The following is a 72,089-nucleotide window of genomic DNA, read 5'->3' on the forward strand; positions in this document are numbered from 1 at the left end:
ACTTCAAAAAACAAACAAATAAATATCCAGGCAGACGCTGATTTCCCTGTGGAAATTTTACAGGGGCGTTAAGTTATGGAGTGTACACAGACTTGAAATTGTCATGCAAACTGGGTTGGCAGGGATTTCAGTGTCTATGCGTGGGTTGAGTAAACCAGTTCAAAAAAGGAGACCCTGGGACTTTGGCTAGATGTTGGAATGAAAGCAGCGGAAAGTGAGAGAGCTGAGATTTCTCCCCTCACTCTACCACATGTATGCACCCACCATTTTCCCTTGTTTTTTGCTTTGAACAAGAGAAGTTTATAAGCCACTATGAAAATGATGGTTAAACGCATCTGAACCTGACTGAGGCGAGAAGCAAGTCTTTCATCTGGAAGGTGGCTCCAGGAAGCGCTGGGGGCTGAGTAGGGAAGGGAAGGCGGCCAGTGCAGAGAGTGCTAGCCGCAAACCACCACCTTGGGCCCCTGGAGCCCCGCTGCCCTGGGGCCCTCTGGGGACAGCACGGAACACGTGCCTCTGAGGAGCGAGGGGGTAGGGGTGTTCATCCACCAGCTCCTCTGTGTCCTCGGCTGAGGGCTGCTCCACGTGGGCGTCAAATCCTGGAAATTCCGGTGTGCTGTGCCGCGCTGGCAGAGCGGGCTCCTGGACCAGGGAAGACCTGCAGAGCGACGGGGGAGGCGGGGTTCTCCCTGCAGTCCGGCCAGTGTGGGAAGTCAGGATTATGGGAATGGCAGTAACCCTGTGGAGCTTTTTCCCACTGGGACTGATTTTTATCATTTGGAGAACGCTAGGAAAAAATAACCCCCGAATAATCCACCATTTGCGGATTTGTCATCCTGAAAGTTTTAAGTCCAGCGTGTGAGAAACAGAATCACCTGTTTCCGCTTTTCAACTTAAATCATCCAGCCATTGACCCATAGGACTGTTTAGACAATTCTCTTTTAAAAATAAACTGCTTCAGACAGAGAGAAAGATGAGAACGTCTGGTCCATGGAGACGTGCGAGACGCTGGGCGCGGTCCGGGGGCGCCCCTCCGGCCGGTGCCCCGCGCCAGCCCGCGCTCCGACGCCGCCGCCCGGGGCTGCTCCAGCGCGGCCTCCCGGAGCCTCCACGCGGCCCGAGACGGGGAAGCGGCTGCTCCGTCGGCCTGAGGCTGGTGGAGATCGGCGTGCAGGCCTGGCTCTGAGCAGCCCTCCTCCTTTTCGAAGCTGTCCTGAGCTGTGCGTGGGGTGCTTATGGTCGTCCTTCCGCATTAAGGCCCCTCCCTCTCCGCCTGTCCCCCTCGCTGGCCGAATGGGGGCTGCGTCCTCGGGGTCTAGCACACAGCGGGCGCTCGGCAAATGCTTGTGTTTTTTAACTTTTGGAAACATGGAAGTGTTTTTCTTATCTTTAATCGCTGCTTCCAACTGTACTCTGTCTGATTACGTTTCCTGTTTTCTTAATAAGATCTTGGGCAGATTCCATAAATTTCTGTTCACTTTTTAAAACTTTTTAATTGTGATAAAATACACAACATAAAATTTACCATCTCAGTCATTTTTCAATGATTGTGCAACCAATCTCCAGAACGTTTGCATCTTGCAAAACTGAAACTCTGTACCCATTAAGTAACAACTCTCTTCCCCCGTCCCCCAGGCCTTGGCTACCACCATCTACGTTTTGTCTCTGAGTTTGACTCCTCTAGGGACCTCATGTAAGTGGAATAATACAGGATTTGTCCTTTTGTGTCTGTCTTCTTTCACTCAGCATGATGTCCTCATGGTTCATCCATGTTGTAGCATGTGTCAGAATTTCCCTCTTTTTCCAGGCTGCATAACATTCCCTTGTATGTATTCACATTTTGTTTATCCGTTCATCCATTGATGAACAGACGCTTGGGTTGCAAATGCTTGTATTTTTAAATGAATGAAAATCAAACCCTGCCCCTGACTGGCTGGCTTTCAACTCACATATTAGGATCTGTGAAACAAATATTGTTCTATATGCAAAACCCTTTTTTTAAAACTTGTGCAATTTTTCAAATTTAGAAGGGGGTTCTCTCCTCTCAAATGAAAAGGCAAAAAAGAAACTCACCTTAACTGAGTGTTCACTCCGTGTCACACAGTCTTGCAAACCGCACATTTGACACATGAGAAGAGAACACTGTCATAACTTGATCAGTGATGCTACTGGTCCTGTCGAGGGGCTGCCACGCACCAGGCATCACGTGACGCTGCGACCCAACAGAACCCGCCATGCGTGGGACACCACTGCACATCACTGATGTCTTTTCATTTTGATTTTTTCCTTATATTTGTCCTAACATTGTTGACTTCCAGGACAGGCCAGCGATGTGTTTGTTATGAGAGTTTTCCAGCAGATGGCAATAAGATGTCATGGTCTAATGAAGTTAGAATATCATAGCAATTCTGACAATGGAAGTAAAGTAATGCTACTTTTTAACTTAAGGAATTAGTACAATAATCAAATGGTTGTGTTAATCTAACATCTAAAATAACCTGTGCTTCTAAATAAGGATTCTGTGAATAATGAACTCGTGGATGAGGACCTTTAAATGTAACGTAAAAATTTTAAAAACCTTATCGTTAATGGCGTAGTGCCAATATTTAATATTATTATTGCTGTTCATACCTATATTGACATTCTGCTGTTTTCTAAGGTACGAAGATGACATTGCTGAGTCTCCAGCTGACATTTACCTTCATTACAACATGAATCACAATGTAATAATTAATATGGGGTTTATCATTAATAATCCATAAAGTAAGTATCACATAAATGTAAGGTAAAAATTTTATATGCTGTTATGGAAAATCCAGGCAGTAGAAAAATAATTGATATGGAAACTTAGTGAAATATAAATTTAGAAATTCTTTCAAAATTTTAAAATTCCAAGATAAAATGTTAAGCTATGATAAAATGTATCCCAAGAGATGAAAAAAATCATTTAAAGGTTATTGGCGTCAGAAAAAGAAAGTGAAAACCACTGGAGGGGAAAGATGAAAGAAGTTATTCAATTGTTGAATCAAGCTTTGAAGAGAATCCAATGTCAGAAAGGAAGGAAAAAGCCTCAGAGCTAGTGTTTGGGCCAACTCGAGCCTGGGCCCTTCACCAGCAGGGCCTTCTATTTCCATGCCAGCCAAGCTGATGGGTTTATAGAAAAAATCAGAAAAGAAACAGTCAAGGAATTCATTAAGCCAAAAGTACTTTCTGCCAAATCAGGTGGTGGCCGTGAGACCCAAGTGTCCAGCAAAGGGACGCTCCATGCTGGCTGGAAAGACCCTCCCTCAGGAGGAATCCGGGCTTTCCAAGAGGGCGTCCAGGGAGAAGCACGCTGCCAGAAACACAGTACACACGGCTCATGCCAAGAGGCAGGAAAAAGTTGCTACAACTCAGGTTCTTTATCATTCTCAAAGGGCTTAAATATTTTGCCTATTTTACAAATAATAAGAGAAGGAAAAAATAACTGATGAATATGGGCAAAGACTGACACAAGCCAGGTGCAACTCTGGAGCTGGGAGGGCCTCTCAGGGTCATCCTAAGTCACTGAGATGGTCCGGCTTGTTGCCACCCAGAAGCCTCCGTCACTGGACTGGGCAGGGATGACTGGAGGTGGGCTCTGGGCAGCTGCAGCATCTTTGTGGGGTCCTCCCAGCAGCCAGAGCGGCAAGTCCTACTTAAAAGAGGGGGAGGACAGCGCATCCCAGCATCCGCCCCAGGCAGCCACCACACCACAACTTGATCTGATGGCGCCTAAAGCGAAGCGAGAGTGGGAGCTAACAGATGAGATGTTGATGAAAAGAGGTGGGATCTTCATTAGAGGTGATAGAGACCAGAGAGAAAGGAAAAATGAAGCCAATGAGGGCAGTTGACAATCCATCAGATTTAATCCCAGTCAGAAATGGGAATTATAATTTGCATTTTCATTTTGTAACAGGTTTGTTTTTTTTCCTTTTTAGGACAATTAGTAAAGATTGAGCTATTTGATTTTAAATATATGAATGATAATAATCTTATGTAAATTTACACAAGTTGTATCTAAACTAATATATATGCTTCTGCTTTGGGAGATGAAAGCAAACTGATGTTACACTAGAGTGTGGGCAGTGGGGGAATGTGCTAAACAACCCAGCAAACTTACCCTTACCCCGTAGCAGTAATTCTCGGCTCTTCCTGGTCAAGCATATATAGCTCTTGGTACTTATTATTGTTATTATTATTATTATTTTGCTGGGAAAGAGTCACCCTGAGTTAACATCTGTTGCCAATCTTCCTCTCTTTTTTTTTTTCCTCCCCAAAGCCTCAGAATATAGTTGTATGTCGTGGTTGTAAGTCCTTCTCTAGGAGCCACTGCCACAGCGTGGCTACGGACAGATGAGTGGTGTGGTTCCTCGCCCAGGAACTGAACCCCGGCTGCTGAAGTGGAGCATGCTGAACTGTAATTGCTAGGCCATCAGGGCTGGCTCAGCTCTAGGTCCTTTTGGAGGATGGCTTTTGCCATTTTAATGTATTTCACTGACTACGAATGTGTTGCACCTGGGATGAGGAGGCAAGCTGCAAGGCCACTCTCACTACGGTTTGGCCAGAAAGATGCCGCAATTTTCCAAGTGGAGGTTGCCAAATAACTAAAACTATATTGTTCCCCTTACCTCTTATGGGCCTCCTGAAAAGCTCCATGTGTGAAGGTGAGCTGCCAAGTTATCCTGAGAAGTCTCAGAGCAAATTCTCTCATGAGGGCATGTGGTACCGTTTTTTGCCTGTGGTTGGTGAGCAGCTACAAAATATTGCCACCCCCTCCCCTGAGGGCTCCTGGTGTGGCACCTTCCTGCCTTTCCAGGTGCTTCCACCTCCATGCTGCCTGGAGAGCACAAAGGCAGACACGGCTGTTCCAGGGGGCTTCTGTTACCCTAGAGCCAGCCCAGGCACCTTGAAATCCTCCCCTCACTGCCTGGACACCAGCCTAATTCGGGTGCCACTCCTCAGAGCATGGAAATGGGCTTCCTCAGAGCTGTGGACCTGCCCATGAAGGGCAGGGGTGGGTCGGGTGGGGGCAAGAGGCCTCTCTAAATCCCTTTTACCCAATCGCAATCTACATATCTTGAGTACCACTGATGTCACCAACAGCATGCTGCAGAGCAAAGCCCAGGGTGTCCACCTAGGTGCAGACAGCAGGGGTGCTCTCAGCAACTTCCTCGGCAGGGCTGTGGCCTTGGTGGTTAGAGTCCTGGCTCATCGTCCGCACTTGTGCATTTCAGCCTTCTCCCCATGGTTCTGCAGCTCTGGAGCCCTACATGCCATTACACTGTCCAGACTAAAGTAGAGTCAATTCTCATCATTCGTGGTAGTGATGGTCTATAAAGTGGCTGCAAACACTGAATTAAATACTGAATTAAACACAGGGTTAGGTTCCTGCCTGCCCGTGGTCATAATATTTCCATCAACTGATTGATACGTAGCTTCATTTTATGAGTGTTTCCATTTAATTTAATAGAAGACACCTTATTTTGTATGTATTGCTGGCTCATTAACATTGAACTCACGGCCTACAGCACCATAGCTCGTGCCTGAATGCAGCTCAGCTAACCCACGTATTTTGTGCCCTTAGGAACACTAGGCAGCACTTCGGCACTATGTTGGTGGTCATTTAAATGGGGGAGGTCACCAACAAAAAGCAAAAAATGCCAACAACACAACACTGATGGACTCCGTAAAGGACCCTTGTCTAGAGTGTGAGAACTAAAGCAGGAAGGCAGAGCGGCCCTCCGCAGACTCAGCCCGGAACGTGCACGCGGGGCAACTTGAACGTCTGCCACGACGTGTGCCTGCAGATGGCTGCGAGGGCGCTGTGAGCATGCATTCGTGAATAATGAGGATTGGCTTTATTAAAGTAATTGCAGACATCAGAGCAGGAGAGAAGGGGGGTTAGAAATATGTGTGAGAAGAAATAGTAACAGATATAATTGCCGTATGAGTAAAAAAAAAAATTCTAATGAGGAACCAGCTTAGGTGACCTCATAGTGCAGATGTTTTAAAATGTGATTGTTAGAGATGGAGATGATCACTGAGTATTTTCTGAGAAAAACAATAACTTTTGAATGTCTTCTTTTTCTGTTGAAATATACATATCCATTAAGAAATAAAGATTTAAAGAATACAAGTCAACATATCATAGACAAAGGGTATCCTCTCTGATCTCAACCCGAGAGGTAACTGCTCCTAACAGATTGGGAAATTTGCTTTCAGAATATCTTTTACGAATATGCCTTTGTGGTTATTATTTCATAAAACAATTATTTTATAAAAAGGGAATGTTTCTCTCTATATAGTTTTTTACTCACTTAATAAAATATCTAGGATAATTTTCCATTTTAGGTCATACAGATGCATTTTATTGCTTTTAGCAGATGTCTAGTATATAAATTAGAGTTTATTTCAAGAGTCCTCGTTGGAAGGACATTTCTAGTGTTTGAAACTTTGCTATTTCAAATAAAGCTGCAATGACCATGTTTGAATGGATCTTTGCAAAATTGTGTGTTTTTCTATCGAAGAAACACACAGAAGTAGAATTGCTAAGTAAAAAGGATATGTCCATTCACATTTTAATAGTTAATGTCTCAAAAGGTTGTACCAATTTATGTCCTGATCGCCAACTGCGCTTGGGGCTGCCTGAAAAGTAGTGGCTTTAGAAACCAGAAATGTCCTTGCTTTCATGGAGTGTGGAAAGGTGACTTGTCACCCGAAGGTTTGAATCTGGTCTTCGTAGCACACTGCCTAACGCCCTGGGGGAGCAAGAGGCTTTCCTGACGAGCCCCCTGTGTCCTGTAACCCGCCATACTCAAATTCTGTTGGTCGTTAAAAGCTCTCCGTCTCAAGTGTCATCCGAGGCTGAGAGACACGTGTTCTCAGAGACTGCACGTGCCCATCCCAGCAGTCAGGATGTGGAATGTCCGCGTGGGGGCTGCAGCCAGCGGAGCCTGCAGGTCAGCCCGTGGGTGGTGAGAGGACAGGCCTGGGTCAGACTTCTGGCATTGACCTGACCTCTCTGCCCCTCGGCGACCTCAGCTGCACAGTGGGGACGATCGTATTATCTACCCCCTAGGTTAGGGGAGGGTTAAAATAAATGTGGAGTATTGGAAGTACTCAGTGCCCGGCACACAGGAAGCATAGTAGATTACGGTGTCATTACTTCTGTATAGTCTCAAGTAGCTAATGTGGTTTGAGTTTACCGTTACTGTTTCTAACTAGGTTGCAGCTGCCAGACTGGGGAGCTGTGGCAGGAGAAGGCCTGCCTTTGCCCACAGCTGTGCAGGCGTAGGAAGCCCAGGCTACCCAGAGACAATCTGCAGGCTCAAGAAGGGACCTTAGATTTCCATTCTCACCGCTCTCTCAGTTACTCTCTTCTCTCCTCTTCCGTTGAGCTCCCTCCTCTACCCTGATCATTTTCTCCTTAAACACCCCTTCCAGGGGCCGGCCCCGTGGTGCAGTGGTTAAGTCCAGCGCACTCCACTCCAGTGGCCCAGGTTTGCGGGTTCAGATCCATGGGGCAGACCTACACCACTTGTCAAGCCATACTGTGGCAGCGACACATATGCAAAGTGGAGGAAGATTGACACAGATGTTAGCTCAGAACAAATCTTCCTCATCAAAGAAAAAAAAACCCTCCCCTTAGAGCCTTATTTCAACAGGGTAGAGTGTGTAGATGACATCTAGATCCAAAGTGTGATGTTCTAACAGGGTGAGGTTGGGGTGGTGAAGGCAGTGCTCGGTGGTCCCCCCAAAGCCCCTCAGTCAGAAGGCACAACTTGCCTCCATGCATCTGAGCCAAAGGGAGGGCAGTCAGGAGGATGTGGACACAGTCTCAGGGCGCAGACGGGCTGACTTCCGCAGTCTTCCCAGAAATTAGATTGTTTTCTGCTTTCTCTCCCAGTAAATTGCTGCTCCATATGAAGGGAAGAACCTGGCTTGCGTTCGAGGGTTTGGAGTATTTATGTTCTAAATACAAACTGCAGGGGCAAATGCTGCTTCTCACCCATCCCTTCTGCTCAATGTGGCTGCAAAGCCAGCCTGTCTCCCTTTGTTTAGTATTCAAAGCACAAGGATGGTGACCGTGAATATCAGCCAAGAAAGAGCGAAGGGATTCTAGGTGGAATATCTTAACCCCAGGAGTGTGGCCTCCGGCAGGGTGGTCACACTGTTTGTTTACTGGGTTGGGCCAGGCACTGGAAACCAGGGACGAAAACAGCCTGGATCTGAGGCAGTGAAAATATTTCATGTTTGGTACAAGTATGGGAAAATTACCATTTTCCTCATATATCTTCTTGTCCATTTGGTCAAGTGGGGTTAGGAAACAGGATATGCTGGAAAGATCACTTTTCTGCATAGATTCAGAATTACCTGCAGCAGCCTGGCTGTGGGACCCAGGGTCTGCGCCAGCGCCCACCGGAGGGAAGGGCATTCCCTCAGCTCCCGCCTTGCTCTCCAGGTTTTATTTTATTCACTAAGATAGACAGATAGACAGACAAATAGATAGTTAGACAGGAAAATAGATAAGCAAAACAAACAGGCATTTTCAAAGTTTTAAAAATATCTCTTATTTATAAGAACAAAATATCCTTTATTTCTGTAAAATTCAGAATGGGCAGGAGGTGTCTTATTTGTAAATGGGAAAGCAGAGCTGGGAAACTCATGTGCAGTAAAATAATTGTTGGTTGTGATACCTATGGCTAAGCTGATGAAAAAATAATAAGAAAATGTTTGGAGGGACTCTAAAGTTTTGAGATTTTAAATACCAGACAGACCTGGGCCCTCAGGTTGCCCTCGGGGCACCTCTCAGCAAGGGAAGCTGATCAAAGCAAAGGCCCTGGGGCCAGTGTGCGCCTGAAGAAAGCACAGCTCCAGCCAGCCTCTGCCAGCAAGGATAGCCAGGGTAGCGTGCCCAGCTTTCATTCCAAGGTACCAATTTGAGGCTCGAACCAGACGGAATCTAATCGAGATGGAAACCCATGGCCCTGTAATTGGATGACTTCTGCTGTGTCCAGACCACTAGAAAGACTGGTGGGCATCGTAAGCTTCCCTGATTGCAGTCCACCCGGGGTCAGCTTCTTGCTGTGAGAACAAAGTCTGACTGAACCCGGGGTCCCAGCTGCATGGTTCTGCTGTGTAAACACAGTGCAGACAACCAGGACAGCCAAATGTTAGGGTCCCCGTGTGGTCCATTGTTAGAATGTGGACACGGCCATAGACTCCGTTTTCAACTGCCCCTAGATCTCTGCCCCTCTTTTCGCTTGCCTTCTGCCTCCCTTTCTACCTTATGTGTTAGCATCAAAACATCCTCCTACAGGACAAGTCTTTGGCTGTTTGCCTTTTTTGTTCTCCAAGCAGGGGCTCCCAATGCACCTAAAACCAACCAGATACTTTGAACGGGCATGGCCTCAGCAGGGTGGCCCCACTGTGACCTGCATGGTCACTAGACTGATGTTTTCTCATTCATCCCCATGACGAAGACTCGCTTAAAATCAGGTGAGAATAGGGAGACTGGGGGCGGCCTGGCTGCTCCTCCCTTTTAACCGCCACACCCATCTTTGACTCCTGACCTTCGCCTCCGGGAGGCCCTGGTTAATAGAAACTCAGAATGCAGGTGCATACCCCTGCTCTTAGGGGTTCAATGATGCTCATTGGGGAGCACCAGGCATCAATCACTGTCCCTGGCTACTTGAGAAGCCACCGTGATGGACTGGCCGGGCAAAGGCCCCTCCCCACCACTGCATGCTGCAATTCAATTAGTCATGGTCAGAGGGAGGCATTATTATTCATACATCGCTGATTGTTCCCAAAGTAAACAGAGCTGGGATGAGGTCTCTGATCCTCCCAGTGCCTTTAGCTGGGACACAAAAGGAAAAAAACTCTGAGACACCGGGGTGGGACACTTGCTCTGAATTCTGATCTCCTTTGCAAGCTTCCCCACCAGGGCTTGTTGAGTTCTTTCTTTCCTTCTCTCTCCTTCTTTTTTTTCCCTCCACAGCCCTTACAGATAAGTGTCCTGTGTGTGCATATGCAACCCAGCAGGGCTATTTTATCCTTTTATTGCCAACAATACCGGCAAGTCCCTGTCTACCCGGGCACTCCCCTCCCCCTTTTCAATGGAGGGTGCCTCACAGAAAGTGGGAAGTGGGTCCTGAAAAAGGCGTGAACAATCCTGTTAGAATACAACAGAGTGGTAACTTCCCAGTTAGTCATAACTAATCCCTGTAGAAATAAAGGGTGACATTTGTATTTTGTAAAGTGCTAACCAAATTAACCGTGGCCTGGCGAGCCCCCATCTGTTTATCAGTTTTGCTGGGTGCAAGTGAACCCAAGATAAATGCCAGTTTTCCTTGGATAAATTTTACAGTCCTGCTGAAACTGCCAAAGCACACAGGAGCGCTCAAAGCAGAGCTGTGTTCTCATGGACAGAAAAGTCAATTTTGCAGGAGGGACTTAGGCAAACGCCTGGAACTCCTCCTCCCGCTCCCACTCCAGTTTTGTAGGTTTATAATAGGGCTGTTTTCTCCAGCTGGGGAAGGAGCCAGCTCAGCTAGCTGGAAGTTCACTTCATCGGGCTCTCCTTGAGAGGCTGCTGTCAGGAATAACAAGGTTGGCTGGAGTGCCCCAGCTGTAAGAGGCAAGAAATTGGCCCCCCTGCCAACTCTGCTTTGTGGGAGGGGCACACCCTGGCTCGGACAACTCTCTGGTGAGCTTTGGGGAATCTGGATAGTCAGGCGCTGCTTTCACCTTTGCCCATGTGTGAGTGTCAGATGTTGACTGCATTCTAACGCTCAGGCCTGGGAACGCCATCAGACTCAGCATCCTGGTACCTCTCTCCACCTCAGGAGGGCCTCGGAGCCATTGGCCAGTGCAAGGGAAACCTGGCTGTCAAAAAAGATCACCAGGAAGCCTTTTAGAAACATGGATTCCCAGGCCCCACTGGACCTATTGAATCAGAATCTCCAGGGGCCAGGGCCTTGTCATTTGTGATTCATGACAAATCACTGTGATATGCAGACATTGTTTGCCGTGTGACCCACCCCAAACCCAGCTCACCTCTCTTTCTGGCATGGCATGCAACGACCACTGATGTATGTCTGCAAAGGCCTGGCCATCTGGGCCCCCCTCAGGACCACTGTGAAGGAGTACTCCATTTCAGGATGCCCGGTAGGAGCCCCTGTGAGTGCCTTCCACACGTCATGGTCCCAGAGCCTCTCTCTGATGCACATCCTGCACAGGGATCTCCGTCTCAGTGGGGAGGGGCGTATCCACGCTAGCCAGCTTTGGGAAATGGCAGTCTAGAGACCACTGTTCTCCACCACTCAAGCCACCCATAGGCTCTCCACTAAGTCACAAACAGGGAGCCCTCTAGCCTCAACGTGGGCCGGGCCAGGGGCAGGGAACGCAGCAACCCCTGACCCAATCCCTTGGAACAACCCTGGGAACAGCAGTTTGACTTACTTAATTCTCTCCTTTTGCGTAGAACATGGAAGAGTTCTGGGGTTCTGCTGTTGGCTCTGCTATTAAAGGTGAGTTGAAGGGTTCAGACTAACCGGCCTCTGTTTGTCCTGTGTGAAATCACAGCAGTGGTGGGAGGCATTCTGACAACTGAGTGGAAGAACAGTGATCTCCTAGCCTTTTTCTGCTTCTGCTCTCTGTGGCTTGTGGAAAGAAGAAAGGCAGGGAGGACCAGAAGGAAGAGATGTGGCAAAGACTTAGGCAAAGGCCCAATTTTGACTTATGTGGCAGTTTAAACACGTATCCCCATTTTTTGAAGTTCCTTCCATCAAAAGCTGGAGTCAAAATCCCGTCCCCTTGAATAGGACTGGCCTCGTGACTCACTTCTAATGAGCAGGATAGAGCAGAAGGCATGCTGTGGCCGTGCAGTGCCAACTGTGAAAGGTGCTACAACTTCTAGCTGGCACTCTCTCCCAGGACACACGTCTCGGGAGCCCCGAGCCCTCAGGTAAAAACTGTGAGAGGAAAGCACATAGAGACAGAGAAGGAGAGAAGCCTGAGGATCCCCCGCTGTTTGAGTCTTCCCGTGACTCCAGCCCCAGCCTCTGTCTGATTGTTGCTACACCAGAGGCCCTGAGTGAGTACTGCCCGGCCGAGCCCAGGCGACTTGCAAAATCACAGCTGTAATGACAATAAATGATGCATGTGGTTTTACACTGTGTGCGGTGGTTGTTGCATTGCTATAGCTAACTTTGGGTGAATAAAGGATCTTAAAGGAGAAACTCATTCTCATTGGTGACACTGGAACTAACCTGATAAATATAAATCATTTAGAAGAAGAAAAAACTAGTTCTAAAACCACTCAAACGGAGCCAAGCCCAGTGGTATTTACGAGATTTCCCTCACCGCCCCCAAGGATGCGCAAGCATCTACGAAGCAGGGACCTTTGTCATGCACACCCCTGGTGACCGGCCTCCTCTCCCGGAGGGTCAAGACAGCAACATACAGGAGGCTCCTTGGTAGCCAAGACGATGTCACATCCACACGCTCGGCACACACACTCAATTCCGTGGGGACACACAGGGGCACGTGCCGGATCCTGCTTTCTCTGTTCTACTCATAGATGTCCTAATTCAGCTTGCTTTTTTCGGGCCTCGTAAGAAATAGCGATTTCCAAACGTAGGCAGAAATTGCTGCACGTAGGCACTGAGAAATGTTGATTAACATCCTGTCTTGGTCCGTTCAGGCTGCTAAGAAAAAACACCACACACTGGGGGCTGAAACAGCAGACAGTCCTGGCTCAGTTCTGGACATCCAAGCTCAGGCTGCCAGCACGGGGGTTCTGAGGATAGCCGCCTCTCCCCGTGTCCTCGCATGGCAGAGAGAGGAAGCTCTGGTGTCTCTTCTTCTTATAAAGACACTATTCCCGTGATGGGCCCCACCCTCATGGCCTCATCGAAGCCCAACTACCCCCGAAAGTTGCTATGACACTGGGGATCGGAGCTTCAACATATGGATGTTAGGCAGATGCAAACATGAGGCATAACACACACCGACAGCATAATTACCAAATTTTTATGAAAATGGTCTTGAAACATTATTAAAAATTAATCTTAAAAGTTCTCATCACAAGAAAAGAAGATTTGTAGCTATGCTTGGTGGTGGACATTAACTAGACCTATTGTCTTGATCATTTTGCAATATATACAAATATCAAATCATTACGTTGTACACCTGAAACGAATGTTAGATGTCAGTTATACCTCAATAAAAAAACTAATCCAGATTTGAGATGTTTAGAATGGCAGGCTAGTGATTGACCCTTTAGAATGATTTCTACCCAAAATGGTTACAATTTTTTTTAACATGCTACACCTAGTGGGGGGCGACTCTTCAATTGGCTTGAAATGAGCTCTCCAGGCTGATCCCTCCGGAGATGCTCCTTATGGAAGCCTTACCCTAGTTCTCGCTGTCGTGTTCACTGCCACCTGACTTCGTACTCTCTTTGGTGATGCTGCTCCTAGGCTCAACATGGGAAGACACCCAAACTTCAGAATCCAAGAGACACTAGCTTTTGTTCTTTTCCAATGGTGCAACTAACGGAAGAGGTCAGGGGAACACCGTAGGGTAAGACTTTTAAAGCAGACAAGGGGCTTAGGTGTTAGTCAGTCACCTAATTCACCCATAACAGAGAGGAAAACCAAGACGTGTGGAAATTCAAGGACTAGGACCAGGTCACAGAGCTGATCCCTCCCAGGACAGAGATGGAGCCATGGACTCGTGACTCCCAGGCCAGTGCTCTTTCTATTTCATGAGACTCAGGGTAGCAGTGGTGACAGAAATGGAATGTTTTCTCTGCATACTTATGGCAGATTGGGCAAGGAACAAAAACCTGAAGTTCTGGAGAGAGAGGGAATGCGTTAATTGGCTCTTCCTTTTTGAAGAGTATGATTTGCTATCTTCCTTGTGCTATCCACCCATTTGTCACCTGAGTAGCTCACACGTCCCCACCCACTCTTTTCTCACTAGTGGCAGACATGCAGGGTGGGCTGAGGGGCTGCTCCCCGTCGTGGAGGGAGGGACTTGGAGAGAATTCACAAAGCTCGGTGAGTATCTCAGTCTCTGTCAGTGATTAACTTATGAATGCCCGTTTTAGACCAACAGTCAGCTTACATACATTGCCTGAATTCTTCAAACAGCATGATGTTCCCAAATGTCAAAGTGGACTTGGATTTACCTCCAGGGCCCTTGTTTTGGTTTTGGTTTTGGTTTGTTCAGCATTGTTTTTTCATTTGCGAAGTGGAGAAGAACACCGTAGAGGTTTTTTCCCTCCTGGCTGCAACAGGGTTGTTGTGTCCCTCATTAGATTTGTGGGCAAATTTGTAACATCAGCGCAATTTAGACTTCCTTTAGTGTCATCAGAGGGAGTTAGCAGAGCAGCCTGGTTGCTTTGTGCTTCTGGTCCGCTTCAGTTGAGAACAGCTTGTGATCTTCAGAGAAGCAAAGAGAAGAGGTGATTCTTAGGTCTGTTAAGAAACAGGCCAATTTCTTCCTGAGTAACAGAATTTGGGGATGCATGTGTGAGGATTTATAAGAGGAAATATCTGCGTGTGTGTTTATGTGTGTGTACCTATATAAACTTAGGTGTTTTTATTTTTTGAAGAAAATAAATAAAATTTATATATGTATAATATGTATGAAATGTAAAAATATACAATAAGTATACATTGATTTTTCAGCTAATTTTTCTGGAGTTTATTTGCAAGTAAATTTCAGGTCTATTAACTATTACATTCTCCATTCTGAATGCTCAAGTACCAACCTAGCATTTCATACAGTAATGAACTGATGTCAACTTATAGCCCTGATAAGGTGCGCATTTACATTCTCCCTTTAGTGTCCTTCAGTCCCTACTCCGAAGGCCAGAACTCTGTTTGACCTGGATTGTCATCATTTTCCCTAGTTACTTCTCACTCAAAAGCAAACCTGCTGTCAGAGACACAGACCCACCAAGAAGTTAGTTGGTATCAGTTACCCAGAGAGCCCGAGAGAAACATGCTGAAGGGGACAGAAGTGCAGAATCAGGAAACATGGTAGACTGGAGCAAGAATGGAGGCTATCTCATCATCTAAGAAACCCAGCGCATCCTGTATTGCCTGTTTGACTGTGGCAAGCCATTCAACCATTTTAAGCCTCACTTTACCTATAATACATATCTGCATTTTAAATAACACCTATCTCAAAGATTGTTGTAATATTTAATTTGGTAATGTATGTGAAACCGTCAGCTTAGCTCCCAGAGCACACCAAGCACTCCACAAGCGTGTATGTACGGAGACACCTCCTTAGCCTTTTCCACACACGGATATAGGCATCCATGGATGTACGCCTGGATGTAGGCATGCAAGCATGAATATGTGCACACACATGCATGCACAATTGTGAGTATATATACGGCCTGTGTGCCTATGCATGTGTATCATGTGTGTGTGTACATGCACATGCATGTATGCATGCCTAGATATATGCACAGGACCTGGCAACGCTGAATCCATCAGGGATTTCACTTTGAGGAGAGCCTCAGAGATGGAGTAGAACAGAACTTTCATCGCTTCTTAATTTGTCCCTGGCTGGCCCTGTCTTCAGGAAATTCATAACCTAATTTATAGAGATATTAAAAATGTGCAAAAGGTAATTCAATAAGATCCCTTGATCTTTTGTTTTAATGTGCATGTAAGAGTAATTAATGAGCTGGCACTCTCTTAAGAAGGAGATGTGGAAATTCATTCATTCAATCAGTAAATAGATTTGGAGTGCCTACCATTTACCAGACACCAGGAAAACACAGCTGTATGTGCCTATATGTGTGTGAGGGTGTCGACACCAGTTTGTGGCCCACTGAACCCAGTCCTCTCAAGTACTGTTGTTTACTTACGTGTCTGTAGTTCAGGTGTTCATCATTTGTGGCCCAAGGATCATGGGACACAAGCTTTTCCAAAACTCTTTGAAATTGTAGCCATATTTTGTGGCGTATTTTGTGAGTATGGGATATTCATATTGTGTCTGAGAATGTTCAAATCTTTCTTAATTTCTCAAAGGAACCATGAAAAAGAGTTTTAGAAACACTTAAATCACTTTGTTCAATTCACCCTTCAATATTTGGGAGAAATCAAAGCCCCATTTGAGGTGGAGATATTTGCTCAAGGACAGAAAACAATTATATTAACCAGAAGGATCCCATTTCTTAATTCTGAGAGATATTCGATCCAGACGAGACCATTTTTTTCATGTGACAAACTAAACTTTGATAAACTCCAATACGACTGATTATTGCTTCTAATAGGTTTTATGTTACTTATTATGGTAAATGGTGGAAATAACTCTATAATAAGGTCCAAATAGATATTATTTCAATAATTTTCTCAATACATTCACAGACTAGAATCTCTTTTTTCTTTGCAGCTGAAGTTCCCTTTACACCATATTCCATCACTGTCTCTTCCAGCTACCACGATGTCATCAGTATTCTAAAGTTGGTATGTATTATTCCTACGTGTGTGTGCGTATTAGCAAATCCTCTGATGATTTTTTTCTATTGAGTTTTTCTTTTGTCCTCATAAAATTTACATATAAATAATTTATCCTGGAATTTACCTTTTGCGGTCAGAGTTGTGTTTTCAAGATTTATCTATGTTGATACTCATGGACCTAGTCCATTCATTTTGCTGTATAGTTTTGTATCCTATAAATACACAACTATTGATTTACACATTCCACTATTGATGGTTCTTTCCAGTTTTTTATGATTGCAACAATAAAGCAGTGACTATCCTTAAGGCAACTCTTTTTGTGCATATGTATAAGTGTTTCTCCAGGTATATGTCCAGAAGTTGAATTGCTGTGCAGTAGGATATGCACGGATTCTAGTCTACGAAACGTTGGGACATTGCTTTCCATAGCAGTTGTACTAATTTACTTTCCCATCTGCAGAGGATGAGAATTTCTTATCTTCACATCCTTGCCAATATTTAGCATTATCAGATTTTTAAATTTTGCCTATATATATTTTTAAATTTTGCCCCTATGTGAAAGCAACCCAATTTCACATTTTGCCCCTTCCTCTAGAGAGGTCAAGTGTCTTTTCGTATGCTATTGATAGTTTGGGTTTCACTTCTCTCAGCTGCCTATTCACGTTTTTTGATGACTTTTTTTTGCTATTGCATTTTTGTCTTTTTATTATTGATTTATAAGAGTTCTGTCTCTATACATGCTGTGCCCTAAAGTTTTTATTATTGACATACAGTTGACATGTAGCATTGTGTTAGTCTTAGGTGTTCAGCGTGATGATTTGAAGTCTGTATACATTGCAAAATGATCACCACAAGAAGTTTAGTTAATATCCACCACCACATATAGTTACACAAAACTTTTTTTTCTTGTGATGAGAAATTTTAAGATCTACTCTCTTAGCGACTTTCGAATATGCAATACGCTATTGTTAACTATCCCAGGGCTGACTTATTTTGTAACTGTAAGCTTGTACCTTTTGACTGCCTTTACCCAGAATTTACTTTTATTTATGTTTTTTTTCATCTCAGTGTTTGAGAAATAGTAGATGTTCAAACCTAATGATTTAAAATTTGTTTGAAAAAATTAATGACCTTGTGCCAAGTGAATTTGGATAATTCAGTAAGATTGTACTTGCCCTCTTCTTTAGGCAGTCAGGGCCCCGGCAGGTACAGCGAAATATGTACCAAGCGTAGGGAGGGTGCTGGGAAGCCACAAGGCTGGTGCAGTAGCAAAGGACCAGCCTCAGTGGGGAGCTGTGCCTGATGGGCCACAGTTGCGCCTGTCCCTGGGCCCAAGAGGGCAAAGAGAGGAAGCAGTTACCAGAACCCTGAGCAGGTACTGCCCACTGATAGATGCTGAGCCTTCAGTAGAGGGACACAGCCGGCTCGTGGGGACTCTTTAGGGAGAGAGCTGGGAAGATTAATTCCCCGATCTCGCTCTCTCCCACCCTCCAATCTCCTGCTGGTGATTTTCATTGGCTGCGCCCAACCAGAAACCAGAAGGGAAAATGGCAGATGATGCAGATGCAGTCTACAAGGGCCAGGCTCCCAAGCAGAGCAGAATGGAGAAGGGTGGGTATTGAGTCTGAAGTCAAAAGGAAAAGTATCCAGCATAGCTTTCTTTTCTTAAGAGAGAGAATTCTGTGTATTTGGAGGTGAGTATAATGTGAAAATCCTGGCCTGATGGACTTTCATCTGCTCTTTAAAGTTGTGTTCACCCTCAGCCATTCACCATCACGGCCCTGCTCACTGGGGACTGAGCCTTTGGGTCCTCCAGGAAGCAGATGCCAAGAAGCTTAAAAAGCAAGAGATTTATTGTGGTTAATACCTATGAATAGCAAAGATGTGAAGAAGCAGGCAGTGACAGTGAGAGCCTTCAGACCGTGATGTGGGTCTGACATCTGTAAAATGAGACGAGAGGGAATGGGGACGACGGGGAAGGAAGAACCTCAGCCTGCAGTAGACCCTGAGAAGCTCTCCCTCAGACCAACAAGGAGCTTTGGCACAAAGAATGCCCATAGAATGGTTCCCTGGTGGGAGGAAATGGCCAAGCCCTGGCACCACCATGCAGTCATTGCTCATGGGCCACCCCCAAAAGAGCGTCATGGCTGGAAAGCAATGGCAGACCTAAGGGAGTAGACAGCTGGAGCCTGTCAGCTAACCACATTCCTTGAGGCTGGGTAACCAGTCCTTTCCTGAAGGGGGATCAGAGTAGCACATATCCATGTCTGCCACAGATACCTTGAATGTCACCTCAGGAGGAGGAGGCCACAATATAGGGGAAGTCCTAGACAGACAGGAAGGGGAAACAGTTTTCCATCTCAGGGGAAAGGTCAGTGTGGAAAGAAGAGACAAAGCAGGAAGAAGTGAGGAGTCAATGACCTGTGACATCTGGACTGAAATATTGGGTGGGGCAAAGGGTTAAGTGGAGAAAACCCAAAACTGGAAACCCTGGCTGGAGAGTGTTCAAAGGGTGGCCCTGAGTTCACAAAGGGTGGCCACAGTTGAGCGACAATGGCACAATGGCCTGATTAAGTAGAAAAAAGGCCTTAATTAGCCTCCAGAGCCTACCTGAGTTCTTCTGTAGCACGAAAAGGAGGCAGAAGTCCTCACCTGCTTCACGGCGAATGCGGAGGGCAGCTGTCGTGCCCAGGGCAGAACCACCGTGATGGGGACAAAACACCCACTAGCCGAGGTTGATATCTACACCGCAGACCAAATTGGCGGTTAAAACCAGAATTCAGGGAAACCTGTGGGGCTGGACAGGAAGAACCAACCGCTCAGCCTGCTTAACAAGAGAGGCGACACCTGTCAGTGAGCTGCAGACTCGGTCAGCGACACAAGCCTGGGGCCCCGAAACATCTGGAGGACCAAGGGCCCTCCTTCCTCTGCCAATCACCCAGAGCCCAAAGAAGCCACAGGTGCCATCTTGGGCAGGAGAAGCAGGAGGATTAGAAACTGCCCTGATAGGAGTTGAACTTGGATTCAACTGGATATTTACCTGAAATGCGATTGTGTTAAAGCGGAAGACACTAAGGCACTCTTAAGGATCTTAAGTCCTCTTGCCCTCACCTTACTACTGTTGACTGTCAACTTCCCAGAAGACCCCAGGAAAACCTGCTGAAGAAACAAAACTAAGTTTAGCAGATCTACTGCAGTATGATCTTGGGAGCGTCTCCGAATGTGGAAGTCAGGGTCTGCACAGGGTGATTTGAACGAACGTTTTGCGAGGTGAGGAGCCATTTGGCACTGGGCAGAGTTTGTGACCGAACGGCTTGGGGTGGTGAGCCCCGCGAGACTAGGGACTTGAAGCAAATCTTGAGGAAGCTGCTGGTTTGGAAAGTAAGCTATTTTAGTTGATGCACAGTCTTATTTCTGAGGATCAAGTGTTCCTGGAGCAAGCAGGTAAGTTATTTTCACTTGGTCCGAACACGCTTGATACAGTGTCAGGAATGAAAACGGGTGGTGTTTTAGGACACCAGCAGAGAACTCTGCTGGCTTCAGTTTTCACTACTCAAAGGGGTGGAGCATTGTGAGAACAATCACATGAACTGAAAAAGTAAAGATGCCCTACTTTTGTTTTTGTCTTTCTAATAATCGATACATTACTATTAACTAAAGTCCGTTCTTTATTTGGGTTTCCTTAGTTTGTACCTAATGTCCTTTTCCTTCCAGGCTCCCATCCAGGATGCCACCACATTACATTCACTCATCCTGTCTCCTTAGGGCCCTCTTGGCTGTGACTGTTGCTGGGACTTTCCTTGTTTTTGATGACCTTGACAGTTTAGCAGAGTGCTTGTGAGCACATTTTGTCAAATGTCCCTCACTTGGGATTTGTCTAATGTTTTACTTACAGTTAAACTGGGGTTTTGAGTTTGGGGGGCAGACCACAGAGGTAAAGTGCCATTTTCATCACATCCTATCAAGGGAACATACTATCAAAATGACACCACTGTAAATGTCACCTCGATGAGGTGGCGTCTGCAGCTTCCTCCGCTGTGAAGTTATTCCTTTTTCCTCTTTCTGAGCTGTGTCCTTTGGAAGGCAGTCCCTGTGTAGAACTCACACATGAGGAGTGAGGCTTATGCTCCCCCTTCTTGAGGGCAGAGGATCTACATAAACCATTTGTGATTTTTCTGCACGGGAGATTCATCAATTCTACTTCATTTATTGATTTATTTGATTATTTTTATATCAGTACAGACTCATGGGTATTTATTTTGTACTTTGGGTTATAATATAATAGTATTTTAGTTATTTTCTTGTGCAAATAGTTCATCCTTTGCCACTGGCAGCTCTGTCAGCAGGCTCCTGAGTCCCTTTCTGTTCCTCCATCATTGGGTGCTTCTTTGTTCTAAGCCTTCCTTACCTCCAGGCACTACAAGTGGCACCAGGCTCATCTTGTATATTCTCCGCCCCAGTCTGAGAATCAGCCGTTTCTTCCAGGAGCACTGGTTCCTCTTACTGGAGAATGGCATTAGAAACCAAGATCTGGATGCCAGATGTGTTCATGCTACTGGGTGTCATAGCTTCTAGCGGCATTTCTTCCTTACATCTGAGTACTACATCTGTGACCCTTGTACCTGTGACTCTGCTTCTGCCCTTCCCATAACAGTGTCACTTGGGAAGTCCTAGAAGTCAGCCATGGAGAGAGGACCCAAACCTGGTCTCTCATTGTGAAGACATTCTACAGGACAGGAACGGTTTAATCAGAAGCAATACTCTGTGAACTGCAGCTCCAAAAAGTTAAAAATGGCCTCCATGTGTCCCATACCGAAAGCAAGAGGAGTGTTCACTTTTCCAGTGCTAATTCTGAGATTTAAACAAGGTAAATTAGAAGTCTGGGAGACGAAGGCCCCATCTTGATGTGACAGCTGACTGCTCACAGCACTGTGATGAATGAGTCTGTAAACCAAACACATCAATACCTGATGGGCGTGAGAAGGACAAGGCTTGTTACCTTCACCGAGGTTAAACACTTTCTCTCAGGCGTCCTGTGAAACCAGGCTCCATAGTTACAGTTTGATCCCAAGACAAAGACATAAAGGTCAATGTTTGAAGGCAATTCTTTACCATCAAATTAAGATGTGACAAATTTGTCTATTCTTTGCTGACAATATTTTGCTTCTTCTGCAAAACCAAGATTAAAGTGAAAGAAAAAAAAAGAAGAAAGACTAAGCTTTTAAAAATTTCTTAATTCAATTCTCTGGTTGTTTCTACTCATTCATGGAGATATTCTCCATAGTTGTTTTGAATCTAATAACTGTGCCATAAAAAATTTTTAAAAAACCAAAGCAACAAAATAACGTTAGCAAAGAGAGCTAAGTATGACCCTAGTGAAGACTTAAGTTTCAACTAAAGGAATTGGGGCTTGATGAGACATTAGCTATGAGGAAAAAGAATGTATGCACTTGAAATCCCTTCTGGTAGTAAGTTCTGATATTTTGTGATTCTACCAACTAGCATATATTCATCCTGGGCCTTTGAGGGCCTACCATTCCAGGGGCTTTGAGAGCAGAGAGGCCTCAGGTAGTTTCTTGTGCACATTGTCATGTAACCTGTTTTATGAAGCATGGTTGATTGGGGCAGGACTCAGCCATGATCCAATGGCACCCAACCAGATCCTGGCACTGATCTAGGGACACCGTTGTCTGTGAGCTGGGTGATGAGTTGGCCTGGTATAAAAATCTGGTAAAATAGTGATACTCCATCCTGGACTGTGACTGATCAGTTAATCAATCCTCTCCTCCAGGAGAGAAGACGGGGCCGCCAGAGTGACTGTAGGATCACCAGAGCTCCTCTAATAGCCTGAACTGTAGTCAAAAGTGTTTCTGGTTTCCATGAGGCCTGGCTTTATGGGGGCTGAGACAGTTTCTTGTGCCTCCTAATTTCCTGGAGAGCCCTTATAATAGAAATGCTCATCTGTGGTTATGTGAGCATGTCTTGGCTCCTTGCAATTTAAAAGAGTCTAACAGAGTAGTAATACATTAAGAAGACCCAAGAATATATATTGTAGGTTCCTTGAAGGCAGGTATCAAGTCTTAAATGATGTCCTAAATGCTCAATATATGATTAGCAAAAGGGTGAACAAATGAATGAATGGCATAACAAGACCCAGAGGGATTCAGATTAGGAAGGCTACTGAGAATAGAAACCTTGACCCTGTGTTAAACAATACTAAAATTAGTCATTCTTTCCAGCCCCTTTGTTAAATTACTGAGAGCAAACTAAAGAAGCTTAGCTGCTTGTTTTAAGAATACCTGTTTTTGGAAGATAAGACCATAAACCAACTAAACAATTTACTTATCAAGACCAATAGCTACCTTAGCAAGACTCTCTTCCAGATCCTTGTCTTGCTGTGCCCACTCATCCAAAACTATCCTATCATAAACTCGCCCAGTTCAAGTCAGTTACCCACCTGGCAAGGACCACCCTAAAACTCACCCAGCCCAGGTCCTAAAGGTACTATTGATGCCCTGTCCTAATTTTTATCTTAAGTCACTAAGAGCCATCAAGGTGATGTTCCCCCTTACTAAGATGTGATAAATTTGTTTGTTCTTCACTCACGACATTTTGCTTTATCTGCAAAACCAAGTGGGTCTTATAAACATGGTTTTGCTTGATAAGTAGGTTTTACTGGTGGTCTTTGGGGGAGTGACAGTCAATACAACACAACCAGTTTTAGGTTCTTTTCCTTTTTTCTTTGAACATATGGTTCGCATTTCTTTGAGCATACAAAATCTACTGAGCACAGAGAAGTATAGATATCATTGTTTTCCTCAGAGAGCTGGAAGCATGAAGCCAATAAGCCAAGGCCTTTTTTCACTTCATCTCAGGAATAAAATAATTGGACTAGAAGTGATTTTAAAATCCTTTTCAACTTTAGGATTTGGGTTTCAGGAAGTCTATAAAACTGCTCACTAGATTCCATTCTGAACTAACATCCTAATTGCTCGCTACTGTGCTGAATGCAGAAGAAATCTAACATTGTCTCGACTGTGAAAAAGAAAGTGGCTTATGGTACATGGCAAACTGTGTTAAGGCCCCATGGCTCATTAAATACTGAGTTTAATTTGTCAAATATACACAAAAATGCACAGTTCTGGACTTGCAGTAAAGTATCTGTCATGAGAGTCGTTTCAGTCCAAATGACTCTAAAAAATGGCTGTCAATTCCAGACGTTTCCAACTGGATGGGACAACAGCCACCACATGTCATACAATACAGCACACACAATGTAAACATACCATTCACGTCCACAACTGAGATATTTATGGCATTTTCCATGGTTGCTATGTCAACCCACGGAGCAACCAGGCCATTAAATCATGTTGTCAGCAGGCCAAGACAGTAACACTGCAAAAAAATTCCAGTTGCTGACATGAAACATTGCATTTATCATTTCAAGACTTGTTTTTTTCCTAGCTGCCTCTTGCTTTGTGCTCATCACTGCTTTTGAGTTGGTCTTTTAGAGTACAAGGAGAATATGAATGAACTGTTTAAAATGCAATAGAAATCCCAGCCAATTCTTGATTACTTTTATTTTCACAGAACTTATTTTCTTAAGGTGGCAATCTTAAGGTCACACACCAAGAGAAGAAGGGATGTGTTGAGAGCTGACATATCCTTGATTTAGCTGGCCAGTTTTGAACTTTCTAACTTGGACTCATTACTTCATTTCTCCCCTCTACAAGAAACTGTTTTCAGCAAACTCCTGCATTTTGAGGAAGTTCACTCTGATTTCTTCTGAATCCAGTTTGAAAGTCTCCTGTCGAAATTCTTTTCCAGGATCATAGAGAAATTCTAATCAATAGAAATCTAATGGGCCTCATAATCAGTTAACAACACCACCCAGAGTACGTTTTTCTGGGCAATCTTGATTTCACGTGATCATATTAATTTCAGAAAAGGTGATTCATTGTATGCATAACTACCTACAATTTAAATTCTCTCCCATTAGAAGACTTTTCACATAAATTCGCATTCAGGAAAAGATTTTCTGTCCCACTAAGTGTTAGGATTAATGGATAAAAAACAAGGTAACTGTGATATTTCGTTGTAAATGATGACACGATTGTCAGACCAAGGACTATTTTCTGTAAATAGAACAATAATGATGGGAAGTTTGCTCCGCTTTGCTTCATACTCCCTCTTTTCCTGCACACACCCTGCCTCCACTTCCCTTTGGTCACCTCCAAGCATGTTAAACTTGCAGGATTTTCATGGGGCTTCAGGCATTTTAGCTGCTCGTGTGCACAGTGTTCTGCTCTTCATTCTTCCTGGAGAATAATTCCAAGAAAGTACAGTCAGTGAGAGTTTTCAGAGGAGAACAAGCCTGGACATGAATCTTCTCTAACTGGTCATCAGAATAGCTCTCCGCCCCTCACTTGCCTCTGTAAGATGCATAGCCGTTGAAAGGTATGCTGTCCCACAGGCATTGTTCTGGAAAAGGGGGATGGAGGGTGACCAGGGAGTGTGGAAGGGAGCCAGGACAACAGGGTGTAGGACATCCAGGCTACTGCCGTTGAGCAGATACCTGAACAAAGATGAGAGCCTGGTAGGAATCCAAGTATCTCAGCCACCCAGAAGTTCATGGCTGAGCAGGAGAGGTAGCTCCTTACAGACCAGACATTGATAGGAGGCGACCCGGGGATCGGGGCTGGGGATAATGTGATCTGGGTCTTCAAGGTTGAGTTGGCACTTTCTGACAATTGCACATTGGGGAGAAGTGGCTTCCAGGTTAAAGAAATCATTGAGCAAGTGCCCGGAGGCAGGAAGATACTGATGGAGTCCCAGAGAGAAAAAGTAGATCATGTGCTTTCAAAGGAAGGGCCAAGCCGTGGAGGGCTATGGGTGAGGAACTTGCATCGGGAAAGGTTCTCAGTAGAAGGAGATGTGGTCAGATCCGTGCTCATGGGTGAGTCTGATGGGAAGGAGGATGAAGCCACAAAATCATGAGAAGTTTATTAGAATAATTGCATTCGGGAGAGGGAGAAAATAATACAAAAGGACTCAAAAGAGGTGATTCAAATTCTGAATGTGCTGAGATGTGGTGAAAATTCCTCTCCAAAGTATCTTGAAGATAAAAAATGATACATTTAGAATGAATAGGTAGTGATATGTTCTCACAAAGGAATAGTATACAGCAATGAGAAAGACTATGGTATAAGTAAGCACAAAAATATGGTTGACTCTTATAAAGAGAAAGTTGACTAAAAGAAGCAAGGTACGAAAGAGTAAATACAGTATGACTCCATTTATCGGGAGTTCAAAAACTCATCTATGCTGCTGGATGGCTAGTGGGACCCTCGGGGAGGGTGACGTGACTGGATGGGGCACAGCTGAGCCTTCCAAGGGGCTAGTGGTATTCTTCCTGATCTGAGTGCTGGTCACAGGCTATGCTTGGTCTGTGAAAATTCACTGGGTGGTACATTTATGATGGCTTCACTTTTTTTTATGTTAAACTTTGATAAAAATTTTCACGAAATGGCACATGTTGTTTTGGAGATCTCAGTTTAAGGAGGGAGATTATCTAACAGGTGGTCTTTAAAAGCTCAGCCCTTGAATCTGAATATAAGTGGGGTAATCAAGGTCATTTCACGGATTTCAGGAAAATTAGGAATTATGATTCAGCAAATTAAGCCATTGCACCATGTAGTGGAACCTGACATCTCCCTGCTCCGGTCCTCCCACCCCTCAGCCAAAGACTTGGAAGGTCAGATCAAAACCCACAGGCCTGGAAACAGTCAGTCGCCACTAGTAACCCCAAGAAGCAAACAACCGAGTCATTGTCTCATCAATTTAAAGGGAGCAGAGAATAAAAATTGATAAGGGCAGGGGCAAGGGACTATATCTCAGCAGCTTCAGAATAAAACCAGTGGAGCTCAGTTCCTTCCGAGTGGTAGGTAGAAATCCACCATTTCTCTCCTGCCCTGGGGGTCAGCCCCACTCTGGTGATTAGCAGAGAAACCTGTAATGATTAACTGGGCTTGTAGATACAGTGGTAACCCACAGACACAGACTTCTCACATCCAGGAGCCCAGTGCTTTAACACTGAGTCATGGCCTGTGTTCAGACAAGGAAGCTTGCAGCTATTAATATGCTTCAAAACCTGGACTCAGTGTTAATGTCTGCAGATCACTATAACCCTTCTCAAGTGCTCCCCACCTGGACGGAAAGGAAGCTTTGAATTACAAAAAGAAAAAAATCCCCAAATGGCTCCCAGATGGATTCCTAAGAAGCATTTCGTAATGAGGAGTTTCCATAAATGCATTTAATAAACTGTTTACAGATTACTAACTTCTTGAAAAGGGAGCAGTGACAAAGAATGATGGTAGTGTTGGAATGACAGCACAAAATATAGGCGCCTAGGAAAAATGTGATCCAGAGTAAAAAAATTCTTGTTAAACGTTACTTCAATAGCACATACATGGTTCCTATGAAAACTGTGGATACAGTCAACATTTTCAGCTTCTCATCAGAACTGGTTTAGGCAGACAATATCTTTGCTTCCTACTTTGATAAAGAATGCATTGTATTTACATAGAACTCGATGTTATTCGGAGCTGTCTCACAGATATGAACACACTTGAGATCTCTCCCCCTTGACTCCCGCTTTCCCTTTTGGCTGCTCGTTCATTCAGCAGATGTTGTTGGGCACCTTCTAGGTGCCGGGCCCTGATTTGGTTGTTGGAGACGTAGATGGTAATAAGTCAGGTCTGATCCAGGACAACTGAAACGGACGTTCTTGCTGCTATGGCCTGGTACAGTCTCATTCCCTCTGGCACTGGCTTCTGCCAATTCCTCCCAACTCTCCCCACCTCCAGTCAGCCAGCTCCCAGCCCTTCCAGGACTCTGGCTGTTAGGGTGGTGTCCTTTAAGATCAGATCTGATTATTTTACACCATCCTCCTTGTTTCCTTTTGGCCTCCATTCCACAAAATGATAAACCCAAACAATATAAACATGCAAATTATCCCCCACTAAACAAAAACAAAAGTAAAAGAAAATAAACTTTTAATGAGAAGAAAGGAAAGTTCTCAGGATAAGAAAGACGTTCAGAGGCCTTCCAGGTCTGACTCCAGATTTCCTTCCCATGATCCTACCTGATCTTAGTGTCTTCTCTAGGCCCTTCTGTGCCTCTCTATGTCAAAGTGGTTTCCATATTTGTCTTTTATTTAAGGTGTATCTTTCGCCTGGAATGCCCTTTCCTCCACTTCTGTCTATAAAAATTTACCCATTCTTCAGACCTCAAGTTCACAGGTTACCTCCTTCATGAAACCTGTAGAGAATGGTCTGCTACTGGCATCTCTTCCCAAATCCATGGTCAGTGACGTCATTTGGTAGCTTGAAATCAGCCCTGATGAGAGTATTTATACCACGGAAATTGCGAAACGCTACAAATCAGAGTTTGATTTTTTGTTTTGTTGACTATCTGGACTTAAGACAGTGGTGGAGAAAATGTTAACATAGCAGATTAAACTTAAAAGTGTGCTGTGTTTGTAGCCATTGTATTGTGAAAGCACGTCCACTTGAGGAAACATCCTTCAAGCATTTGAAAATTGTTCCCTAATTGAGCAAAGAAGCCTCTCATGCTATTGATGGACAAATGAAGTTTCAACACATATTTTAATTGTTTCTCTTTTATTTTACCAGTTAACATCAACAACAATATCAACCAACATTCGTGTTGCAACTACACTTGTTGATCAGGGAGATGAGCAGCTTCTTTGTTGAATCTACTAGTAATCCAGAATGGACATGCCCCTCGCTCTGCACACCTCCCGCAGAACCACAGCCGCGGGTCAGCTGGGAACGCAAAAGTTCAGCAAAACCAGCAAAGGCATTCTGTTAGAAACAATTGACTGTATGAAATTTAAAATGAAGACTATTTTATATTTTATTATTGTTTGTAAATTGTGTGCCACCCATTCATTATCTATAATGAGCAAATAAGCACACACACACACTTTTTGCCAGAGAACCAGTTGTTAGACGTTTACAGACCAACTGTAAAGACCCTGGAGAAGCAGGAAGAGAAGGGAGGGACTGACTAACTTATCTGCTCACCTGCTCACTTGCCCATCGTGTGGCCTCTCTTAGGGCTGTTGTAAGGAGACAGGGGTAAAGCGCGTGAAGCTCTTGGTGCCCGAGCCCTGGCATATGGCCATAATAACAGCAGTAAGCATCTCAATAATAAATATGGCGAATGTCTGTGAGTACTTGGTATGTACCAGACGTATTCTAAGCTCTCTGTTTACTCTTCATGGCTATTTAGTGGGTTCTGCATTACTCCCATTTTACAGATGGAAAAACTGAGGCATACACAGATTATGGAGCCTGTCCAGGGCCCCACAGTTGAGAGTATTCAGGGCGCTACTGATAAAGGGTTAGGTAACATTCAAATGTGATTTTCGGATGTGATTCCTTTCTCTCTCTTTTTTCCTCCATCCATTTGTCCTTCGTCCTTCCACACTCTCTTATTTCCCCTTCTTGTTGCCTTTCTGTTTCCTGATGTCAGCTTCAGCCACTGAACGAGAGGGAGGGGAAACATCAAACGAGATTCTCCTTTTCTTTTTCTTTGCTGCTCCCTTTGAGGCATTATTGACTAAAAAATTATTTTGATTTGACTTGGAGCTTATAGAAGTGCTGCAATAATAGTACAAAGAAATACCATACACTTTCTATTCAGATGACACATTTGTTTCGATTTTGTCCTGTTTACTTTATCTTCCTTTCTTTTCCTTCTCTCTACGTATTGTGTGCAGACGTCGAGCTGTCCAGGCCAAATCGACCACTGTAGCAATGACTTATTTCCTCAATTCCTCTCTACGTTCTTGTGTATGAACAGAGTCACAACTGCCTTTTCTAATTATGATGTCCCTTTCTGTCTGTTCACAGCAGAGCACTATTAGCCACAAATTTTGATGGTTTGCGTGAGTGACACCCTACTTCCCATAGAATTCCATGGAACACACCTTAGGCAGGTATGCACTATGTGTTCAAAACCCTTGAGTCCAAATGTTTTTCAACATCCAGCAATTCAAGGATTTGAAAAGATAAGATAGGAAGTATTGCGTGCATTTAATAATATCCCCAGTGAGGTTTAGGGGAGCAGTCCCATAACCAAACACAAATATTTCTGCAGCAAATGCATGCGGAATAAACAAAGACTTTTACACAGTCTCAGTTCAGTTCAGTTCAGTTTTAGTCACCAATTGAGTTTTGGTGTCAAAATTTCAGCATTCAGAGCTTCTCACTTTTGGAATTGCACATAAAGAGTGCAGGACTGTACTTTTTTATATGGTAAGAGATAGGCTCTAGATACATACTTTAGCGATTGATCAAACGCATAGCAATTACACTGCATGGAACACTGAGTAAATAGATCAGTTTTGTTTTAATTAACAGTATTAAAAATTATAATAATCTCAATAGTATTTTAAATAACAGGATATTAACAACATCTTGCTAAATATCCACACCCCCCCACACACGCACATATACCAGGGTCAAATTTAAGTCTTAAAGATGATAAGCAAAGACTGATGCTTTCTTTCTCAGCAAGAAGGGCTTCTGTGAAGTCCTAGGGAATTGAGGACTCAGTTGCAAGGAAGGCAGTGGCTGTCTAAGATGGTAGGACATATTCTGACCATTGGAACCATAGACTGGTAATAAAATTCTATATTAATGAATAGACAGGTCCGTGTACCCGATCGCAGTCCTTACAAGTTAGTTGACATAAGAGTAAATAATAGAGTCTATTTTATAATAGCACATTGGTTACACTTAAAATCACTAGCTTCTCGATTGCATTATATGCTTCCTATGTTTACTAAATAGAATGAATAGTCCCCATTTAGCAGCCTATCCTGAGACCTCTTCCCTGTGAAACTTTCATTTTGTTGTATTTTTCTATCAGATTCCATCCAACATGAGATTGGACACTATCTCTTCTCAAATGACTTCATTTGTGTTATTCACTACGTCTACTAGAATTTTTGTTTCTGAAGCTAAAAGTTGGTACTAAACAAATAGTTGAGGCTGGTTGCAGACAATTTAAAAAAAATGCATATTTGATTTGGGATGGACCTTAATACTTATCCTCGATATGTGAAAATTTTTGTGATTAATTTCTTGTTACATATAATTTATTCTCGGTATCCGTTTATTAGGGTCGATTAATATTATGCCCATTTGAAGGACTGAGAAAACGAGAGTTTAAACAAATTGCCACAGTCGTAAATCAAATCAGAGTGCCTCAGCCAGTGATGGCATGTTTTACAGGTTCCAGCGTAAGTACTGAATTGCACTATACACGGCGATACTTGGATCTGACTTGCTGGACTGAGAGACCAGGAATCACAGGTTTTCTGAAAGATCACTTTTTGCCCATAGAAGGCAGCAAACCCCCTCTCTTGGAAAAGATGCCTCCAGGTTGATGCTGCCCTTAAAACTTGAGGCTGAAATGCAGAGCTGAGCGCATCCTGGCCTTGGAAGCATTTGAGAGCCCAACTGTCAGCCCAGACGCAGTGAGGTGCCGACTGTGCAGCGCCGCCTTGCTTTTTTCTTTTAAGGATGTGATGCATCCTATGAGCAAAGTTGCAGGGTCTGCAGCCGCCTGCCTGCCGCCGGGCAGCTGGTTTGGTGTGAATTATCAATGGAAAGTACTGCGAACTCCACTGACAATAGAGGAAGCTTCCAGATTTGTGGAGGACACCCTGGCAGGCAGGCAGGCCCCCAAACAGGGCTCCGTGGAGAAGAGATGAGATTTAGCGGGCCGGCCAGAAGAGAGGCCGCAGGGGCACGAGGGCGGATGCCCAGAGACGTGTGCCCCAAAGGCGGCACATTCCAAGGACTCACCCAGAGGAGGAAAGGCCAAGTGCTGGCGGGACGGAGCTGCAAACCAGGCTGATTACATTTTGTAAGCACTGCTTCCCAGCTCAGACATAAAATTATATTTAAATTTCCTGCCTCTGTGCAATCAAAAGAAGCCAACTGAAAGAAATGTGCACTTCAAGGCTGTAAATCTGAAACTTCCTAATCCCCGAAAAGTCCACACTAGACTTCTTGCCTCCATGGAAACAACAAAGCATTCAGCCAACTGATTGGCCTCCAATGAATTTTAGATAAGACAGCTTGGAAGGGAATGGATGTGATTTTAATGCAGAAGAAAGCGCTGGAAGGGAGGTCCACTTGGTTCATATTTGAATAAAGCAAACAAGGCAGACGAAAGGCTGACAGCTGTAAATGACATTGTCAGTACAAAAATTATCAGCCAGTTTACAATCTGTTTGCTTATGTTGAACAAACAGACTGTGTGTGGCATCCTTCGGCCTCGTGAATGGCAGAAATACTTGCGGGCTTCAGAAAAGCTATCTGCTCTCCTGCAGCCCGGCCACAATTAGATCGCCATTTGACAGCCACACTGAAAAGGCACTGTGTCCCCCGCCTTTCCCCCATGGCCCCTTGCCTCTTTGCTTTCTCTTCTCCTTTCTTTCTTTTTCTTCGTCGTCTTCTTCATAAGACAAGCAGTGAAGTTGGGCAGAGGCACTTGTCTTGTTGTATCGATGGCGTGAATTATGTTAGTTCTGTTGCTGGATCAAGCCGTTTACTGATGTGTCTGACATTCCAAGTGGGAGATCTTCAGTAACCTAGCAAGGCTCAGGGCCAACAGTCTTCATTTTCTATTCCTTACAGGAAGCAGGATCTGGGAGCCCCCGAAAGAATGTCACTTTTCTCTTCTTTGTGCAGTCTGTCTCGGAGACCCTTTGCTTTGAACTTGCTAACGTTGCATTTGGTGCCGAAACAAAACACAACAGAAGAAGGGCAATGCAGCGAGTGTCTGGCCCTATTCCTCTCTGAGCAAGGCCCAAACCGCCCAGGTTTCAGGAGGGGATAATAACCCAGTGGGCTCTCACTCCTCTTGGGGTCTGGTCTGGAGTCTTTAACTCAGCCCCCAGCCCGAAAGCCATGAGTTGTGTGGTCCCATTGCTTAATCCCCCCTGTGCTCTGCAAACTCTAACTCAGAAATAGCTCCTTTTGTTCAGAAAGAATGGGGAGCAAACACAGGTACTAATTTTATCCCTCACGTTCTCAAAGGCTCACCCTTGTTGAACTGCATCAGAGAGATTTAAGCCTCTGGTAGTGGCTTTTCATGGGGCCAGAGGCTGTTTGGATACTCCTGGCTTCTTACCTACAGATTCCTGCTCACCTTGGAGGAAGGAGTAACACACCCTCCTGCCCCGGGGGCCCATTCACCTTTGCAGAACTACACACTGGAAACCGAATAGTCTCACAGGAAGACAACATTTGCCTCCAAAAGCCAGGGTTCTGATCTCCAAGTTCCACTCTGTGCGTTGTCATTATTTATTGTGTCGCTTCCTTGTTAGTGTGGCCCAAGAAGCCTTCAGTTTGCGGAGAGGAACCAAGCCTTCCCTTTACGCCTCCTTCTTTTTTTCCTTTTCTCGTATAAAGAATCTGTTTAAAGGTACTTGGTTTATTTGACTGGAAAAAACCCTACCGATGATAGGTGAGTGTGGTGTGTTTCCAGCAGATAACCAGAGGCAGGACTGCACACAAAGCCGGAAAACTGTGGTAATTACTGCTAAGCAGCGAAGCATCAAAACACCTCTTGTATGGAAAGTTCATCCAATTACCACTAACCTAGAGAGGAGAGTTATGCTTCGGCTGGGCTTTTCATTTTAATCTAAATTGCTGTTTCTTTTTCTCTGATATGGCCATCGGTCATAAAGAGTTGACCATCATTAAAACTGTTTGATTTGGAACCCTGTAGTGTTTGGCTAAGAGGGTAAATGCAAATTTGATGAAAGAATAAGGATAAATTTACATATCAGCCTCAGCTCACATGGAGAGAGTAAACACTCTGTTTATCTCAAGTGTCACTTTATGATTTCAGTAGAATATAAAACTGACCTTGGCCCAGTCATTGCAAAGGCCTAAATGAAATATACGGTTGTCTAAATACGATTCACTGAAGTAGAAATTGTGGGCAAACCCCGTGGAACTCAGCAAACAGGGCTGGAGAGAGCAGCGCTGGGAAAGCGTTTGTTCTGATAAACTCCAAAATGGAATTCTGGAATGAGGGGCCGGTGAGTAAGAGACGATAAAAAAAGTCCTACTTCATGAATCTTATTCAGTCACCATGAATTAAAACATCTCATGCGGCTGTAGTTTTAATCTTGAGTTATCTAAAACTTAAACAGCATAAAATCTTGAAAACCAGTATGAACAGTCTAATAGAGTATGCTTCCACCAAACCTTGATTTTATCATTTGGAGACAAGAATAAGATCACCATTTGTTTGGTTTCTAGAAGCTGTAATTGATTGGAGGAACTTCAGCCCTCGGTGGCAGTTTACACTGCAAGAGGATAATTCCTTTTGGCTGTTTGAATCAAGCACGTTTGCATTTTCCACAACATTTTTAATTAGTTTTTTTTTCAAGCTAAGTCAACATTCCTCAGCGTGTGAAGGAACGTCAGACTCTTGTCCGTAATGAAGGCTTCTGAGCGGGCACGGAAACGTCCAGAGCCGAGCACAGGCACTTCTGATATTTCACCCCCACTTTCTCACCAAAAAGTTTATTGTAGAAAACAAAGGAGCAAAATAAGATTATGCTCCCATTTGGAGGAAAGGTGATGGCATAATATCTAGTAAGGTGATGTGGGATTGTATAGACAGACATTTTTTAGTTTGAGCTATGGATATTTTGCCCACTGTAGAGGAGAAAAGAAATAAAAGAATAAAAGAAAAGAAAGGTGAAAAGTATTTGCAGACATAAATAGTTTTAATTAGATAATTAAAAAGTATTCTTACAGAACATGTTTATGCATTTACTTTTATAGGCCACAAAATAGTTATTTTTCAAATAAATAACATACCCACATAGAATAACACAAAGCTTTAACAGGAGACCCCATAGGAACTTCACATCTGACTACAGTTTGCATCTGAATTACAAATAATTACGCATATTTAGCAACTTCTTCCATCAGAGTTAATCTGAAATTTTTGAGGCTTAAGTGGGTGGGACTTTTGAGGAGCTAATATAAATATGGAGAAAGTACCTTATTACTACCAAAACTGTAGCCAGATTTCTCAGTGTTTGAAAGGAAAGTGACAGGTTGTCTACACTGGAAAGAGAGTAAAAAAAATAGTACGTGTGTGTTGGGGGGCATATATATTTGAGGAAATAGGATGGCTGAGAATCTGTCTTTGACATCTGTGTTCACATCATGCGACCTGGAGCCCAGCGCACAGCGCTGCCTCTGCTCTGAAGTGCTTGTATGAGGCCAAGAAAGGGAGGCTCAGGCTGAAGACACGATCCCGCAGGCTCAGGAGGCTCATCCTTCCCCACACCCCAAGAATGTCCAGTCTGAGCTACAGAGCTTCCAGAAAGCGTCTGCTTGCAGCACATAGATGATTGACACTTCAGGACTCTAAAGAAAATAACTAAGAAAAGAAGGAAAAGTCATCAAAGGACAGGGATCTGAGTCTCCAGATAAGGGTATGGGAATGGCACGTGGCAGCGGGGTGCTCTTGCAAACCAGGGACCATCTGTCCCCTAAAGCCACCTCAGAGAGCACCATTCACTCAAGCAGGAAGATCACCTCCGCCTGTCTGCCTGTGGACATCGGTAAGCCAGGTCCCCACAGCACTGAAAGCTGGAACCAGAAAAATTGTAAGCCACCCACATGGTGATCAAAATGTGGCAGATCCATACACCGGATTATTACTTGGCAGGAAAAAGGAATGGAGAACTGATACATGCTACATCATGATGAATCTTGAAAATATGATGTTAAGTGAAAGAGGTCACAAAAGGCTACATGCTGTCTGATTCCATTTCTGTGAAGTGTCCAAAACAGGCAAATCTTGTGGTTGCCAGGGACTTGGGGTAGGGGCAGGAAGGAGAAATGCCTGCTAATGGCTATGGGATTTCTTTTCTTGGGTGATTAAAATGTTCTAAAATTAATTCTAATGATAGTTGCACAAATCTGTGAATATACTAAAACGACTGAACTGTACATCTTAATTGCATAAGCTTTATTGTATGTGAATTATATCTCGATAAACTTGTTAAAAAAAATAAAGCAAAACCTGACAGCCAGGACGATGACAGAACCAAGGACGAGCTTTCAAAGAGAACTGCATAGACCTCGAAGCAGTTCATTCCTGTTCAGACTGCTTCCACCCTGCAAAGAGAGTGAGAAGCAGAATTAAAGCTGAACTTAAATGTGATAAATATTTGTGGGCTGTCTGTGAAGTGCCAGTATGGTGGGCTGCGAGGGAGAAGATGGCTTGTGGAACTCACAGTCTAGCATGACAGAGGCTAATATATACAATATACAAACACTTAACAAGATCTTCTTCTTCTTCTTCTTCTTCTTTTTTTTTTTTTTTTTTGCTGAGGAAGATTAGCCCTGAGCCAACATCTGTGCCAATCATCCTCCCCTTTATATGTGGGTCACCGCCACAGCATGGCTGATGAGTGGTATAGGTCCATGTCCAGGATCTGAACCCATGAACCCAGGCTGCTGAATTGGAGCATGCCAAATCGAGTGAGTTTACCACTCTGAGATGTGAGGATCTCATCCAAAGGGCAGCATTCAAGTCCACACATCTCAGTTCAGAAGACGCACGCTTCAAAGAATGTGGTCAGGATTTGGCAGAAGCTGCCAATCACATAAGATACAGAGAGGTGGAGGGAAACAGGAAAAATCCACCTGGGCAGGAGCAGATGGGCACGGGACAGTTAGTGTCCAGTGTCACCATGCCCTCGCTGTGAGTGTCACCTCATTTAACCCTCAGAACCCTAAGAGGGAGGCGATAAGCAATGGGATAAACTAGGAATGAGGGGACATGATCATTCCATCAAGTTTCCGTACAAACTTGCATTAGCTGTTACAGGGACGTGGAAGGCACGGATCTTGTCTACAGAGGATTTATCACCTAGTGTGTCAATATGTCTTAGCAATATCCCTAAGAGGGAGGTGATGTTATCCCGATTTTGACAGATGAGGAAACTAAAGGATAGAGAAATTAAGGAATTTGTCTCAGATCAATTACTAAATAGCAAAACCACTCGAACATAGCTCTATTGAGTATCCAAATTATCCCCTCACCCACCATCCTAATCTACTTTCTTGTTCCAAATAGTCCCAAAGTATGTAAATTTTACCAACAAACAAGCTTCGAGAGGCAGCAAGTTCCTTTTCTGTACTCAGTGAAGAACAGAGAGATACTTTCAGAAACACTGTGCTCCCAGTCACTGGAGATGTTCACACAGGGGCCGAAAGACCACTTGTTGGAAAGGTGGCTGGTCTACAGTCTCGGCATCAGATGACCTGTCTGTATTCTTCCAGCCTGTGATTCTGATGCAGTGACTGCGGGATCCAATGAAGAGCACTGGAGCCCCTGTGTATAGTCGTGCAGGTTGGGACAACTCTGAGGAGGGGGCACGTTTCACATTCATACACATCATTGGAATATTTAGTATGACAGTCTTCCTGAAAATGCTAGCGCAGAGTTTTAGGGGAGAGTAGCCATTCCCTACATGCCCCAAGTTTCTATTCGGGCCTTTAGGGGCACTGACCATAGCTGATTTAGAAAGATAATTGTGTAGACAGGGGATGGACAGGAAGTTGAAGGACCCCACAATTGTGGATAGTAGTTGGTCTTTAGGAGACCACTTTCAGTGGGTTATTGGTGGAGAATAGGACAGAAGCCAGGCTGATAGGTTAGGGAGCAGTGGCTGATCAGAAAGTAGAGGCAGCGAGTTTAGAAGGGTGGCAGTGAAGAGGAAATATGTGGAGCTGCAGTTTGAGAGGGAAGGAGGCCAAAAATTTTTTTGAGAAGGGGGATGGGAAGACATATTGACACACTAGGTGATAAATCCTCTGTAGACAAGATCCGTGCCTTCCACGTCCCTGTAACAGCTAATGCAAGTTTGTACGGAAACTTGATGGAATGATCATGTCCCCTCATTCCTAGTCTAGGCACTTAATATAACAAGACATATTTTTTGGAAAAAAGTCTATATTTCTGGTCTTCAATGGATGGAAGGATGGCCCTGCTCTTACAGAATTGAGAGCGCACACTTCAGCATGTCTTTATGAGAGAAAGGGGGAGAATGCTTCTAAGCCACTTGTCAGGCATGGAACCAGCTGGTTTCATGGTCCAGCTTTGCTCTCAGTGAGTCCACTCTTAACACCTCTCTCAAATGCAGCGCGTGGCAGAGCAACACAGGAGAGTTTGGGTGTAGAAGGCCCAGAGTAGTTTGGAGACCAGGAGGTCAAGGCAGATCTGGAGCCGGCCCCTGCACCTCAAACTCCTCCTCCTGCTGTCTCCGAAGCATCCAAGAAGCTACAGCTGAAACCCCTGGTCACGCGTCAAAGCTCTTAACCTGGCTCAGGGTAATTAATGAAAAAAGAAAAAGCAGCTGGGACTATTTTATCATCCCATTGTATCACTATTATTAAGCTCTTAAGAGAAGGAGTTTTGCAAAATAATATGCATGACATGTTATAACTTATAACATGTTATAAGCGTGATGTTAAAGCATGCCATATGAAAAGAGTATGACATGTCTTTTTAAAAAAAGCATGACATGTTAAAACATGTTGCCTTACAACTTCATTATTCCTCTCTTATTTCCAAAGTACCACATACTTGTTAAAGTGAACAATGGTGGGATTATGAATGATTTTCATGATCTTCACAATTTTCAGCACTTAACAGTAACCATTGTTATTATCCTTGTGTCTTTTCTGTATTTTACTTACATATACACATAGGTAATTGTTATTTATGTAATTAAGTCCATCACTCAGTGTGTTGGATAAATGAACGAATACATATACTCTTTGGTAATTTTTCCCTTAGAAATACATCGCAAATTGTTCCCACAGTTAAATGTGTTTGTCTACTACATGATTTTTATCTTCACATTATTCCAATCCTGTGCACATACAGCCACGTGTCGCTGAACGAAGGGGGATACGTTCTGAGAAATGCGTCGTTAAGCAATCTCTTCCTTGTGTGACATTGTAGAGTGCACTTACACAAAGCCGGACGGTGCAGCCTACTGCACACCTGGGCTGTATGGTCCTCATCTTATGGGACCGCCCCTGTCTGTGTGGTCCGTCACTGACCGAAATGCCATTATGCGGCCCATGACTGTATATCATTATTTGTTCAGAGTTTTTCACTATTGGATACTTAGATTGTTTCCTTTTATTTTCCATTATAACTAATGCTACAGTGAACATATTTTCTCCAAGCTCTCATTATAATCCTTAGGATAATCTGATATCGTAACATTGTAGATCCTACTTCACGGAGAAAATTTTTCTTTGTTGGTGGCTTAAAACAACACAAATCTATTTTCTTACAGTTCTGGAGGTCAGAGTCCTAAGATCCAGGTGTCAGCAGGCTGCAGCCCCCCGGAGGCCCCGGGGGAGGAGCTGCTTCCAGGCCTCTTCCGGTTTCCACAGGCGGCCCACGCTCCCGGCTCGCGCCCCTCCCCTCTTCGGCTCTCTCCTTTTCATCTTCACATCTCCTTCTCTGGCTCTAACTCTCCTGTTCCCTCTCAGAAGGACCCTAGTGATTACAGTGGACCGATCTGTCTGATCCAGGATAAGAGAGAATGTATTTTTCAGGCTCTTGTCTTTATTGCTAAATTACCCCTTAGCATGGTTACTCCACTTTACGTTTCCGTGAGCTGACGTGAATGCTCACGTTTCTGCCCTTGTACTAAGTGCTGGGCCTATTCATTGAAAAGAAAAATATTGGCCAACTTTATAGGATAGATGCTGAATTAATGCATGTTTATATTACATGATAAATTTGTTGAAATTATTAAAATTTTCATTTAATTACAAATGAGGTAAAAAATTATTTCCTGTAGTTACCATTTATTTCTGTCTTTTCTTCAGTGAGTTGCCTGTTCATATCTTTTGCCAAATTTTTTGCTGATCTATTGATGTGTTCATCTTTTTCTCATTTAGTTACAAAGTATCTTTTTTTTCAGTTTTTTTATTTATTTTTTTTATTAATGTTATGATAGATTGCAACCTTGTGAGATCAAAGTATCTTTTATATAGTAAAGATATTAGTCTTTTGTCTGCCATGTATATTGTGGAGTGTGTGTGTGTTTTGAAATTTGATATTTCATGTAATCAGATATGTCGCACTTTTACGTGATGGTATCTGTGTTTGCTATTACGCTTACACAACTCTTTCTTGTCCTGAAATCATCGATTTCTTTATGCCCTGATTTTTGTTCTAATTGTATTACATGACAATGTTTACCTTTTAACTTTTAAGAAACCACAATTCATCTGGAATGTATGTATGTATGATATTATATAGGGCTCTAACTTGGATTTTTTCCCCAAAGATTTAACTAATTATCTCATTAACTTTTATTCTTTCCTTTTTCTATTATTTTGAAAGCTATTCTTAGCACACCCCGAATTTTTATATGTACTGGACGCTCTGGGTTTCTGTTGTGTTCCTTTAACCTGTCTACTCTTATGCTGATATCACACTGCTGTAATGATATATCAGCTTTACACAGCAGTAATCTTCAAAGGAGCAGAATGGCCAGGCCACAGCAGGACGTTCACTGCGGCCACAGCAGGTCTTGGAAGTGAGCATCAGGAGACCCATGTTCTCACGTAGGCATCGCCACCACTCTGCGGGTGATACAGAGTCCCTGAAAGTTGTAAATATATTTCTTCATTTAAAAACTTACATTCTGCCTACCTGAAACTGGAGTTATATCATCTTTTTCACCAATCTCATAACTTTCGCAGAATCGAATGGGTGAAACTATATCAAGGCACTTAAAAATGCTGTTAGTGAAATAATTTTTCCTTCCTACAGCAGAATAAAAACGACCTCAGATTTTGTAACATTTTTTTTAAACGAATATCCCTGGTTGGAAAGAAGAGAGAGGAAGATTCTAGGTTTAGCTCTCAGCTCCAAGAATCATCATTAGAACTTGCTATGTGACCACAGGACCTTCTTCTTAAAGAGAGAAATGCTTCAGAAAAAAACTCGAAGCTTATTTCCTCTTTGTTCTCAGGAGGAAAAGCCTGTTCAAGCTGCATCTCTGTCCTGAAGGCGAGCATGGCACTTGGCATCCTCACAGAGGAGACGCAGCCACTACAGAGGTCGCAGGCTCACTAGCTGCTGAGCTGTGTCTTGCAAAACTACCTTATGAGTAGTAGTTGCAATAAAATGTTGTCTACATGAGTACCTGCCCTGCGTTCATATTTAGATGAAAACTTTCCTCCCCATGAGGCCGGAGGGAGAAGGTCCCAAGGCGGAGTGCGCCAGGCGCAGAGCCAGGAGCGCTGGGCGGGAGTCAGGGAGCTGCAGAGCGGATCCCACCCCACCTTGAACTTCCTGAGGGCCTGGCTTCAGTTCCCCGGTTTGAAAACAAGGGAGCTGGCGGGATTCTCTCTCCCGTCTTTCCAATCCAAGCTTCCAAGGACTTGGTCACACTCAGTAGTTGTTCACCCAGAGTTTGGGAATCACATTGCTTGAAAAGAAAACCAGCTGGAGCGGACGTGATTTATTAAGCTTCGGAAGCTGAGTGAGAGCTCTGTGAGGGCAGAGGCCGGGCAGTGTTATCTTTTCCCCATCATCTAGCACTGTTCACCAAGCACCCAGTGAATGCTGATTGAAAGAATGAATAGATGGAATTAAATAGCTGGGGAAGCACACTGGTGGTCTACCATTGGGAGAGGAGCCTGAAAGGTGTTTACCCTTCCAAGAAGTATGGAATCTTATTTCCCGCTGTCACATACTCAGCCTCAGTTTCAAGTCTTCCATCCCACCCAGGATAAAAGTCGGTAGGGCTCCTCCCACATGCAGATCTCCAGCTGGGCCATATTTGTCCACACAAACAACCCACTCCTTGTTTATTCTGCCAGCAGGGTATGTGCCCCGGAGGCAGCACTTCAAGGCCAACACCTCCTCTCAGGGGCAGTCCTGGAGCTGATGTAAGGCCTCTGCCCACCTGCAGGGAGGCCGTTCCCTTGAGCCGGGATGGGGTTCCCACCTCGGGAGCTGGAGCCATTGTCTCTCCAGCTCAGCTTGGTGGAAACGTTCCGTTTAGACAGGTGGCTGAGCTTTCTACCCACTGACACAAGTTTCCTTTTTCTCTAGCTTCCAGCTCCATCCTCCCTGCAGCTGAGGTCTGGCTCGGATGGGGGCAGGGAGGCCGAGGGTGAGGCAGCGAGAGAAGAGCCCATTCACTAGAGTTGCTTTTTGGTGGAAGAGGATTATCCTGCCTTCGTGTCATGAAATAGAAGGCAGAAGACAAGGGGCAGGTGAACCGACTAAACAGTCCGGAGGCCAGCTGCATGCCACGAGCCCCTTAGCCAGAGACCTCCAGAGCCGGAAGAAACCCAGGTGGAATGACTACGTTGCTTGCATCTACCAACGCACCCAGCCGCTGTTCTGACTGCCCTGTGCGTCGTGTTAAAGGGACCCAAGCTCCACCTTACTTTTAAGGTTTAGCCTTCGGGTGTTCATAATATACAGATGGGGCTAGGAGAAGGCAGCCTTCCCATGGCATCCGACTGCATGAGTCCTGCAAAGATTAGCAGCGTAAACTGGCAGGAGTCTTAGATGCCAATAAAAGGGGCCTTTATGTATAAGATGTAGTTATTTCCTTCAAGTCAGAACTCTACGTAGGTAGCAATTGTCAGGGGAAAAGTACATTTCTCTCCTATCCATACGTATAACAGAGTCACTGATCGTGGGTCCTTCACATCCCATAGAATGGGTCCCCAGGTGGTCACACATGCCTAAATCTGAAAATGTCATCATGGCAAATAACGTCCCCCAATTCATTATAATAAAGAACTATATGACTCGAAAAGTAAGTGATTCCCATCAATTCTTTAATAATTCTGTAACCCCTGTTTCCTTGTCTAGCCTCATGACGTCAACTCTTCACTTCTGGGGCGTTTTAGAATGAGCACCCAGAAGATTCTATGAAAGGCCAGACAGGCCGGGGTGTTACGTGCATGGCTGGCTTGAGTCACTAGTCTGGGTGTTTGCTTCTGTACACCAGACTCTTAATTCGTCCTATTCCAATTTGTCCCTCTGCAAAAGGAACAATTAATGCATGGCCACTTGTAAATGTTAAAGCTGCAAATACTAGGCTAATCGTATAAAGCGTTTCCGTCAGTCAGAGGCCTCTGGCTACGTTAGGCCCACTTCTGGGAAGGAGAGAGGATCAGGGTGACCACGTTGCGTACGGGCAGGTAAAGGCACAGGAAAGGCAGCATCCGCGTGAGTGTGAGCTCATTTGATGGAATCAATGCAGGAACCGTGTCACAAATCCCTGAGAGAGCAAAAGGGGAAAAAAAATCTCCTGAACCTTTTCAGCCATAAATAAATTCTTATGCAAACATATTTCAAAATGTGAGCGAGAGTGCGCACCCATTCGAATGAGGTTTTATTCACCAAGGGGAAGGTCGCCTTTTCATAGGGAGGACTCAGTGGCAGGGGAAGATGAAACCGTCTTCCACAGAAATGGGGTCATGTAGGTTATGGCTCCTGGAAGACTTATTAAAAAAGAAATAATTCCTACTTCTCATTCATAGGAAACTGGTCTACTCTCAAGAAGAATTTCAACTTTTAAATCGTGTAGTGTGATTTATTTTGTGGATAGACTGCATTTGTGATTTGATAGAATTGACATGCATTTGATCTAACAGGTTGAATTTTTTATGTAGTTGTTTTTCTTCCTTGATGAACCAGGCAGTTTCTTACTCACAGATCCATTTTGAATTTCGCATTCTGAATCAACTTGGGGAAGGAGCATATTTTAAAATTTCCCGAAATGTCATTCTTTTCATCTCACTCTCGTGTTTTTGTACAGGTGATCTCATCTGATACCTGGATGTGTTGAAAAAAATGATTTTTTGTGTTGAGCATAGAATTCATATATTCTTTAATAAATTAAATAGTTATAATTGGACCTTGTTATGTGATGAACCATTAGGCTCCTTTAATATAAGCAGAGCTTTAGAAAGTTCCATGTCATAGTTTTCTTTATGGATCCTTAAAATTAGAAACATTGTTTTTCTTGATTCTTTTCGGTTTACACCAGTAATACGTGATAATTTGCAAATATAGCTTAGATGCTGCCACTGTTGGCATTTTGATATATGAATATAAACATACACATAGATATTTTTACAGATTTAGGATCACGCTGTATGTAGACTTTCTGTTTTCTCTTTTGTTCCCATAATAATATATTGTGAGCATTTCCCCATGGCACTAAAGATTTTTTGACAACACACATTTTAATACTCTATGAATGTAACTTGTCCAGAATGCCACATGTGTGATATCTTAATATATTTTATAGTATACAGCAGTGTCTAGGCAATTTGTTGAAAAAAGTTAAATTTCATGAAATCAGTCAATTTCATGGGAAGAATAACATATATTTAGTATAGCATTGAATTAACATCTATATAGTTGGCCAGCAGTTTGACTTTTTCATGGCTGTTGTAATACACACTTGCAGCACACCTGGTAGCCCTCAGGGTCCCTTCTCTTCCAGGAGTCGGTTGATCACCACATTTCATTTCAAGCAGCATTCACATGCGAGGAGGCAGAGAACTGGGATGAATGATGAGAGTCACGCTTTGCAGCATTCTGATAGCTAGATCTCTCACGTGCTTCATGGAGGGTATGAAATTTTAGGATATCAAGAGAAGCAAGACCTAAGATGAAAAGCAAATAGCTCCTAGGTGGGACAGGTGGGTAAAGATATTTTTCTATGGCCAGGCGCAGTGGCCTAGTAGTTAAGTTTGGCGTGCTCTGCTTCAGTGGCTGGGGTTCAGTTCCTGGGTGCAGACCCACACCACTGGTCTGTCAGTGGCCATGCTGTGACAGCAACTCACAAGACTGCAGCGGATGTTAGTTCAGAGTGAATCTTCCACAGCAAAAAAAAAGAAAGAAAAAAGAACAAGATTTTTTCTAACAAGCCATTGTTTTCTAGTTTTTAACTAGTTTTATTTTACTAAGTCATCTAGTACTTGGCGTAGTTCTACCAAAAATCAAAGTTCTAGTCAAGTCTCTCATGTTTTTTCTCCCTTGATTGGCCAACCAGTTACTCTTGGCTTTAAAATATCCCCCACCAAAACGATTCTCATATATTTTAGGATGCAGAAATGTGGAATTTCAAATGAGGGCTTCAGCATTGTTTAATAGATAGAACTCCAACCCGAGGCCCGGAAGCCTTGCTTCCTACTTGACTTTGCAGGGTTTTGCATCTTTAATAACACCAAGCATCTTATAAGATGATTCTGGATATTTAACGGGGAATGAAGAGCGATTGGAAAACAGAATCTGAATTTATATTTTAATTTCAACCGTGGAGTTTTATCCTTTCCAATCTTCCAATTTATTTTCTCTGCCATATTGAAAATTTTCCTGGAGTTTCCTTGAAACTAGCCCACCCTTTACCGCTTGTCACCCGTTGACCTTCAGCGTCCTTTGTAAGGTGGAGTGTGACAAAGTCTCCCTCATCTGGGAGACACGGTGTTGGATTTCCTTTCCACTCATAAGCAGGTCAGTGGCACCTCTGCAGCAAAAACTAAAAGGGAGTCAGTTTCTGTGGCGCCAAGGAGAAACATGAAGGAGGATGGGAGCGCGTCTGTTAAAAACAAAGGAAGTAGAAAGTTTGGCTCTTTCTGACCTGAGAACACATTATTCTCTTGGAAGCAACTCCTATGAAAGTATGTTCTCGGGGAGCCAAGCTCACATTTCCCTATTCCTTCTCTCAGTCTTCGACTGGGCAGCTCAGGTGTGTGCCAGGCATCTGCTCCAGCCCAACCCTCCTACGTCTTGTCAGAGAAGCCCATTGTTATCCACCGGAAGCTCATGATTCAGCAGGTACTTGACGTGTGGTCTCCTAGGAAACAGCTACCAAGCATCAGAACAATTCACTGCCGACTGACCGCATCTCCAGCCACCGAATGCTTCCCATAAACGATCAGTCATCTCCCGCCAAGAGGAGCGGGGCTGGCTGGAGTCCTGGGCTGTTGATAGCATGAAATCCTCAGCAGAGTTCATCCCCACTGCCCCCAAGAAGTTTTAGCATTCGTTCTGGAACAGAGGTTTGGTTTGGGGCGTTCTCTTCAATCTAGGTTACTGTGCAGAAACAGGCCAAAAGTGTCTGCAGCTACCACAACGAAAACTTTCTGGCCTTTTGCCACCGGTGATTTCTTCATAACCACTCGCGTGTAGAGAACTAACCAGAGAGCAAGGCCGTTCGTTCCAGCGTCCATGAAAGTATCCATCCATTTGTTAGCTAACACCTAGTGATGTTATCTAGTCTTATATATAATGCTTGTACCAAGCACTGAGGATACAAAGATGAGTAAGAGCTGATCCTGAAGAGCTCAGTCGACCAGGAAGACCAGCTTTCTAATCTAGTAAGTGTTCTATAGTAGTGAATTTCACACACAAGGAATGAACAAAAAGCCATGGAAAAAAGACTGGGTATGAGCGAAGAATTGAATAAGCTTTTACAGAGGTAGTGGGACATGTGGAGTTGGGTCTTGAAGGATGAATAGGAGTTTGTCTGGCAGAGAAGGGGGTCAAGTCCATTTCTGGCTTAGAGAACTACATGCTTTTTTGTTACTACTCTTTGGGACCACTCCTCCACTGTGAAGGTGGCCACAACTCATTTTTGTTTTATCCTCAAGCAACTTAAAGGTCTAGGCAAGTTTAGTTACAGATACCGCTCTCTTATAAAATCACCTTGTTACACTCTTCAACAGTGGTACCACTTTTTCACGTTGAGGTTTCCAGGTGAAATTGCCCTTTCTGCAGCCACTTAAACTCAAAAAGGTCAGTAGGTCTCCCAGTTTCTGTTCCAACTTGCTTCCTGGAACAAGAGCTCACTCCGAGTGCCCGCTTAGTGATATATTGTTTTCTTTTTCAGGACTTTCCTAACTGACTCATCAGTGACAGCTGTCATGCCTTTCCTAGCCATTCACTGCTAGGTACCTGGCAGCTACCTAGACTCAACGATCCTTTCTTTTTTGCTGAGGAAGATTCACCCTGAGCTAACACCTGTGCTGATCTTCCTCTATTCTGTATGTGAGTCTCTACTTCAGCGTGGCTGAGGAGTGGCAGGTCCACTCCTTGGATCCGAACCCATGAAGCCAGGCTGATAAAGAGGATTTCGTGGAACTTAACAACTGCGCCACAAGGCCAGTCCCTCAACCATCCTTTTTGTGTGCCTAACCAACCCTCACCTTCTCTGGACGTGTCTGTCGCTGCAACCCCGCTCCTACTCCAGCGCCGCCTCCCTCTGGGCAAGTCTTACCCAGCTCAACCTTGCCGGTCATCCGTCTTGACTTAAAATTAAAGTAGCTTTGCGAAATCTAGCTTTTTTTTTTAAATGCTGGGAAATGGAGGTTGTGGTCTGGTACCGACACCGGAGGGAGAAGGGAGCTGTTTTCCATATTTGTATCAGCTACACAAAAGTACTTCTACTCTGCGTCTGATGACTCACCTGTGACCCTTTTTTAAAGGCATCAATATAACCACAGGGAGGAGCAGAGACAACAAGTCTTGTGTACGGCTCTTCCTTCCTCTCTTTCTTTCATCCTTGGCTCTGCTCATTTGTACACCTCCCAGAAGGTGCCCAGGAGGGAAAGGCCATCAGTGCACCCTGGCAGCAGCAGGGATTGGTGCTACCACAAGGTTCCAGTTCAGATCTTTTGTCCTCTTTGGGAGCTGGAGTCATCGATCGATGCTTGTGTCTCATTATCACAGAAAATTGAGAGTCAACTGGACACGTTCTTGGGCTGAGATTGGGGTCGTCCTGGGAAATGACCGTCTAGTGGCTACAACAGAGTGTGTAAAATTCTAGCCCTTCCCTCAAATAAAGGCCACTTGGCCACAGACAACCTCCCTGCTCATCTTAGGAAGCCCCAACTCTCTCTGGCTCCCAGCACAAGGCTTTGGGGTCTTCCTGTTGTTGAGAGTAGTTGTCCCCACACCCCACACTCTCCACGTCTTTCTCTATGAGCCATCTGTAACTGAAAGTTAGGTCAAACTTTGAGATTGGAAAAATTAAAAAGCTTACCAAACTTACCACTTGACAAGAAGTGAAAAAGATAAGAGGTGAAGTTGGTTTAGGGACAGCCTGTTGTGACAGACAGGAGGAATTCAGCTCTGTCCCCTCACCCTGGGCTTCTGTCCCGGCACCTTTAGAAGCCCCCCATGGACCGCACAGTCTCTCTTCTGGTCTCACCTCCAACTCCAGGAGGCATGACCTCCCTGGGAACTCACTGGGGCTCCCCAAAGAGCAAATTCCAACACATTTCCTCTTCATCTACCTGTGGCCTACTTGTGTTCTAATCCCAAGCCTGCGTCTCTTCAGTCAAGAAAACTGCTGTCATTTAACGTATATAAGAGGAAGCACATTTGTTACCATATATAAGAGGAGACGGGGAGGTTAGCGACAGACTTCCCAACGTCCCTCTTGTGTGTGAATCAGTTCAGAAATGTACCTGAAACGCTTTATTCTGATCACAAAGTGCATGCAGAGCAGAGAAACCATGTCGGTGATCAGCACCTATGGTTCTACCATTTTACATTAATTCACAAATTCCAGTTTTAATGACGTTCTCTCAGAGAGTTAAATAGAAAATATTTAAGTAACTGTTGATCGTCAATGATTTTAAAGAAGCATCATCTGTGCGATAGTAGAAAGCCACCATGGGTTTGACATTTTATTTCAGATGGTTCAGGTAGAAGCAGGGTGTGAAAATGTACAGGTGTTTTTCAATAGGCTGGAAACACCACTGTGACCAGATATTTTCCTGACCAGGTCTTTTTATGACCAAAACGTAGGATGCGTGATTTGCTGCAACGCCTGATGAAGGACCGAGTATTCAGAACGGGCTCAGCTCTGACCCGCCCAGGAGTGTCGCTTGGCTGGGTGTCCCGTGACTCCCAGACGCCCTCCTGTGCTGGTGCAGCTGAGGGCCTGAGACGCTGAGGTCACCTCCTCTGCGTTAATTCTGTGAGCACATTTCTCCTGAAAGAGTGGAGCAGGGAAATGAAGTGGTTACTTAGGTGATTCCCAAAGAAATGCGCTGTGGGTGGAGTTCTGGCTGGCTGTCTCAGGAGCTGGCTTCGCCTTGTAATAGGTCTGACCAGAGACCAAAACAGGAGAGGGCGATAGAAAGGACGATAAAGCGCGCACGTCTTTGGTAAAGCAAATCTCAAAACTCAAAGGTTATATGCCTCTTGATTTCCTATTGAAATATCTTTTATATTTTGCATTTTATTTTAATACAAACTGATACCTCCCCGAGATTACCAAAAACCCAGATAAAATTCTGTTTTTTGGTCACATGGAGAAAAAAATTCTTCGCCTAGACTTGACATATATAATTAGGAAGAAGACAGACCCTCTAAAAGCTAAATGCAATGTTTATTTTTAAATGTCCCAAGGTTAAGACCTCGCTAGCGAGTTTTATTGCTAAGCCACAGCCCTATGTGAGAAACGGGGTTTATAATGGAAATGCTGAAGCGCCATGTTAATTATCAGATTGCCACCGGGCACCAGCATAATGAAGGAATTCTCTTATTTTTGCACAATGAATACTAATTGAAGTGGGAGAAACGTGAACTTGTGCGGCTGCACTGCAGTAAAATGGTGCCATCTAAAGGAGAGGAGAGCAAAGCCACGCGGGTGGCATTTGTGAAGGGAACAAGCAGGATGGCCTCCTCTGGTCCCTGACAGCAGCGTTTCTGAACTTGGATTCTTAACTCAAAACCAAAATTGAATTCTTCCGCATCACGGACAGCCGCCCATCTGGCAGAGTCAGGGAGGGGGCAAATGCCATCAGATCCTCTGAAAGCCCCTTCAGACGGTGGACTCCTCATCTGCCAGACTGAAGAGAGGTGACATTGATTCCACAGGCAGAGCGAGGGAGACGAGAGGGAGCGGGAGAGAATAGGGAAGGGGAATAGGTGGTGGGTGGGAGGGGACGGAGATGAAAGAGGAAAAGGGAGAGAGAGAAGAAAAGAGGCGTGGAAAGGTGATTTTGTGCTGGATATTTTGCTTTCAGATGTGCAGTATCAAATTGAGCATTTAGTTTCCGCAGACAGTCTCATTTGTACGTATAAGGAGAATGAAACAGAGAGGTAAAACACTCCAACTTGGGACAGTTGGCAAGTGACAGAGCAATCTACCTGTTTCCAGGAACGAGGTGCTTCCACAAGCGTGAGGTCGCGGGTGGAACAGCGGCAGCTGTTCCAGAAAGAGAAGCGCTTACTGGTTCAGTAACTCTTCTCACGTGTAAGATCAGAATCCACTGAAAGACAACGACATGTGTCTACTTCCCACTTAACCTACTCATTAAACAGACTTGGAGAAACAAGACACACACCCCCCCTCACACCCTCTCACACACACTCCCTCACACACACAGCTCCAGGTAGAATTCTCACTTCATTCACTTTCCTGCCTTTAAAATGTGATTTCCTAGGCATCAAAAATTCACGTGAGTACAGCAGGACTGAGAAACCCACTGGGTTTTTAACTTTAACTTTAACTTGGACAAACCAACTTTTCATAAGCCAGAGAATACTCGGCCCTCGCTGTTCTGTTTCATGGAAATATATGGGAAACAAATGCCACTTGGTGACCAAGGGGTATTAATAGATCTGAAAATACACTGTCCTGAACTGTCGCCTACACCCTGGAGATGTCTGGTTAACAGCCCTGAAAGGAGGTGGGGTCTGAGGCTAAAGATAGCTTCTCCGCAGTGGCGGAGAATCCCAAATGTGCAACCACACAGTACATTCCCAGAGGGCGTTGTTATACAACCGGGGCAGGGGCCACTGAATAATCTCAGTCATTTTGACGACCAAATTCACACAGCCCAAAACTCAGGTGGAGGACTGCATGTTACTTTGCTAAGACGGTCTGAACTGCTGACTGACTTGTTCCCCAGCTGCCTCAGTTGTGTTGTCCAGACCCAGCTGGCCTGGGTTCTCACCACAATCAGCCACAGGGGCTCGGTGACCGGGGCAGGACTGCTGGCCCCTCACAGAGGTCAGAGCAAGTGGGCCCAGCTGGAATGCCTCCTATTGGCTTAGTAATAGGAAGAGGAGAAGGCAGCATTCGGCTTCTCACAGACCCAGGATGGAAGCGATTCACATCAGAAGTGAAATCATCTCTTTTGAAAATGTCTATCAATGTGTCATAGACACTTAACAAGGCTTGAGCTTCACCTTCAAGGAGAAAAAACTCTTTGGAGCCTTTCCCTGTAACTGACAAGCAGCTAGCATGAGATTCTGTTTCTTGTGCTGATTGTTCTCGGGGTGGTTTTGGGTTTAAACGTTTGCCTCTGTCCGTGTTTCTCGAGTCTGACCCACTAACTCGACATTTTACAAAAGCACTTGGGAAAGGAGGCGGGAAGAGAGCAACTACGGAGTCAGGGCCCCGTTTCTCCCTGCAGAGAAGCCTGACGCTCCGGCTTCGAGGAACAGCCCCTGTCCTGCTCCCGCCAGGACACAGGCATGATTCAGGCCAGAACGCTCCAGAGCCCTCACAGGTGTTCTTTGAAAAGGAGTTCAGCAGGACGTGAATTTGGGGGATGCTGGTTTACACACAGCTAAACAGCTTCCTTGACTGCAGGACTTGCCAGTCGCTCATCTGCTAAACCGCCCCTGACGCTGCAGGTGGGGCCATGAGAAGGGGCCACCGTCACAGCACTGAACACACGGTGCTGCGGGGTGTGATGGAGGAAGAGGAGGGGAGGCACCAGGACCGACATGGCCAGATAGGGGCCTGACGAGCTGCTGCTGGGGTTCTATCTCCCCCAAACACTGAACCACAAAATGCTTCTTGTGGAATATTAATAACATAACAGAGAGCGTGAGCCACCCCGACACAAGGGAGGAATGAGAAGCATCGATTCTCCCGGCGTGTGCAGTAGCAAAGGGAGGCCTGTGAGCTGCCACGCCCTGGGGAGGGAGGAGGCAACCAATGCTCTCCTTAAGCATCACACCAGCTCCTTTACAGCCATTAGAAGATTTGAACGTTGGGGCATTAAGATATTAACGTTGTCCAACACTCAGCTTTATGGAGAGGGGACCTGGGCATGCAGGAGACCAGGGTTTCCCCGGGGCCTCGTCTGTCAAGGGGTCATTACAAGAGGTCCATGAATCCGTATATGCCTCAAGCATCATCTCTAGCCTGGGTAAATAATATGTCTTGTGCTAATATGCACTACTCTGTTTCAAGCATATATGAATGCTGCCATGATTGATAAAATAAAATTACTGTAAACGTTTTGCTGAATTCACAGGAACTGTCTCTCTTTAGGTATTTTCTCAGTCAATGGATAAGACTAGAGCTAGTGTTATATGGAGGTCCTCAAACTTTTTTTTTTTTTTTTTTAAAGATTTTATTTTTTCCTTTTTCTCCCCAAAGCCCCCCGGTACATAGTTGTGTATTCTTCGTTGTAGGTTCTTCTAGTTGTGGCATGTGGGACGCCACCTCAGCGTGGTCTGATGAGCAGTGCCATGTCCGCACCCAGGATTCGAACTAACGAAGCACTGGGCCGCCTGCAGAGGAGCGCGCGAACTTAACCACTCGGCCACGGGGCCAGCCCCAAACTTTTTAAATTTTTGAATAAGCAATAAAATCACATGGTTCAAAATCCGGAAAATGTCAAAAGACACAGAATAAACACATCCCCCTCCCACCGCTGCACACTCATCTGCTGGGACACCACACCCCTGGCTACATCATGTCTGTCACTAGTTTCTTATATGAGCTTCCAAGTTTTTTCCAGCACACACAACAGCACATTAAAATGTAGTCTTATTTCCTGCTTTCTTACAAAATTGGTAGCATATTTTACACGCTATCCTCATTTGTTTTAAGTGTCGGGCAGCTGCACTGATGTATTTCCTCCTTGTTGAGGAAACTCACCCTCACACAGACCCTAAAGCCAAAAGCCCACTGAGCCCTAGTAGAGTTAATGGAGCAGTCAGCTTATGTCCCCCCCAGTTTCTTCTCCTCTCCTTCATCCATGCCCGTAGAAGGCTTTTGATGATGCATGGGACTAAAGCTCCATCATTTCTTTGTGACTGTCACTCCCAACTGCCTCCAAGGGTAGACTACGCCTTTCTGTCTCCTGAGAAATGACAAGATATCTTATCACGCTGAGTCTCAGAACCTACAGAGGAGCCCACCTCTAAATTTTTGATTCCACTAGGGCAGAGGATTCCCAGTGGGGTCAGAGTTGATGCTACACTGGTCCAGATGAGTTAGACTAGAAGATTACACTGAGGACGCGTGATGCAGAGTCTCAGTCATCATGCCTGATGCTCTGGGCTTGTCATGGCCCATCTGGACATCATTCTTTGGCTGATTTAAAATAAACAAGGAGCTGTTCCACCTGTGTGCCATTTAGGTTGGCCCTGGTTGATGGAGCATTCAAGGAGCACTGGTTCATATCCTGGTCATCATCAAAATTCCAGGGGCTGCCGGATTTTTGAAAAGTACAGATTCTTGGATTCTACCCAGATCCATGTGATTCTGACCCTCAGAATCCCTTGGGGTCATGACACGGCGTGCTTATTTCTTTCTCTCTCTCTCTCTCTTTTTTTTTTTTTTTGAGGAAGATTAGCCCTGAGCTAACTACTGCCCGTCCTCCACTTTTTGCTGAGGAAGACTGGCCTTGAGCTAACATCCGTGCCCATCTTCCTTTACTTTATACGTGGGACGCCCATCACAGCATGGCTTGCCAAGCGGTGCCATGTCCACACCCAGGATCCAAACTAGTGAACCCCGGGCAGCCGAGAAGCGGAACATTCGAACTTAACCGCTGCGCCACCGGGCCGGCCCCAAGGCATGCGTATTTCTAAGCTCCCAGGTGATTCCAATGCTACTGCAAGAAGGAAGATCCTCAGGTGGGTCTCACAGCCTTACGGATGCCGTGATCACTAGAAGGGCATGGCAAGGAGCCCTGCTCCAAGTATGTGCAGTTTGGTTATACCCCCTTTCAGTACAAAGTTGAAGAAAATAATTTTCACTTCTAATTTCATGTGTTTTACAAATGCAGATCTGTCTCAGGCAAGGAATTGCTTAGAAATGAAGGAGAATGAAAATAAAATCATAGAGACACAGAGCGTTCCTCAACCAAAGGAAAAACACTCCAGTTTTTTCCCTAAGGATGAATGAATGTGACAGAGAAAGGGATTGACTTGGGCTGGGGGAAATGGGGTGAAATTAGAAGGAAAATTCAAATTTGGGTGAAGCTGAGCTCTATGATCAGTCATACTGCTCTGCTGGGTACCTCCAAGGTGCCCCTCTGTGTGAGTTGGCTCCTCACATTATTTGACGTCCTTAGAAGCTGGCATGATACAAGGCTGCCAAAAGGGAAATCAGTGGAGGTCAGGGTCAGGAGGAAATTACCGTGGAGAGGTGCAGGAGAAGCCAAGGTCTTTATCAGAAGGACTTGAGAGCGAAATCAGTCAGACAGGAAAAGACGAACACTGTATTATCTCACCTGTTTGTGGAATCTAAAAACACTGAACTCAGAAAAACAGAGCACAGATTGGGGGTTGTCAGAGGTGAGAGCAGGGGGCTGGGCGAAGTGGGCGAAGGTGGTCAAAAGGTAGAAACCTCCAGTTATAAGACACACATGTCCCTGAGATGTAATCTACAGAATGGTGACTATAGTTAACAATACTGTATTGTACATTTGAAAGTTGCTAAGAGCGCAGATCTTAAAAGTTCTCATCATAAGAAAAGAACATTGTAACTATATGTGGTGATGGATGTAACTGGACTTGTAGTGATTATTTCACAATGTATACAAATATTGAATCATTATGTCGTATGCCTGAAACTAACATAACATTATATGTCAATTATGTCTCAACAAAACTGAGGGAGAAGAAAGAACAAATGGTAGGGGAAAAAGTGCTTGAGAAGATTTGAGTGTGTCTTCTGAGTTTGTCAAAAGCTGTAGGAATCATGGAGCTGTATCTGATCAAAAATCAGATCGATTTTTGATGCCATTCTCATCTAGGGCTGTTTTAGTGGATTAGTGTAGGTAGATTAATTGCAAAAATGGCTCCAATTCTCCATAACTCCCTGTATTTACATCCTCTGCAATGTGACTTTGCAGCTCTTCCCATCAAAATGTGCAATCCATTTCCCTTCCCCTTGAATCAGGGCTGGCCCTGTGACTTACTTTGGTCTATAGAATGTGGCAGAAATGCTGGAGGGTCAGAGCTGAGCCTAGACCTTAAGATATTGCAAGCTGTGACTCCCTTTTGGGAGACCCAGCTGCTGCCGTGGTCACACACCTGGGCTTCCCTGCCGGAGGATGAGCGGCCCTATGGAGCAGAGCCAAGGCAGCCTGGTGGTGCCTGCAGGGAGCATCTAAGACTTCGAGAGACTCCAAAAGAATAGCCATCGAGATGAGAGGAAACCCATAAAACGTGCTGCCAGAGAAGGCAAAAGAACAGCTTGGACCTATTTCAAGGGTAGAGTGAGGAGGCTAAGACCATGAACGCAGTCTTTTGAGGAGGCCGTCGGTATGTTTTTTTGATGAAGCAAGGTGGGGTGTAACGGTATGGTGTTGAGCATCATCAATAGAGAGCGAGACAATGTCGATGGAGGGGAGAGCTGCACGAGCAAGGGACGGAACACTTGAAAGACAAGGGTTTGAGAGCCCAGCAGACAGATAACCAAACTCAGACTTATTCACTGACTAACTCTAAAGGATTATACCTCAACGTGCTTTGTGGCCTGTACAGAGTTGTGCGAAAGTTTCTTGTTTTTGTTTGTGTCTATTAACTGTTTAATCCTGGACAATGCACACATTTGGTAATACTTAGTAGAACTCTGTATAAACTAACTTTATGATAAGTCACCTGGGAGACATCACCTTAATTGTGTGATCAAAATTAGCATCACCAGTAACCAGACTTACCAACATATGTGCCTCTTGATATGATGCAATGAGGACAGAACATCACTTCTGCATTTTTTTCCTGTCAAAAATGCATCAGTTAGGGTCTGGCCCAGTGGCACAGTGGTTAAGTTTGCACATTCCACTTTGGTGGCCCCAGGTTCACAGGTTCGGATCCTGGGTGCGGGCATGGCACCACTTGGCAAGCCATGCTGTGGTAGGCATCCCACATATAAAGTAGAGGAAGATGGGCATGGATGTGAGCTCAGGGCCAGTCTTCCTCAGCAAAAAGAGGAGGACTGGCAGCAGATGTTAGCTTGGGGCTAATCTTCCTCAAAAAAAAAAATGCGTCAGTTAAATCTAACTATGAGGAAATATCAGACAACCCCCAAATGAAAGACATTCTGCAAAATAACTGGGCTGCCCTCTTCAAAGTGTCAAGGTCATAAAAAACAAATGCAGACTGAAGAACTATTCCAGATTAAAGGAAACTAAAGAACCATGACAACTAAATGCAACATGTGGATTAGATCTTGAACCAGATTTTTTTTTTTAATATAAAGGACAATGTTGGGATCATTTGTAATATATGAATAAGGTCTCTAAAACAGATAATTGTATCAGTTTTAATTTTCTGATTTTAATAGTTGTACTATAGTTTTGTAAGAGACTGTGCTTTATCACAAAAAATGCATTCTCAAGTATTTAAGGGTGATGGAGCATTATGTTTGTGTGTTGCTCTTAAATTGTTCAGGGAAAAAAATATACATATGGCAGAATTCTAAGATGGTCCCCAAGACTTCCACACCCTGGTGTGCATGCCTGTATAATCACCTCCCCTTGAGTGTGGGCAGAGCCTGTGAATATGATGGGATATCAATCCCATGGTTAGACTGCTCATCAGCTGACCTTCAGTTAATCGAAAGGGAGATTATCCTGGGTGGGCCTGACCTAATCAGGTAAACTCTCTAATTAAAGGTGAAGCATCAGAGAGATGCTCTGCTACTGAGGAGCAGAACAACATGTTGAGGGAACTGGCACATGATAGGAAATGACAGGAGGCCTCTGAGAGCTAAGAACAGGGACCTCAGTCCTACAGCCACAAGGAACTGCATTCTGTCAACAACCAGTGAGCTTAGTAGAGATTGCAGCCCTGGCTAAGAGCTTGACTTCAGCCTGGGGACACCCGGGGCAGAGAACCTAGTAGACAGAGGGAATAAATGTGTATTAGTTTAAGTTGCTAAATTTGTAGTAGTTGATTACATAGAAATAGAAAAGTAATACAATATCTAAACAAATATGTCAAAATATTAACAAGTGGAGAACAATTTACAGAAGTTCTCTGTACATTTTTGCAATTTTTCTGTAAATCTGAAATTATTTCAAAATAAGATTTTACCCAAGACATAACACATACAGAGCTTACTATGTGCCAGGTATTGTTTAAAGTATTTTAAAATATATTAATACATTCAGTTCTTCTTAAAATACAAAGAACTCCTTTCCCCAAGCCTTAGGTATGATTATGAATCTTGTTTTTCAGATAAGGAATCTGAGGCACAGAGAATCCAGGTGATGTGCCTGAGGTCACACAGCTGACAAATGGCAGAGCTGGAATCTGCATTCAGTTTCAAAGTTCAAACTCCTAAGTCCTGTGCGGCAACGACTCAGTGACACTGATGTAATAAGAGACCAATCAAGCCAGGTGACAAGGTGAACGTGGCTGAGCATCACCCGGCAGCACCCTGAAACCCATGTGGAATCGTTGTTGCTTTCTTCTCTGTGTTTTATTTCCTGTGCAAGTGTTTGTAGTCATGGCATGAACATCACATCAGAAAGACTCACAACATCGGAATTTAAGCAATAGTACGTTTAGCTTGTACTGATGATCTTAAAGATTATCAAATGTACTCATATACCGTAACTTACCTTATCCCCCCAAATATCTAAACTTCTTATAGTAGATCAACAGATTGTAAGTAGATGAGAAATGTGACAAGAAAGGAGAACAAACTGGGCATGTGCTATGGAACTAGGAATGAAGGAAGGACACAAAAAGCAAAGCAGGAAGTTCAATATGCTTAACTGAAGTCAGTCAAAATGTACTTCCAACCTTCTAGCATATTGATTTTATACATTTCCCACATTTCAGGATTTGGAGTAAGATAAAGTCGCCCAAACGCCATTGTGAAATCTCGTCTCCTCAAAATCCATCTGACCTCAGAGAGGCAAACAGACCTCAGAGTAATTCAAAATATTTTTGAATGAAAGTGTCAGGTAAGATCCTCAGCATAAAAACCTACCTACGAAGCCTATTTGCAAAGTAAATTTACTCTGGATTCTTGATACCTATGAAAGTTTTTTCTATTGTATTTATTTAAAATTACAACAGTTTACATTAGAAACAAGCTCAAACAATTAAGGTAAAAGATAAATAACTGCATACAGTTTAATTTTACAAAATGCAAACATACATCTTTCATTGTTCCATTATCTGAGTATTAAGCGCCACATAATTGCACAAGGCATTTTCAAATGTCTTCAAGGCTCTGAAATTACAGAGTTGACTTTGGTGAAATAGTCTTTATTTTCCTCCATCATTATACAAATAATTGACCACACAGATTAAATTTAAATTGGAATTGGATGCGTCCCCTGCAGAGTTCATTTTTCTTTTGCAGCTAAAGGTTGATGGCTTATGATGGCTCCTGGAGTTTCCTCAGGGCCTGTGGGATACAGAATAGGAGCTCAGATTTCCATAGTTTAGGATGTTTTTGCTGGGAGGGATCTCAGAGTCCGCTGGGTCTCTGGTGACAGCTCGGTGAGGTCCATCCAAGACAATCCAGCTTTAGCTACCCCGGTAATTCTAGCAGCAGCCTTTGCACACTCAGAAACATCTCGGTTTGGGAGACGGCACAGATGAGGAAGTAGAGGACCAGGGGTGTAGGTTCTCTGGGACTCAGACCCCACTCCTCGCTGCCTGCGGAGGAGCTGTCACCTTCCATTGTGTGGCAGAAGGTGGGAAAGCGAAGGGGAGAGTGGTTTTCATCCTCACCATAGAATGAAAAAGTACTCAGCGCTACAGTTACTCAGGAAGGCAGAAGGGGATATTTTTACATTATTTCTTATTTAATTAAACAGCAACCGTGTTTTTGTGGATGAATTGGAAAGGCTGATAGAGAAAAAGGAAAACTATTCAAATAAAATCCCGCCCCCACCCACCCGAATAGTCAAGAGTTAAGAATTGTCAAGTCACAGCGGAGCTGCAGTCAGTGACCCTAATTCTTGGTGGTGGGAGAGAAGTTTCATGGTGTGTTCAACTGTTAGAAACCTGATCTGGTGACTCAGAATGAGTTCTGAAACATTATCCCCCAGCTCCGTTTCTTCTCATCATAACTCTCTGAGATACTTATCTGTTATAATTGCAGAGGATGAAGAGGAGAAGAAAAGGGGAAGAAAAGAGAAATAAGTCTCCATTGTTAACAAGCTGAAAGTGGAGGATGGACTGGGGTCCCTTCTCGTGCGAGGCAGACATCCTGGTACACCCCGTATGCCAGGCCCGTGCCAGAAGGCCACCATCAGATCCCCAGGCTCCATGGAGCCTTCAGAATGCACAGCCCCGCTCGGCTCATTAAGCCAGTCCTGGGGTGGGGAAAGTCTCTGATTTCACCATTGTTCCTCCAATGCCCAGCGTGATGCCAGGCAGGTCATGGGCACTCAGGACTTAGACTGATGAGTTAATAGGCTGGTTTATCACAATTTTTGTTGTTGATGTTGAGCTATTCTAGTCCAAGTTTAGCTACAGACCAAAATGTTTCAAGGTGGTTTGGAAATTATTGTCTTCCTCCTCCAAACATGTACAAACATCTGCTTTCTGCGCCGGACGCTGCCTGAGGGTCGCCCAGGGCAGGGCTGCTCCTCTGGAGCCTCCTGGAGTCACGTAAACCAGCAGACGCCGGGAGGCAGTCTGGCACACCTCACCTGCTGTGGGAGGCAGGCCTGGGTTCAAATCCTCACTCTGCACTCACTAGTTTTGTGATCTGGGGCTAGTTAGCTATTATTAATAATAATATCCCCTCAGCAGAGAGAATGATAATGTTTAGCGTAGGTTATTTGAGGATTGAATATGTTAACTCATGTAAAGTACCTGCAAGACCACCTGGCACATGGCACTCCTCCAGGGTATGGCCACTGCGTCTGCTGGGTGACAGGTGTGCGAGCTGGTCCGCTTACCTAACTCAAAAGTGGGTACAGTAATGCCATGATTCATGACAGTTTTTACCTTGCGAGTATTCTTTATTCTTTACATGAGGCTATGAGGTATGGGTCCCCATCACAGTCCCCTTCTCCAGGGCTAAGCTGGCCCGTCCACTCCATACTCAGCATCCAGGTCTTGCAAGGGGCAGAAGCCCGGGGCACGGACACAGAACTCCTGGTCCGACATCTGCGTGGACAGGCGGTCCTAGCACCTGAGCAGAGCCTCTTGGGTTTCTTTTACCAGCACTGAAACATTCTTGAAAATGCAGAGAGAGTTGACCTCCCACCCCCAGGCCAAAAGACTCTGAAGTGTAATTGACAGTCCAGAGCTCCGGGGGAGATCCGCGGGGATACCATCTGAAAGCGCAGCCCAGCTTGACTTCCTCCCTTCCCTGCCCTGCTCCCCAACCCCTGCCACCTTCTCCTGGGAGCACAGCCTTGGTCAATTACTTAGAACCCAAATGAAGACTGTGCCACTGCACTGGGATGCTGCCCCTTTTGGAGAAGATCCCAGCCCACTTCACAGTGCTTCATTGTTCATCGATCATTTCAAGATGCCCATGCCTTTCTTGAGAAGTGAGGCTGCCCCGAAAGGCCAGGGTCCTCAAGGCCAGCCTGCTTTTGGTTCTCCTCCCAAAGCCACAAGTACTTGTTATCTGCTAAACCCTACGCCCACAAAGACTTGAAGTGCCTTATTTACTCCTTGTAGCCACAGCCCGGCTCAGAGCCTGTCCCAGAGCTCCTGGATGATGAATATATGCTCGACAAACGCACAAATGCTGTAAGCGCTCCACTGTCATTAGCTCGCTATATCCTCAAAATAAATGGAAGAGTTTTATGCATTGTGATCTCCACTTTGCTGATGAAGAAACAGAGAGATTTAGTTCCTTGCCCAGGGTCACACAGCCAGCATCAGAGCTGGGACATAAGGTCAGTCTGATTGGAAAGGTTACTTTAGCCTCACTTGTGTTCCTCCCATGAGCTCCCTGACCTGGAGACGGTTAAACATACAGATTCCTGGGCCCCGTTCCAGACGCACTACTCAGATCTCTGACAATGGAGTCTGGAAATACCAAGTGATTTTTCTGCCTACCAACATTTAAGAACCAAGGGGAAAAACTAAGGAATGTAGAAGGATAGCCCAACTGCTGCTTTGTGGGGATCAAAAGATGTGAATTTTAAATATAAATGACGTGCACCCTGTTGACTCTATGCCCGTGACTGATCCCGTGTCCAGCGTTAACTGCGTAGACACTAACAGATTGCTCAGGGAACGTGTGCACGCTGATACACTGCTGGATTTGGGGGAAAATAACACATTTCCAAAGGAAGCTAGAGCAAGTAGCTGCCACACGATGATCTCCACTTTGTCATGGATTTCTACAGAGGGCCTGTCACCTAGGACTAGCAAAGCAACCTTTGGACAAACTAAATTCAGGCCTTGCTAGCTGTAGAGCGACTCTCCACCTGGGCTGACTGACGGCAGGCCCGGACACACCCGGAGACGCCTTCCTCTGCTCCCGCTCACCAAGCGGTCCTCTAACCAGGCAGCCGTCAGCGTGTTGGGAGACTGTGAAGGGACAGGTGGGAATCTGAAGCTGGGGGTTCCCCTTGGTGCTCTTGCTAACACCTTCTTTTTTGTCCGTTAAAGTGTGTTCCTTCCATCTATGGCCTTTCCTTCTTCCTTCTCTCCTTTTTGGCCACTGCCTTCTATCCTGAGACAACTGCTCACAGGAGATGGGGGTGCCTACTGATCTCCTGCCCTGTGGGCAGAGGACAGCCTACTGTCGACTCCCCAGAAGGGCACCCGAGAAACCTACCGACCAAGCAAAGCCAAGTTTATTCCGCCCTGGCAGTGAGGGCGAACACGGCCTGAGAGTCGTGGCAATCTCTCAGAAAGGGGCGGTCGTGGGAGGGTCTCTGTGGGGTTTTATGGCCCCAGGTGTTTACGGCATCACAGCCGTGAGTTGGTGGACATGGCAAGGGGAGAGTCTTGAAGTAAGCCTTGATGAGTTAGCGTTAGTCTTAACTAATAAACTAGTTGGTTCAAGTTCTTATCTTCCAGGAGCAGAAAATTCCCAGAGCAAGCCGCTGGTCTCGCCTGCTGCCTGAACCGTTCAACAGAGGCCCAGGAAGCAAACTGGGTTCAGTCTTGTTCAACAGACACCAGCAAAATCATCTTGGTTTCAGTTCTCAAGGGGGATAAGCCGTATGCACTGGGATAAGAACACAGACTGTGACCTCTGAGACCAGCTTTCAGGAGCCTGTGCTCAACAGCCGTAAACTTTAAATTCCAGCACGCTCACCTTCACAGGACCCCTGGTACCTTTGCTGTAAACTTCCACACAACCACGGTGTGGGAGGGAGCAGGTGAACGTACCCCGCAAGCCCAAGAGCAGCACAGACGCGGCACTCTGAGCCAGCAGACCTGAGGACAAGATGAGGACGCCCAGGGTTGAACCCCCGCAGCCCCAGGGGAGGAAGGAAGCTTCAGCACTCAGCATCAGTGACTACGGCCCTGACCAGCATCCCCCAGACCCTGCTGCTGACACAGGGCTAGAGGCTCCCAAACCACACCACCCTGGGAAGCAGGGGTGGGGATGCTGTTTACCCGTTTCCTCTGGACGGCAAATGGAACAGGGCCTGAAATAATAAAGTCGGCCCTGGATGTATAGAAACTTGTATTTTTCACAGACCTGCTCTTGTGCCCTAGGTTTGTTCAAAATGTGTGCATGTGTGCGCATGTGTGAGATCTTAGTCTGGCCTGCCCAAGAAGTGGACCTGTGATGAGGATTGCAGTGCGGGTCATTTATCTGGAGACGATCTGGGAAGCGCCAGCAGGCCGGTGGGAAAGTGCGGAGGCAAGGAGAGCTTCGGGCTTCCCCGCCTGGGCCCTGGGAGAGGAACGCAGAGCGATCAGAGGGAGTCCTTATGCTCCGAGGTTTGCACTCACACGCAAATTAAAGCAACAGGAAAAGTGCACTTCAAATAGAGTAACTTGAAACAAGTAGGATCTTTTGTGGCAAAGAGAGATGCAATCAAAGACCACACCTGCCCTTTCTTCTCAGCCCAGCTTTGGAAACTGTTTGCGAAGGTTCACATTTAGGTCACATTATTGACTTTTGAGCTCTCTGCTCAGATGTCAACCCTGGGTAAGACTTTCCAGCTTCTTACATATTTAGCAAAAATGGCATTTGCGGGGGAGGGGTCCAACCAACTATTTGTCTTTTCCTCCTTCAGCAAGAATTGTGCTCCACCAGATGGATGGCGACAGTTTCTCCCAAGTCACGGGTGAGTCATCTGCATGAAGGAGCAGCAAATAGCAGGAACCTTTGGACACATGGAGCTGCTACAGCCAGGGAGGGAAGCAGGCGCCATTAAGAGGAGCAACGTGACTGTCTCATGTCCACCCTGCTTGTTTCTCTTGCACCTGGGCTTAAAAGAAAATGTTGGGGGCCTGCCCAGTGGTACAGCAGTTAAGTTCACACATTCTGCTTCAGCGGCCCGGGGTTCACCAGTTCGGATCCCAGGTGCGGACCTACGCATTGCTTGTCAAGCCATGCTGTGGTAGGAGTCCCACATATAGAGTAGAGGAAGATGGGCACGGATGTTAGCTCAGGGCCAGTCTTCCTCAGCAAAAAAGAGGAGGATTGGCAGCAGATGTTAATTCAGGGATAATCTCCCTCAAAAAAAAAAAAAAAAAAAAGTGGGCAATTCTTTGCTGTTCAAAGAGGAGGCATTAAAAAACATGGCAAATTTATATAGATTGTTGCCTCTGTCGCCAAGAAATTGTTGATGACACAAGAAAGACTTTTCATGTTTAGAAAAAGGGCTCACTTCCCTCCTCCCTGGCCTGTGAAGCAGAATATCTTTACCCCAGTCTACGCATACTGTGCTTCCCTCCCTTGGAAAAAGTAATATTAGGCAAACTGATGTGGGTTATAAATGGATCTTTTAAAATGAGGTTCATTTTTTAAAAGGAATGCATGCATCCATCTTTCATTGCCTATCACATGAGGACTTAGAGACACTGACACCCTCCAATATCAAAGAAAGTTGCCCTGAGGCTCAGTTAACAAAATTCCCAGGGCAGGAATGAAAACAGACTCATATAACACAGGTTTGCATTAAAAAGTAACTTCTGGTGAGAAGGCAGTTAATCAGAAAAATTAATTATCTGGAAAACCTTGTGTGAAGTACAGACCTCGTACATGTACTCGGGGATCTGGGCTCCCCACCATTTTGTCAGTCGTGGCCGTGCCTTCCTTCAAACTCCTGCACCACCCGGGGGGCACGGGCAGGAATGGAGTCAGCATTCTCCTCTTTCTCTGAATTGTGACTTGCTTACACTCACTTCTTTTTAGCTTTTCATTCCAGATCAGCAATCCTGGGTATTTTCAGAAGAAATGAAATGTTTTATTTCCTCAAGCCTTCAGATCATGGAGGGCTGTCAGAAGAGTTGGAACAGAGCACAGGGGCCAGGAGAGGCAGGGAGCGGCCCTCCTGCTGGCCGCATGCGTTGGTGGAGTCCCAGGTTAGGTTACTGTAGCAAGGACAGCGCAAACGCAGTGGTTGGTACAACATGCAAGTTTCTTTCTCTCTCACTCAATGATCTAGGAGAAGACGAGCAGTCCAGGTAGGCTGTTTTCCATCCTCAAAGCCTGGCTCCGTTTCTGGGCGCACAGTGGCTGCTTTAGTCCTCTTTACCTCTCCGCTAGTGAGGAGGAGGAAAAGGGCTCCCCTCCTGTTCCTCCAGGAGAACAACTGTATCCTTTCTGCTCACATCTCACTGAATAGACTTTAGCTATGCAGCCAGAGAACATGCAAGGAAGGCTGGAGCCATATCTGCACCTTTGACTAAGGAAGGAGCAAATGGATATTGATAGGTGATTGGTAGCTTCTGTCACTTGGAGCCTCCCCTTTGCTAGTAATTTTAACAAACTGTGGAGAGGACAGGCACATCAAAGGGGTTTCATCTCTTAGGTAACCCTGATCTCTTGGGAGTGAAAGTGTCTAGAGCCATTTCATTATGAGGCCAGTTCTGGCCCAGTAACAAAGAGAGCTGTAATGCATAATGGCACCCGCCCCGAGTGTGGGGTTGGAGAGAGGTATGCACAGTGTCTGTTAGAGATCCGCTTGTGCAGGAGCAGAGATCGGTTTAGAAGAGCATCTTGCTTCACAGGGGAGATGATAAACGTGATCACTTTCTATGTACTAATGTTCTTCTACTTTTATATCCCTAGGTTGTTTTCCTTGGTATAATCCATCATTTTCCAAAGAATACAAAAGTCCTTAAAGGGGCCGGACCCATGGCGCAGTGGTTAAGTGCACATGTTCTGCTTCGGCGGTCTGGGGTTCCCCGGTTCGGTTCCTGGGTGTGGACATGGCACCACTTGTCAAGCCACGCGGTGGTAGGCGTCCAGCATATAAAGTGGAGGAAAATGGGCACAGATGTCAGCTCAGGGACAGTCTTCCTCAGCAAAAAGAGGAGGATTGGCAGTAGATGTTAGCTCAGGACTAATCTTCCTCAAAAAAGAAATAAATAAAAATAAAGTTAAAAAAAAATGTCCTTAAAGAATGAAGTGCATAGCTCTCAGAAATATGCAGCGATAATCTCAGGCAAGATACTCACTTGCAAGTCGGTAGAAATTCAAAGCACTCTGAAAATATAATTTATCAGTTACATAAAAAATGAAAACCAAGTGGCCAAACTTCTATTCACAACACAGAAGGCAGTATAATCTCGCCGATCTGCAGGTGTCTGGCTGTCCTCCTAAATGGCCCCGCCTCCTTTTCTGTAGCAGCTCTCGGAGATTTCCCTGCAAGTGACAAGGAGCAAGGGAAGATTGTCTCAGCTCAGCTTTCCAGCAGCTGTTGCCTAAATCTCTCTCTGCCAACACACGCATTGTTCCCTAGGATTCTTTCCAAAGAGAGACCACAGCGCAGGCTTCAGAAGCCTTTGTGTCTTTCCGTTTTTAAACTTAGGAACAGCTGTATCCCTCACTGGCTATTATAAAGATACTACAAGCTACCACTGAGGTTCATAAAGAAGGAGAAAGCATTGTATGTAGAGAGCTGAAGATCCTGGTGGTATCTTTCTATCCAGGTAACTTTCTGAAGCCATCCCAACTCTAGCAGAGATCAGCCGAAGCTTTGCATCAGGGGAGGAGGCCGGTGTGGAGCAAGCCTGGAGCGTTCATCTTGAGAGAAATGGCAGACACGTCAATCACCTGAAGGCTGACGCACAAAGCATTTTGTTTATAAATTCAGTTCTTCCCTGGCTTTCTGTTGTTTACTCTCGAGCAACTTTGATTTTCAAAGATTTTTCCCTCTTTTGTAAGAGTGATTCATGCTCCCTGTACAAGAATAAGATACCACATAAAAGTAGAACAAAGAAAAAAAGCAGGCCCTCATACTTTTATCTGGAGTCACTCCAAACTCTTGTGTACATAAGTTTTTCATTCTATTAGAATAAAACACTTCAGAGTGGATGTGTCTTTTTCTTTTTCATTTAACATTTTAGCGTAATTACTGTCCATGTTATTACAATTCCTTTGTAAGCATCACTCGAAATTTTTCTGACTTTCTCTAGCCTGTGTCATTTCTCCTCCTCTTACACCCTTTTCCCACTCCAGTTAGCATGGTCTCCACTCTGTCTAGAACCACTCCGCACTTTTCCAGAACGCCTCTCCTTCCACACCACCCCCTTTATCCTTGGAGCTGAGCTCAGGCCCACCGATCGGGATGGGGAGGGAGCTCTGGCAAGGTGGGGGGACGTGACACACCAGGTGTACTTTTGCTACCAAGTGACCTGTGACAAACCACTCAGCCCCTTCACTCATTTATTGTTTTGCTGCAATAAATGTTTTCTGATTCTCAATGCCAAGCACTATGGTTGTGTAAGCAAATACAAAGGAATATAATTTTGATTTCTGATGATCTCTGCGGCCCTGTATCCGCCAGCACCCCTTGGTCACATGCTGTAGAAATCACTCTGGTTAACTTCAGTGTGAAAGGAGTCCTCACGAACGCTATGGGATGGGTGTGAACCAGGACAGGAAATAGGACAGGAAAGGACGGAATGAGCTTCCTGCGTGTGACAGCCCGGCTACCGTGTGGGGAGTAAACTTCAGCCATTGCGCCTCCTTGCATTCTGGAAGCAACCCACTCAACATTTAAAGTCCTAAGAAAGAGTCAGACTGGTGAAAGGTAGGTGACCAGCGACCGTTCAGTGGTGAGAGGAAGTGGGTAGGTGATGAGGACTCCAGAGGCCCAGGCCATGGGCTTCTCTTGGGGAAAGGCAGGGACTGTCTCATTTAGTCCCACAAATGGGGAAGAAGTATTTCCCAAAAGCAATTTAAGGTGCCATTAGGAAGGAGGAATAGATGCTTGGCAGCCATAAAATGACAGATGTCCACGTGGGCTTTCTCCTGATCCCCCCATCCACGATTCTGTGCTTAGCTAAAGAAAATCCAAGGCTCATTGCTCTCTCTCTCTTTTCCCTGTCTTCTGGTTTTGCCTGCTCTCACCTGCCATTATGAATCTCTACCTGTAGAATGCTTATCACCAGCGCCATTCGCTGCACTTCACATAGGTTATGAGAATTTTCTGGGTGTAATAGATCATATTATTCGCACTTTTTTACTGCCTCCTTCCCCATGTGGCCCCATTCCTTGTGACGTGCACGGCCCCGTTGGTGATGTACGCATCGCTGCCCCACGACTTTGGGCTGGGCCATGTGGCATGTTTGACCAATGAGATATGAAGCAAAGACAGGGTGCATGCCATGTTCAAGCAGAGGTTTCAAGAAGACTCTGGAGATTCCTCCAGTTGCTTGCTTCTGCTCTTTGTCAAGAGAACAGCATGTCCTGAAAGGAGGCACTCCTTCAGCCTGGGTTCTGGAACGAGAGGGCACCTGGAGGAGAGCCACAGCCTGTATCAAGAAACACATGTTTGTTGCTGCAAGCCACTGAGATTTAGCGGCATTTTGTTATGGCAGCAAAGCAGCTAACACAATGGACCAGGCAGGAGTCTGTCTGTGAGCATAACTTTTCTCCCTCAAAAGCAAAATCTTCCAGGCAGAGTGCTGTGACACACCTTCTTTTACCTTCCTCCTGTGCCTACGACAGCGCCGGGCATGTGGTTGCATCTAATAAACATTGACCGTCCCAGAAATTAATTATCCATCTCCTTTACCTCACCTCCAGGCCCATCTCTTGGTTCCAAGAAACAAAACAAAATAAAAAGTTAAAATACAACTTGGTAAAATCAGAGGAACTAAGGTAGGCAGGTAACATCATGGGCTTCATGAAAGCGAATAATAATATGTATTAGTTTAAATCTGCACCTACTCAGCATACTCATTGTGTGGAAGAAAATAACAGGTCACAGAGGAAGGTCACAATAATCATAATAACTCAATACACAGTCTCTTTGTCTTAAAGAGACATGTCACGACGGCAGATGAATGCCTTGCCCACAATGGCAAGACACAAGTGAGGAGGGCAGAGGTCGAAAGTTACTTGTGTTCATCAGTATGCTTTTAGGAGCCACACACACTGGCCTGAAACAAAACTTTAAAGGCCAGTTTTGTCTGTTCTCTGCCTCCCTGCTTGCACCTGCCTTTATGACCCTCTGCAGACAAAGGAGGCCTTTGGAAAAACCAACACCAAACAGGCTGCTTCCTGCTGTAAAAGGAACCCTAGGGCTGACATTTGCGGAATTCATTCCAAAGAAGGAGTATTCTTCATAGACCTGATTCTAAAACTTGTTCTCCTTTTCTTCTGGAAAGTTCCTAGTGGTGAATTTTCAGGAAGTTTGAATCCTAGAGAGTGCATTATTTGCGATAACACTTTGAATGGAGACTAGAGTCCAACCTTATTCCCCCCGTCCCCCAGGAAATCTGAGCAACTCCACCAGTGAATACTGAAAGGAAAAACAAACAAACAAACAAAACAAAACAAAATGCAGAAAACTAAAACCAGCGTGGAAGTCCATGTGCCTCAATTTAAGGTTTCATTCTCTTGGGCCAGCGGAGCTCCACTGTAATGCTGGCATCAATCAAGGAGGCAGCCAGGATTGCCCAGTGGAAGAAGCAGTGTGACGGTTGCTTCGCCTTTCTGAGCTCCTCACCTGCAACACACGGCTAGCAATTGGGGTTCCACGGCATTACTTGGAGGATGCGATAAGGCAACTCAGGAAAGTGCACAGTAGTGTGTTTTGCACATAGTTATCCTCAAGGAGATATCACCTCCTCTCACAATATGTGTGCAAGGATGGGTATGAACATGTGATTACAAGGAAACATGGACACACTGTACCTGACGAGGTCATTGCCTGGATTTTGTGAATGGTTTGAGGAATTACTTTTCCTATTTCATGGGAAAGCACTTAGACACCTCTGTCTATTTTTGTATCACTGGGGTTTGCACACGTGAGATCACTTGGTCCTAATCCCAAGTGTTGAGATAAGTAGAGGAGGGAACCCCCAACAGGGACACAGAGGAGAGGCAGGAGGCAAAGGGAGGTGGAGTAACTCGATAAAAGAAAAGAATATATAGGGGCTGGCCCCGTGGCCGAGTGGTTAAGTTCGCGTGCTCCGCTGCAGGCGGCCCAGTGTTTTGTTGGTTCGAATCCTGGGCGCGGACATGGCCCAGTGTTTTGTTGGTTCGAATCCTGGGCGCGGACATGGCACTGCTCATCAGACCACGCTGAGGCAGCGTCCCACATGCCACAACTAGAAGAACCCACAACGAAGAATACACAACTATGTACCGGGGGGCGTTGGGGAGAAAAAGGAGAAAATAAAATCTTTAAAAAAAAAAAAGTATATATATTGTTGTAACTCGACATAGACTCAACGTATTTATTGTGTGGAAAAAGTAAGAGAAAGGCGGCACATCCAAAACTTTCCAGAACTTTCTGACCTTCCAGCTGGGTGTGATTTGCTTAATCCTTTCATCTCAAACTTATTCTCTAAAAGGTAGAAATCACAGGAGCCTGGAAAATCATTTAAAACTTGCAACAGGAGAAAAAGGAGGTGCGGCTTGACAGGGTAGGTCTGATAGTTTCAGCCTCCACTCCCGACCTGAGAATAGCACTCTAAACGCTGTTTTGGAAAGGATTATGTTTCCTTCTAAGGAAAGGGCAATGACAAATGTCCTTGGCTCTTAAGACCAAAAGATGCCTGCACAGTAGCCCGTGCTGGGTGAGAGAGTGAGTTTTGTCAAAGGAGGAAGGGCAGGAGGTGGCAATTATTGCTTCAGGGAGTCTCATGAGCAACCACGGTCCCATCACCACGTGAAGAAAGCAGGAACCTGTCAAGGTCATGAGTGACAAGAAGAGAATTAAAAGAAGATTTGAAAGAGCAGAAATCCCTTTGACTCTCTTCCAAGACCTTTGCCTTGGAGGAAATCATGACCCTTTCCAAACTAGTGTTTAGTTTGATGTTCTCAGGTCAGAAGAGTGATGTTTGGAAGATACCAAATATGCAGAAATCTATTTCCTACTCACTCTTTTCACAGGGGAATGAATTACTTATTCGCCACATGCCTGGGACTCCAGGAAATGGAAAGGCTGCATGTTATAACTGATATTCATATAGGGCAGAGGTTGCAAACTGGGGCAAGAGGGCTATATTCGCCTACAGACAAGTTTTATTTAGCTTGCTCAGCATCTTTAAAATGAAATTAAATTCCTACATTTAAAAATATGAATATTTTACATAATTATATGTTTTTCTGGTTTATCTTGAAAAACGAAATGAGAACAGACTGAATGCCACCTCCTCAAGGCCACCCCTTCAGGTGGGGCACACACTGTGGGTCTCCAGCCATCAACTTTCCCATCAAACTCTCTCGAGTTTACAAGCCCTGGTCAGCTACCTCCGCAAGTATTATTTCTGTAAATCCACACAGCAGAGTATCTCTCTGAGCTACGTGTGCCCGTGAAACACACTCTATCTGAGAGGACGAAACCCCAGAACTTCTGAGGTTTGCTTGATGCAGAGGTAGGATGGAAGGCAGCTCTGCCCGCAGCACGCTCACCCCACCACAATGAGTTCAAAGAGTCTACAACACATTGGAGGGGAAGCAGAAATTGGACTGAATAAGGTGGAAGGAGATATGTAATCATATGTAAGATGTACCAACCTGGCTTTTCTTTAGTTGCCCTGTCCTTAGGAAGAGAGGTGGAACTTGTGAACGCTAGACTTTTCACTCAGAGTGGGGTTTTATCTTTTGTAATTATGGTAAAATATACACAACACAAAATTTAACATTTTAATTTTAAGTGTAAAGTTCAACAGCCTATGAGTTACATTCACATTGTTGCGCAACCATGCCACCATCCATCTCCATTACTTTCTCATCTTCCCAAACTGAAATTTTGGACCCATGAAAGACGAACTCTCCATTCTCCCTCCTCCAGCCCCTGGAAACCAGCATTTTACTTTATGTCTCTATGAATTTGACTACTCTAGTTACCTCATGTAAGTGAAATCGTACACCTATATGACTTATTCTACTTAGGGTAACATTTCCAAGATTCATCCATGTTGTAGCCCGTGTCAGAGTTTCCTTTCCTTTTAAGACTGAATAATGTTTCATTGTATGTATGTACCACATTTTGTTCATTCATGCATCGGTGGCCATCTTTGTTATTTCCACCTTTTAGCTATTGTGAATGATGTCGCTGTGAACATTGGCGTACATACATCTGTTCGAGTTCCTGCTTTCAGTTAACTTGGGTGTACACCCAGAAGTAGAATTTCTAGATCATATGGTACTTCTATGCTTAATTTTTGAGGAACCATCATACTGTTTCCCACAACGCTGGTACCATTTTACATTCTCACCAGTAGTACACAAGTGTCCTTTGATGTTCAAAAGTTTTTCATTTTGATGAAGTCTAATTTATCTACTTTTTCTTTTGTTGCCAGAGCTTTTGGTGTCATATCAAAGAAATCATTGCCAAATCCAATGTCGTGAAGGTTTTCTCCTGTTTTCTTCTAAGAATTTAACAGTTCTAAGAATTTAATAGTTTCAGGTATTGAATTTAAGTCTGTGATCCATTTTGAGTTTGTTTTTGTATCTAGTTTAAAGTAAGGGTCCAACTGCATTCTTTTGCTTGTGGATATCCAGTTTTCTCAGCACCATTTGCTGAAAAGACAGTCCTCTCCCCATGAATGGTCTTGGCCCCCTTTCCCAACTTCAAATCTTTTACTCAATTCTCAGATCATAAGAATGGTGTTTAAACC

General features: G+C 44.7%; 1 long non-coding RNA gene across 1 annotated transcript; it reads left to right on the plus strand.

The window, feature by feature from the left end:
- Window positions 1–19,139: 19,139 nt before the first annotated feature.
- Window positions 19,140–43,580, plus strand: LOC138920087 (uncharacterized). The gene is made up of 2 exons (XR_011430750.1): window positions 19,140–19,955; window positions 41,748–43,580. It is a non-coding gene; the product is annotated as an uncharacterized lncRNA (long non-coding RNA).
- The last annotated feature ends 28,509 nt before the right edge of the window (window positions 43,581–72,089 follow it).

The sequence above is a fragment of the Equus caballus genome, chromosome 22 (genome assembly GCF_041296265.1).
Source record: "Equus caballus isolate H_3958 breed thoroughbred chromosome 22, TB-T2T, whole genome shotgun sequence".
Taxonomy (NCBI): domain Eukaryota; kingdom Metazoa; phylum Chordata; class Mammalia; order Perissodactyla; family Equidae; genus Equus; species Equus caballus.